Source organism: Primulina tabacum, chromosome 12 (genome assembly GCF_025594145.1).
Source record: "Primulina tabacum isolate GXHZ01 chromosome 12, ASM2559414v2, whole genome shotgun sequence".
NCBI lineage: Eukaryota > Viridiplantae > Streptophyta > Magnoliopsida > Lamiales > Gesneriaceae > Primulina > Primulina tabacum.
In genome coordinates, this window is record NC_134561.1 from 29566893 (window position 1) to 29638981 (window position 72089).

The 72089-nt window shown below is 38.5% G+C and overlaps 4 protein-coding genes and 1 long non-coding RNA gene across 6 annotated transcripts; 1 reads left to right on the forward strand and 4 right to left on the reverse strand.

Moving 5' to 3' along the window:
• Positions 1-9206: 9206 nt before the first annotated feature.
• LOC142521109 (transcription factor BHLH089-like) lies at positions 9207-12076 on the reverse strand. Of its 2 annotated transcripts, XM_075624305.1 has the most exons (7): positions 11646-12076; positions 11171-11353; positions 10978-11043; positions 9979-10047; positions 9774-9839; positions 9475-9647; positions 9207-9390 (listed from the first exon to the last, which is right to left on the reverse strand). In XM_075624305.1, the coding sequence occupies exons 1-6, from the start codon at positions 11877-11879 to the stop codon at positions 9519-9521; spliced, it is 747 nt and encodes a 248-aa protein (XP_075480420.1). In that variant the 5' UTR covers positions 11880-12076; the 3' UTR covers positions 9207-9390; positions 9475-9518. The 2 variants fall into 2 exon arrangements, with proteins under 2 accessions (XP_075480420.1, XP_075480418.1); XM_075624303.1 differs by having other exon boundaries at positions 9207-9647; positions 11646-12075.
• A 29799-nt stretch (positions 12077-41875) lies between these two features.
• On the forward strand, positions 41876-42717 carry LOC142520316 (uncharacterized). The gene is made up of 2 exons (XM_075623318.1): positions 41876-42442; positions 42529-42717. Exons 1-2 carry the CDS (start codon positions 41876-41878, stop codon positions 42715-42717), a joined length of 756 nt encoding a protein of 251 aa, XP_075479433.1.
• A 2096-nt stretch (positions 42718-44813) lies between these two features.
• On the reverse strand, positions 44814-45697 carry LOC142520317 (uncharacterized). The gene is made up of 2 exons (XM_075623319.1): positions 45457-45697; positions 44814-45334 (listed from the first exon to the last, which is right to left on the reverse strand). The coding sequence occupies exons 1-2, from the start codon at positions 45695-45697 to the stop codon at positions 44814-44816; spliced, it is 762 nt and encodes a 253-aa protein (XP_075479434.1).
• A 2273-nt stretch (positions 45698-47970) lies between these two features.
• LOC142520319 (uncharacterized) lies at positions 47971-48549 on the reverse strand. The gene is made up of 2 exons (XM_075623320.1): positions 48358-48549; positions 47971-48219 (listed from the first exon to the last, which is right to left on the reverse strand). Exons 1-2 carry the CDS (start codon positions 48547-48549, stop codon positions 47971-47973), a joined length of 441 nt encoding a protein of 146 aa, XP_075479435.1.
• A 15604-nt stretch (positions 48550-64153) lies between these two features.
• LOC142520897 (uncharacterized) lies at positions 64154-64659 on the reverse strand. The gene is made up of 2 exons (XR_012814027.1): positions 64557-64659; positions 64154-64469 (listed from the first exon to the last, which is right to left on the reverse strand). It is a non-coding gene; the product is annotated as an uncharacterized LOC142520897 (long non-coding RNA).
• Positions 64660-72089: the final 7430 nt, after the last annotated feature.

Sequence of the window (72089 nt, forward strand, 5' to 3'; positions counted from 1 at the left end):
AGCAAGCTATTGGATATTTTTGGGTGTCTTTAAAGTTTTGAAATTTAGTCGTCTCCTGGAGTCAAAGTTTAAAGTCGTCCAGGTAAGTATAGCGTTGAATCGTGAGTGGTCGGTTCTAGGAAAATCAATGGCGGTTTGCAACTTCCTAAAACAATTCCATATCATGTTAAATGTTATTTTTGGAAGTTTTAAAGTATATGCATGATATAAGCTATTTTTAAAAGTTTTAACGTATTTGCATGTATTTGCAATTTTTAGCAATCTCGGCGTATATGAATGATGTAAAGCATTTTTTTAGGAATTTTTAAAAGAATATGGAAAGTTATGAATATTTTATGAAATGATAAAGTAAAGAAAAATATTTTGAAGAATGTGAATTGATTGCGACGAAAAAGTAGTAAAGGATCCGTTGAAAAAGAAAACGGTAAACTTGCAATTAAAATAGAGTGAACCGTCGAAAACGAGGGCGGGAATCTCAATAATAATGGATCCATTGAAGAAGTGAATGGTGAAGTTATTTTTATGATAGTCGGTGGGATCGTCGAAGAAGTGGGCGTTGAACCCGGTGGCCTAGTACTATGGCTTATAAATTGATCAATCGAATGAATATTGTCATTTTCGAGGATTGGACTTCACCTAAAATGATAATTTTAAATGAAAAATGTTCATATCTATGCATGCTTTAAAAAGCTGAATATTTTGAAAGTTCCATGATTGTAATAGAAAAATCTATTTTTAGTAAAAGTAATTTTTATGCATGTGAGTGTATATCTATGTATTTTCTATATTAGGTTTGAGCATGCTGAGTCATTAGAATCACTAGATTTGAATGGTTGCAGGGAATGATGATTTTAAGTCATGAGGTGCAAACTATCAATTCATCCGAGAGGCGCAGTGCATACCCGATGACCTAGAAATTCTTAATATTTTAAATACTTTTGATGATTTTATGGATTATCGCTTTTATTTATAGACTATTAGGATGCTAGAATTTATTGAGTTGAATTTTATATTTTTATTTCTTTATTTGCTTATTCCGCATGAATGATTTTGGATATTATGGAATTCTGTTTTATTTGATTATTTATGCTAGCTTATTTATGATAAATTAATTATGCATGGTTTAGAAAAAAAACCTAGTGTAAATAAAATGAATTTAGAAGTAGGGTCGTTTCAGTTGATAAAAGAGCCAACTTCTCCTAGTACGGTGTGGTTCGAGGACGAACCAATCGGAAGCTGGTGGGCATGTGAGGCCCGGGGCCGAAGAGGGCGGGGGGTGATCGCCGGTGCCATGAGGTTGCACGGACAAAGAGCGGCTATAGCAGGCTTCTAGGTGAAGGGAACATGAATGAACCGATCACACACCGGAATGAGATTGATTCCAAATCTGTGCAGGTATGAGACTGTGCAGTTGAGGAGAGTTTAAAAGATTTGATATGTACTGCTCATATCAAGAAGGTGCATCTTCTTTTCGGTAGTTCATCACATAAGAACTCTAAAGTTAAGCGTGCTTGACTTAGGGCAATTCTAGGATGAGTGACCCCTTGGGAAGTTTTTTAGGGTGCGTGTGAGTGAAGACATAAGCATGCTGAAAATACCCGTCTTGATACAGTGAGAACAATCGTCGAATTTGGGGCGTTTCAGTTGGTATCAGAGCGGTGTTTCTTGAAAAAGGTTATGCCTGCTGTCTATTTCGAGGAGCTCGAGAAGTCACGCCTCAAGTCTGTTAGTTTTACTTTTACTGCTTTAAATCTCATATGTTGAATTTTTAAATGCTTTAATGAGACATAAATTAGGAGGGTAGATGTATTTTCTTAACTAGTAAATGCATGTTGGTTACGTGTTGGGTGGGACGACTTGTACAGAGATGCCTCCTAGACGTGTTCTCTGCAGAGATGATGAGGATAGGCGGGAGGATGAGATTCCATAGCCTACCCATAATCATGATGCTAGTGCTCGTGTGCTAGCCGGTATGGCTCAATTATTGGAGCAGCATGTTGGGAATGCTGCGAGGGTCCGATCGGAGGCAATATATGAGCGGTTTAGGAGGATGGATCCCGAGGACTTTTCTGGCACTACCGATCCATTCGTGGCTGAGGGATGGATTAGGTCTTTCGAGGTGATTTTTAGGTATATGGATATGGGGGACGCTGACTGGGTTCATTGTACCATCTATTTGCTAAGGGCAATATGCTTCCTTATGGTGGGAGGGAGCGGAACGAGGAGTGAATCTGGCGACATTGACATGGAAAGGCTTCAAGAGGGTATTCTATGATAAGTATTTCACTGCCAATGTCTGTTCGAGGTTGAAGAGAGAATTTACGAGTCACCGCCAAGGGGATGCATCTGTTGCTGAATTCGTCCAGAATTTTGACCGGGGCTGTCACTTTGTGCCCATGATTGCAAATGATGCTGCAGAGAAATTACGTCATTTCTTGGATGGTTTGAGGCCGACGATCCGTTGGGATGTTATGCTGGCAGACCCGATTGATTAAACTGTTGTTGTTGCTAACGCCTTTCGAGCCGAGCAGTCACTGAAGGACATTGAGTGAGAGATGCAGCGCAAGAGGAACCGTGCCCAACAATAAAACAAGCAGAATAAGAAGCTTTTCACGGGGCTTAGAAAGGGACAGGGTCAGCAGAAACCGGGAGCGCCAAAGAATGATGTGAAACCTTTGTGCAAGGAATGCAACCGCCACCATTATGGCAAGTGCCTATGGTTCTCTGGAAACTGCTTCAAATGTGGAGAGCAAGGACATATCGTCCACAATTGCCCTAAGTTACAGGCACCTACAACTGGTAGGGTGTATGTCATGCATGCTGAGGAGGCTGAAGCAGAACCAGACACGACTCTGATTACTGGTAACCTAGTTTTTTTAAATGTTTTTACATTACTTTTATTGCATGAAATGTTAAGTTGGTTATTGGAATTGATTGGGATAATGAAGAACCTAGAGGAGAATAGGTTGAATGCTCTACCTAAGCTGGATTTAAGAGATGACATTGAAAATTTATTGGGATTGAAATGCAATTTTCGAGATTTTAAGTACCGAAATGAAGAAAATTCGAAACTTTAAAGTTTGAAATGCTATCTTCGAAAACTTATTTGGGGTCAAATTGTGCCCTTTTTCGAGAATTATTAGGGCTAAGTGTGATAATTTTTCGATAACAACTTTCTCTTCATAGTGGCGATTCACTGAGAGAAGTTGTTATGAAGGAAGCTCATAACACTCCATACTCCATTCATCCTGGAAGTACGAAGATGTACAAAGATCTGCAGAAATTGTATTGGTGGCCGGGCATGAAGCGAGCATCTTGCGTTTTGTGTCCGAATGTTTGACATTCCAGCAAGTAAGGTAGAGCATCAGAGTATGCAACGAAAGCATGATAGAATGCAAAACTTAAGCCAAACAGATTAAGTATGTGGTGAATGATGGAGCCTAAGCTTTTCAATAATCAAGACTAGAAAAATTTCGAGGACGAAATTCTATTTAAGGGGGGAGGAATTGTGACGTACGAAAACCCGAATACACTGACCACATGCATTCATGAAAATTTATTTGAGATTTATCTAAATGAGTGGTCTAGAAGCATGTTTATGTATTGGCATGATTTAATGATTATTTGAACGAATGTTATGAATGTGAACTTTTTGTAATCGAATACGCGATGCACGACAGAAGGCTAGAGAACAGGGGACGATTTTAATAAATTTGTACTTTTAAATAGAAACTCTATATTTAGTAAGTCCAAATTCGGAAAGCGGCAATCTATTTACAGTAAGGGACGAATTTTAATCGGTAACGAACTTTTGCTAGAAAATGAGTAGTTTCGGGCATGCGATACTAGAAACGAGTGGCACCAAATATTTTTAAAAATATTGTTGGGACTTTTAGTGGATTAATTAAGGGATTATTTAATTTCTTAATGGACCTATATTAATAAATATTTAATTAAATAATTAGGGCCCCTAACTATACCTAAAGCACAATTAGCAATCTAATAACTTAATTAAATAAAACCTAGCCTACACCACCCCACAAACACGCGCCACTTTCACCTTCATCACACACAACACGCACACACTAAGACTCTAGGTGGCTGTGAGTTTCATAGCAAGGGAATAAAAGCTTTGCGTCCCGTTCGCCTCTCGTCGCGTCGTCTCTCGTGTCTCGTAAGAATAAAGGAACAAGGAATGTTTCAAACCCTATTTCATGCACCATTCAATCCATAGTATTGTATGCAATTGATTTTTTTGTGAAAAGTTTGTAAAGATGATAGTTTTCAATGTCATGCATGTGCATCTCTTGTTTCCATCAAGATTATCCTAACGTCTTGCAGATTGTTGCGGGAAGGATGCAAACCAAGGGTTCCAAGGGCTGGTCTAGATGTTAAAGAGGATATTTTAAGGGATAAAAGTTGCAATGGAAAGGCACGAGGGGCCTGCTCGGCCCTGCACATCAAACACGTGCAGACCGTGAGGTTTAAGGGGGGCGGCTGGGTTCATCGGCCATGGTGGTTGCATGGGGTCCTAGCCATGGTTTTGAGGGAAGGATTAGGGTCCTAGGAAGGGCTAGGAGAGGTTTGGACAGTGCCTAGACCAGTGGGCAAAGTGCTGCGATCGAATTTCCAGAAATTTCCCTTGTTGACTTGTTTGGGGTGTGTGCGGTTATGTGGGCTAGGGGATGGTGTAAAGGGCTGGACCAGGGACCGGGGACATGAATTAGGGACCTGTTGAGAGTCTGGTATGGGCCAAGGGGCGAGCCAACGGCTGGGACAGCAGCTAGTGCACGAGAAAGCCAAGGTGAGCGTGAGGATGCGTTTGTGCCTTGCTGGTGCGTGAGATTCAGGGCTTAGGGCATTGGTCTATGTCCAAAATGGCCTAATCATGGTCTTATTTAGTGTATAAGGAATGGGTCTAGGGCATGTTTGGGGTCGTTTCGAACCGTGGTCCGTTCGGGGTTGTAAATTGTCCGAACGTGTCAAAAAAAGGGTGAATTGAGCCTAGATTAAATCCATTTTTTCGGTTTTGGCTTGGGCTTGGGGACTTTCAGAAACTTATATTGAGTCTTATAATGTCAATAAAGGTCTGGTCTCGGGTTGGTTTGAGTCGAAAGGGTAGTTTGATCATTTGTTTAACTAAAAACACAAAAATGGTAATAAACGAGTCATCCGATGCTCCTTAAGAAAGAATATCATCAAGGAAACTTTTGTAGATCCGAGCTGTTAGAGAGAAAGCAATCTCATTAAACTGGCAATAAAACAGTATTTAAGGATAAAAGGGTTGATAAGGAGGTTGTTTATTTTAAAGAGCACAAAGGCCGAGGCTATTATACGGAAGGAATTGGGGTGGAGTTGATTTGTAGGAACCCCGAGAAATCGGGCCACCTCAGTATAGAGCAAGGAGATGGGAAACCGAAGGTTACTATGGACCTGGTCCCGGAAAATAGTGTAAAAGTCCTCAGGAGTTCGCTCAGCCAGGTCCGAGGGACTGGGGATAAGAATGAAATGGGAGGATGGTATAGACCCGAGGACACTGAGGTCCTCTTCGGCCCATGAGCGAATAGTGCTCGCCATATTAGAAAACAAGGAGCACTCGAGCCTTCCCCCCTACCAGCCTTTACTGAGGCTCGAGCTTTACCCTTACCCTTCTCCTAGGCCCTAGAAGGTCCAGAAATAAGTGGATAACTGTTGGTTTTTTAGATTTGGTATGGGCGAGATAAAGTTTTTTGGAAGTAACGGAGGAGCGAGGATGAGAGGAATTCGGAGCAAAATCAGAGCAAACCACCAGACTCATATCCAATTGAGTCACACGTGTTTGTTCCAGAGGTAGAGGAAGTGTTATTTGACATTGCTAGAAAGGGAACTTAATGGTAGAGTAGTTAGAAAGCTGATCGGGAAAGAGAGCATAAGTTCGACGAAGAAGAACAAGGGACGTCGGAAATTCGGGAGTAGGTGAGCAGAACACGAGGATGCAAAAGAGTGAAATAGGGTGGAATGCTCGATATTTATATACGAGAGAAGCATAATCTCAATAGTTTATTTTGGAGTAAATGGACGAACGAGATGTGCCTAGGAAGTCGTGTTAAATAGTCAAAAAGACGAGCTCGGAGTACAAAGAGACGCCTATTAGACACCTGTCCTTTCGACTGCTAGGGCTTGCATCATATTGTCATCAGCCCTAGCCTGCTCAAAATTGAGAATATGAACTAATTTCTCGCCCAAGTCTGATTCCACCACTCGAGACAGCGAGTGAAACTCTAGTCCGACTATTTAAGAAGGGAGTGGTGATACCTCATAAAGAGTTTAGAACCCGGGTTACCTTAGGACTCGGGTAGGAGTACATGTTTAAGAGTAAAGGGTTAGCATAGGCAAGAACCAGCTTGGGTAAGCGAAGCTGATAAGTTCAAGTTTTGCACTTAAATTACTTTAAGAATTGGTTTATATCATGCTCTTTATTGAATGGAATTATGTGTTTCTTGCGTTTTGGTCGGCTGCAGGGACACATGAGACATATGCAAGTCGTGGCCAAGAAGACTTGAAATCAAATGAAAATGATACGTGAGGAGCCGTACACCTAGAAACCCCAAGCTCACACGTAGGGTTGCGCACCCGCACGTGACACAGAACTGTGTGGGCTTTTTTGTGGGCTCTAGGAACTTGGATTGTATGTATAAAAATTGAAAACCCAGTCACGAAGAGAGGAGAGCTGTAGACGCGTGAAAAAGTACATAGAACGAAGAACAAAGTGCGATGACGAAGAGTGCATCTATCACGAACGGAGTCGCAATTTCTGATTCGATCTTTCTCTTCTTTCTCGTACTATGTCTTGGGCAATTAGGTTGATGTTGAAAATTATGAATTTGTTTTATCGTTTTTCCTTCATGAATTAATTTATTTAATCTAGATGATGACGTAGCTTGGTCGAGTTTATATTTATGAATTGTTTATTTACGTATGCGAATTTCTTCTTGGTTTATTTATATTTTCCGGATTTATTGATTTTAATTATTTGATATCTAATTGGAGTGTCGTATTTATTTGAGATCTATCACTCGGGAAAGGGGTTGTCGAATAGGACCATATGAAAATATATCGTTGGTATTTATAGAGTTCAGAAGGCATAGAACTCCATCGAATTCATTAAAAAAATTTCCTTGCTATTGAAATTATTTACTGTTTGATTTTTAACAGGGATATTGAAATCGATAATAGATAATTCATGGGTAGTAAATGGGTCGAATTTACAAATATAGATGCCAATGATAATTTAATATAGTGAAGACCAAGTGAAATCGCATATTTAGATTTTTATTATTCTCAGTTATTTTAAATCGTTTGTATGCCTTAATTTATTTTAGTTTATAATTACCAGACCCAACCGATTCTTCCAATGTATCATTTCTGGGTCCAATGGAATTCATTGGTATAGGAAGAAGCCCCCTCAAATAGAGATTCTTTTTTTCGACCATATTTTGATTGCCCTTTTTCGCTCTCTTGCTAGAGCTGGTTCTAAGCCTACCTTTTCCTTCCCCACTCACCGGCCCATTATTTCGATAGTTACCTTACTATTCTAATTGTGGTAATTAATATATTACTAAATTGCACGCCTTGTGGGAACGATATCAGTGTTTAACCGAGTGCTAAAACTTGACATTGTACACTTGCGGTTAGAAAAATAGTACAACAGAAGTGCTCTCTAGTGAACCATCCTAAGGAGCATATCAGACCGACACATGTCCAAATGAAGTCAGGCTCGCAGCTTCGCCTAGACAGTGCGATAGGATTTAGGAGATTAAGGACCTTGTCTTCATTATCACACCACGATCATTTTCTTGATCACCTCAATACAAGTTTCGTTTCCGAGTCCCCAGATATGGGATACCATACTTTGAAATCATGGGTCTGTCATTCAGCACACATTAGGATTATCTGACTAGACCAGAGACAGTATGGGTTGTCAGATGTGACAGTGTCAAAAGGCAGGACATGGGCAGCTATCTTATCATAAGTAGCAACCGAGCACTGAAAACAAGGTGTCATCATTATTTGTATCTCTATAAATACCCAGGTTTTAATAATTTTGAGGCATACATTTATTTATTATTTCCTACAAGTACTCAATATACATTCTTTGCATTGTACTTTCTCATATAAGTAACACTTGACGGACTTGAGCGTCGGAGTGGTTATGTCGAAAAATCTTTCGGCGTCCCATTAACACTCCTTGTTCTTTGAGTGTGCAGATTGTACAGCCCGGGAATTACCAACCCGGTTTCCCACGTCTCCGAGAAGAATTCACTTGACATGGTAAAATCGTCCACTTAACTTATTTGATTTGCCTAGCCATCATCAAAAGTGATTATAGATTTTTTATTTAAAAATTTGCAAAATTAAAAGTCCATAATCATTTTTGACAAAAACTTATGTGAGACGATCTCACAGGTCGTATTTTGTAGACGAATCTCTTATTTGGGTCACCATGAAAAATATTACTTTTTATGCTAAGAGTATTACTTTTTATTGTGAATATCGGTAGGTTTGATCTGTCTCACAGATAAAAATTCCTGAGACCGTCTCACAACAGACATAGTCATCATTTTTTTAAGTATTTGGGAACACAACTTTAAATATTTCAAAAATTTGAGAATTTACGAAGGTAATGAAAAATCTAATTGTTCATTGGAAACTAAATGATATCTTGGTAAAGTGTGCCTTATACCTAAGATATGTATGTCACTCACTATATTCTGATATCTCAGTTGACACTAGAGGTTAACAGAAACCAAATCAAAACATAAAACCAAACAAAATCAAACTGCTTTTAATTAGTCATAGTTTGGATTGTTTTTAAATCAACCAAACCAAAAATAATAATTTGGTTCATAGTTTTGAAAAAATTCTAAATCAAATCGATTTTATAAATATATAATATTTTTAAGTTGTTCAAAGTTTGGAAAAAAAATCTAAATCAAACCGATTTTATAAATACATATATATATCCGTAAGATTCTTTTATATTTTATTTTTAAATAAGACTAATAATAAATAAAGCAATATGGATGGATCAAGGGGAAAAGTGGCAAATGTTAAAACTAAACAAATATGTAAACTCGTGAATCCAACTTCATTTACAGAATTACCCATTCTTTTATTCAATTGAAATTACTACGACGACACACATTTGGTAAATCAAACAACGCATGAAAATAAATATGCAAACAAAGCTGGAACTTTATTGAATGTTCACGGTTCACCTGTGTTTTCAAATACATCCCAATTACAAACACCTTTGATAGAGATAATACCACAAGCAGTAATTTGGCGCAGGCTTTGCACAACGTCCCTGATTCTTGGAATCTTCTAATCTACCGGACGAGAAGGCGAAACCTGCTTATAAGAAGCAACCATCTTTAACAGTGTAAATGGATTTTTGTTTATGGAATTATATTACGGTTCGAGTAGTAAGTATACTGTTGCAGTATCTCGGGGAAGATACATTGCACTTCGAATTGATTTCATGATGTTCGTTCAAATCTGCCACCAGTTTGCATATGCAGCCATTCCGGAGACAAACTCCTGCCATATTCTCTTGCACCTTGGGAACCATATGTCATACCAGGAGTGTCAAAAGTTTGCTGAGCGAACTGCAAATTGGAAAAGGACATAACACAAGTTTGAAACTTTAAGGCATGTATAACGGTTTTCTGAACATCGTTCAGTAGGAGCAACGGCAAATTTGAGGAGTTGATAATTGTGCTTTAAGAACTTACATCTTTTGAAGCATACCCGTCAAGGCCTACTCTTGAGTTAACAGCTTCCAGCTTCATTGACAGGAACTGTCGGACACCGTCAATTATATATGATCAAATGAGATTCTAAGAGCAATTATTTATTAAAAATACGGTAAAAATGTGCGTGTACACGCTGCATCTACCAAGGAAAGGGGGAGTTGGGAGAGGAGAGGATGGAATTTACCTCAACCTGGTGTTGTAATGATTGGATATAATTAATTATCTCATCAAGTACCAGTGCTTTGCCGATAACCTGAAGCCCAATGAATCATCCATTCAATTTGTTATTCCAGAAAAGAAAAAAAAAAGAAATAAATTCAGGAGTAGATAAGTCCGAATAGACATTGATTCAACACTAAAATCATTGAAAAATTTCACATTATTACTAGAATCAGAATTATCTTGACAAGCTTGGCATCAAAGAAAGAAAACATGGCTCAAAAAAGTGTATAAATTACGGAATTCGACTCAGACGCAAACCACGGGCCATGCATTCTACTACATTTGCTGGAACTATAATTACAGTGTATGCATCCTTTGGCAAATAAAGTTATATAAAATTAGCCTGTACCAATTCCAAGACCAAGAGTTATAAATTGAACAGTCAAGCATCTGTATAATAAATACAAGCAGCTCATTTACAAATTTAGTTTTATGTTTCCGCCTTTCGAAATGTTCATTGTGATGAAAGTTTGGGCATTGCAGGAAACAACAAGTTCACTTGTGCAATAAAAGATGAAAAAATAATCAGATACTCCTGATAATATTCTTGTGCGTGGCCAAATTTTTGTGACTTCACAGGAACATCAGCAGGCACAAAGTCCTAAACTTGAATACCAACTCAGAGGCATTTTTCACAGAAAATATAAAAGCGGACAAATTTTAAGTTGGATGAGAGAATTTAGAAGTAACATTTTCTACGCATGGTCACATGGCAAACTCATATGTGGTGGACTCAAAGACAAGCCTCTTTTTGCATTAATCCTAATCCTCCTATATCCAAGAGGAAATGACAAACCTACATTGATATCTACAAGGCAGCAAGTATAGTCCGGGATAACTTAATACGCTTAGAAGTAACAGAAACTGAAAATACATGAATCAGGGGCACGAGGGTTATTATCACTAAACGCAACCTCGAACATTTCTTTAGTAATTTAGTTCAGAGTATGCCGATACTCACTTTATTGCAACCAGGCACTAAATCTTGGAGAATTTTCATTCTCTCGCTGATCTTTTCTCTCCTAGCCTGCATACAAAGGCAAAAGAAACAATGGAAAAACAATTATTTAGTTTTCACCAATAATATCACATGGCAATCCAGAAAAGACAATATCTTTACATATAAGCCAAATTCAATACAGTAAGGTCATTACTCTTTCAGCCAGACTATGACTATCAGTAGCTTGCCCCCGTCTTGCTCTCACATGGATGTAGTCTTGCTTTGGCTGTTCAGCTGGTTTCGGAGGTTGATCCGCTGCTTTTCCTGAATTTCCATCTGTGTTTTCGTTATCCTCATTCGATCCCTCAGTCTTGAGCCTTTTATTCTCACCGTCATACTGCTCAATGCCAAAATTATTACCGCAGTCAAACACAAACCAAAACAAGAAAAATCAATGGTAAAATCAAAAGATGGTAAATTGGCAAGGTATTTACTAAATTTGGCATAGTTTTTAGTTGCCTGCATATATTAAATGCAAAAAACACACATGTAAAACACAGCATCTGAATTAGCTGATCAAAGCCACAGAATGATGAATAATCCCTAAATCACATAGCAAAACACAATCATCCACACTACATAATCTACATTCGAAAATTAACGATTTCCACATTCAACCGAAACACTACCGAAACATCATTATTGTTGCCAAAGCAGTTGCTGGTGGAAGCTCCTCCTCTCGCACACTCATCCTCCTCGCGACGCTTCCTCGAATTATGGCTGGGCGGACCGTGATTCGACCCGTGGTCCACCACCATCGGATCCACATTATACGGCGCCGCATTGGCGTTCACCTGAAACCCCGGCCAGATCTCTGAGTAGTAAACTCCTCCGCCGCTCATTATCCCCTCCTGCGGATCCATTTCACAGAAAATGGAAGATCATTCACAGGAGAGGAGCATGTACAGGGACAAGGAAACGGTAGATCTCCCCACCCTTCAGCGGTGGAGTTGGTTGGGGGGTGCGTACTTCGAACGGCGGCGTACGATTGCCAGCACCGGCAACATTCAGTGGCTCACTTCTTCTTGTTCAGTTTGGAAGTGACTTCAAGATTTATTCGGAGCGTCCAGCGCTCAATTGTCTTTCAGCAAGCCGAGTGTTTTCCTCTGCGACCGGCTCACGTGGACCGAACTGTTTGGTCAGTCAAACTGTCAAATACACGAATTTTTAAGCTACCTGTATAATAAAAAATCCACGTTATTTTAATTATAAAGATGTTTATTTGATTTAATTTATTTTAATTTAAATTGAGATTGAATTCTTAAAATGGATTCAGAATCATTTTAATCTGATCTGGTTGAATCGTATCCAATAATATATTTTATTTTTTATCAATATTTTGTTTCAAACAGTTTTTTAGTTGAGAAAAAACTTGTGTGAGACAGTTTCACGGATCGTATTTTGTAAGACAGATCTCTTATTTGGATCATCCATGAAAAGTATTACTTTTTAAGCTAAGAATATTACTTTTTATTGTGAATATCGATAGGGTTGACATTTCTCACAGATAAAGATTCTTGAGACCGTCTCACAAGAGACCTACTCTTTTAGTTACTAATGGTTGAGAAAAATAAAATATTGATTCCAATTATATTTTAGGCAAAAACTTGTGTGAGACGGTCTCACGGAACGTATTTTGTGAGACGGATATCTTATTTGGGTCATTCATGAAAAAATATTACTTTTTATGCTAAGAGTATTATTTTTTATTTTGAATATCGGTAGGGTTGACTCATTTCATAAATAAAGATTCGAGAGACCGTGTCACAAGAAACATACTCTATAATTTAATTCAGTTTGATTTGATTTCAGATTCAGATTTGATTGTAATCATAATCCAATAAATATAATCCTTTATAATATGGTACTATATAAGATTATTCATATTAACCATTATTCGAAATGGGTATGGTAACGGAACATCCCCATTTATATTGTTTATATTGATTAACATAGCATTATCTAAAAAATAATTATAAACTATGGCAAGATAATTATTAATATTTTATATAAAATAGTTCATATTTACATATAAAAATTGATTTACATCTAAAAAAATTATCACAAAAACACATAAGATTAAGCGCTTGTCGTTTTATGAAAAATTATAGTGTGTGCTAAATGTGCAACTCTAATATTTTAAATCATGCAACAGTTCAAGAGCTTTGATTCCTCCGCCAACAGTGCAATTATTGGATTCTAACAATCTATCTTTCAATAATTACATTATTTGTAATTTATATGAATCAAACATTGGATATTGACTCTTATATCAATATTATGACAACATGTTTGTTATTTTATCAAAATCTATAGTCGGTCTAAAAGACGGCTGGCGATGCAATCTCAATATTTTAAAATGAACATCAGTCCAAACAACCTTCTTTGATTGTTTATCAACTGTTACAATTATTATAACCCAATAAAATCAATTGTTCTATGAGTAGGTCTCTTGTGACGGTTTCACGGATATTTATCTGTGAGACGGATCAATTCTACTGATATTCACAATAAAAAATAATACTCTTAGCATAAAAAGTAATATTTTTTCATGGATGACTCAAATAAGAGATTCGCCTCACAAATACGACCCGTGAGACCGTCTCACACAAATTTTTGTCTTGTTCTATTATGTCGCACATGGAGCGGGCTAATAATAATAATAACAATGTGTATAAGAATTTTCTAAATTTTGAAAAGGTTGTGTAAAATAAATGAATTGGGAGAAATAAATATATATATATAATTTTTATTATTATTCGAAAAATAAAAAATATTTCCTAGAAGATAAAACAAATTAACTTTACCCTTACTTGCATTAATTACTTATAACAACTCAGAACTAAGTACTTTTAAATGATAAAATGTACGAATTTATAAAAGACAAACTTAAATTACAAATTAACTATAATCCACGCAAACGAATATAGATTCTTGCTCCTAAGAAAAAATTCATATCTGAGAACAGATTGGATGGGAGACATCAATTGCTTTCTTTGATTGGTTGTTTAAAATAATAATAAATAATTAATTAATTAACATGGGAATTAAAGTTGGTGTTTGTTTAATGATGTCTTGATTATGATTAAGGAAACAATTTGGAGGAAAGGTTAGTGATAATGATGGTTTGATCAATTGAGTGAGTTTTGGAGTGGGCACCAAAATATCATGCATGGCCAACTATGTCCTCCAATTATTGCCTAAATAAAATAATGATTATTGATTTTTTTTTAAGGGTTGTTTAATTTGGCTTCTATCAAGTAATATGCAAACGTTCTATTTTTTTTAATGTTTCTTTTTTCGAATTTTGATCTTGTATTGTAAATTTGAAAGACCTTAATTTTTGGCAATGACAAAAACAACATCAAGTTATTTCAAGTCAAGTTGTCTCTTTCTTGTAATTACAGGGCTCTAGCCATTGAAAAAGTTAGACCGTTCATTGTTTTTTTATAAGCTCAAGCTCCGGACATCATAAGAAAATCATCTGTTGAATATGTTTTTAACCGGAATGCTATATCAATGAAATACTCAGAATTTGACCTGTCAACTATAATTGGTCATACATTAACAGATCGAGATGGATACAAAAACTCAAGGTGTTCAATGTCTATCATAAAAAGACGTCAAACACAATATCATATCAACTCTCGATTAATAGAAAAGTTTCCTAAAATGTCAAGATTCAATCAACATTTTAGAAGCTAAAAGTGTAACACCCAAAAAAACCCGAACACACTAACCACATACATGCATGAAAATTTGTTTGAATTTATTTAAATGAGTGGTCTAAAAGCATGTTTAAGTATTTGCATGGTTTAATGATTATTTAATCGAATGTTATGAATGTGAACTGTCTGTAGTCGAATATGTGATGTACGGCAAAGGCGAGGGAACCGATGACGATTTTGATAAAGTTTCTACTTTTCGAATGTTATAAATAGAAACTGTTTATTTAGTAAATCTAAATTAGGAAAGCGGCAATCTATTTATAGTAAAGGACGAACTTAATCGATAACGAACTTTTATAAAGAAATGAGTATTTTCGAGCGTGCGATACTAAAAACGAGTGGCACCAATATTTTTAAATATTGTTGGGACTTTTTAGTATGATTATTTATATATTTAATTAACACCTTAATGGGCTTAGTTTGTTGGTGATTAATTAATTAATTATAGGGTTCATTATGCAAACTTAAGCCCACTTACAACTTAATGATTTATTAATTAAATAACCCTAACCACCCACCCCATAAACTCAAGCCTCTCACACACAATTTCAGCACATACGCACACTAAGAGTCTAGAGTGGCCGAATTCTTTAGCAAAGGAAGGAGAAGATTTGAGTCTGGTTCGTCTCTCGTCGCGCCGTTGCTCGTATTCTGTAAGCGTAAACAATCAAGGCATGTTTTCAAACCCTTTTTCAAGCACCATTCAATCCATATTATTGCATGTATGCTGATTTTGTGTGATAAGTTACAAGAGTGATTGTTTTTAATCTCATGCATGTAAATCTCTTGTTTCCAATATGAACTTGTTAACGTTTGTGAATTGTTGAGGAAAGGATGCAAACCGAGGGTTCCAAAAGCTATTCTAGACATTTAGGAAGAGAATTTAAGGGACAAAAGATAAATCAAGAGCTGCAAGGGGCTGTACAATTCTGCACATCCAAAAGGTGCAGGTCGAGAGGGGAGAAGGGCGTGGCTTGGGCCTCAAAGGTCAAGGGGGCTGGATGGTGCCTTAGCCATGGTCTGGAGGGTTTTTTTAGGGTTCTAGGTAAGTCTTGGTGGGGTTAGGATTGGGCCTGGACTAGCTGCTGAAGCCCAGCAGCCGTGACTCCATTGGACGCGCTTGGGGGCTGTTTTCGAGCGTGGGGGTTATGTGGGCTAAGGGGTTGGTTTAATGGCTGGTTCAGGTGCTAGGGACGTGCCTTAGGATCCTGGTGAGGGGATGGTGTGAGCCAAAAGTCGAGCCATGGGCTGGGACAACAGCTGCTGTGCAAGTAAGCCAAGGTGAGCGTGAGGACGCGTTTTGTGGGCTGCAGATGCGTGAGCTTCAGGGCCTTGAGCGTCGGGTCTGTGTCAAAAGGGGCTTGACCATGGTCTTATTTAGTGTCTATGGAAGGGTTTTAGGGCTTGGTTCGAGGTCGTTTCGAGCCGTGGTCCGTTCGGGGTAGTAAATTGCCCGAACGTGTCAAAATAGGAGCGAAATGAGCCTAGGTTAAATTTTAAATCCTTGTTTCGGTTTTGGCTTGGGCTTGGGGACTTCCAGCAACTTATATTGAGACTTAGGATGTTAATAAATGTCTGTTCTCGGGTTGGTTCGAGTAGGAAGAGTAGTTTGGTCATTTGTTTAACCAAAAACTCGAAAACGGTGGTAAACGAGCCATCTGATAAGCGAATTGAGTCGTTTTTTAAACGTAGGTCCTAAGTTTGAAATTCTAGCAAGCTACTGTATATTTTTGGGTGTTTTTAAGGTTTTGATATCGAGTCATCTCCTTGAGTCAAAGTTTAAGGTCGTCCGGGTAAGTATAGCGTTGAATCGTGAGCGGCCGGTTCGAGGAAAGTCGAGGGTGGTTTGAAACTTTCTAAAACAATTCCAAATCGTGTTAAATGTTGTTTTTAGAAGTTTTAAAGTGTATTCACGAATTATGCTAATTTAGAAATTTTAACGTATTTTGCACGTATATGTTATTTTTAGCAATCTCGACGTATATGATTGATATAAAGCATATTTTTGGGAATTTTTAAAGAATATAGAAAGTTAGGAATGTTTTATGAAATGATAAAGTAAAGGAAAATATGTTTGAGGAATGTTAATTGATTGTGACGAAAAAGTAGTAAGGGATCCGTTGAAAACAGGAATGGTGAACTTGCAATGAAAATGGAGTGAACCGTCGAAAACGGGGGGCGAGAATCTCAATGATAATAGATCCATTGAAAAAGTGAACGGTGAAATTATTTTTATGATAGTCGGTGGAATCGTCGAAAAAGTGGACGTTGAACCCGACGGCCTAGTACTATGGTTTATAGATTGATCAATCTAATAAAAGTTGTCACTTTCGAGGATCAGACTTCACATAAAAAGGATGATTTTAAATGGAAAATGTTCATATCTATGCATGGTTTAGAAAGTTGCATATTTTGAAGGTTTCATGTTGCATGGACAAATCTATTTTAGTAAAAGTAATTTTTATGCATGTGATTGTTTATTACGTACTTTCTATATGTGAGGTTTGAGCATGCTGAGTCATTAGATTCACTATGTTTGAATGGTTGCAAGTAATGACAATGTTAAGTCGTGAGGTGCGGTGTATCGATTCATCTGGGAGGTGCAATGCATAACCGAAGACCTAGAAATTCCGCATATGTTAAAAACTTGTTGACGATTTATGGATTATCACTTTTATTATAGACTGTTAGGATGTTTGAATTTATTGAGTTAAATTTTAGATTTTTATCGCTTGTTTTACTTATTCCGCATAAATGATTATGGATGACATGGAGTTTTGTTTATTTATGATGAATTAATTATGCATGGTATAAAAAAAACTAGTTTAAATTAAATGAATTTAGACTTAGGGTCGTTTCAATGAGTATCAGAGCGGTGGTTCTTGAATAGGGTTATGCCTGCTGCTGTTTCCGAGGAGCTCGAGAAGTCACGCCTCAATGTTTGTGAGTTTACTGCTTTAAATTTTTTTTTATCTTATTATTGATTAAATTGTTTAGATATACTTGCTTATATGACTGTCAAAGATAAATTAGATGCATTTTATTTTAAAACAGTATGTTGGTTATGTGTTGGGTTGGACGACTTATACAGAAATGCCTCCTAGACAAGTTCTTCGTAGAGACAGTGAGGATAGGTCGGGAGGAGGAGATATGCAGGAGGGGGAGATTCCACTGCCTTTCCTAAGCAGGATGTTAGTGCTTGTGTGCTAGCCGGTATGGCTCGATTATTGGAGCAGCATGTTGGGAATGCTGCGAGGGTTCGACCAGAGGCGGTTTATGACCGGTTCATAAGTAGAGAAGAAATCTATAATTTTCAAGCTTTCAATAAGTTAAAAATTGGAAATTTTTAACTTTCTGAACCGTTGATTCTTAAAAAAGCTAGAACTTGTTGTGCTGAATTCATACTAAAAGTTTAGAGGCAGTGTGATAAGTCCTAGTCGAAGTGAGTTTGTAAATAGATTGTATAAATCAAATTATTTTAATGAGTTCATTCATAAAAATTCTAAGATTATTTTAGTGAGGTATATTCAATGTAGAGATTTAATGACTTTTAATGACTTTTTTAAACGATAGATTTTCGTGGATTTGGTAGATTTTTATTGACTCTTGTTGAATCTTACAGATTTCTAAACAGAATTCCATGGACTTTTGTAGAGTTTTTGCAAGATTTTGATAAATATTTGTAAATTTTTTGATTGATGGTGCAAATTTTATACTTTTATGAATATATATATAAATATATATATAATTTCTTTAAACTAATAATTATTTAACATAAATAACATCTTCACTTTGAAATAAATTTACTTATTTAAAAAATAAATATGTTTAATATATGAAAAAATCTCAATTAATTTAATAAAATCAATCCACATATCTATTCAACATGCATAAATGATTAATCAGTAAAATTTTAATTTATAAGCATACATAAAAATTTAATCAATATAGAGAAATAACTAATTAAAACATTATGAAATTTGATAAATTTTAAGCAGTTTTTTATGAAAAAAACCTAAGATTCGTTAATGTCGATATGATCAACGTCACTCCACATTCGATTTGCTATAGCATCCCTCCATGCATTTGAATTTGCTCGTTGTTGTTCTTCAGTGTCAAATATTTGATCAAAGTTGTTATCCTCATAAATTTGTTCTGATGAAGGTTGTGGAACTTCATTCTCTGGTTCAACTGGAAATTCAGCATATCGACACTCCTTTCGAAGAAAATTGTGCAATCCAACACAAGCCAATACAAGCTCTGCATGTGTTGTATATGGAAATGGAGGAGCAGTTTTGAATATTTTGAACCGCGATTTAAAATATACCAAATATCCTCTCAATGACGTTTCTCAAAGAGGCATGACGAAGATTGAATAACTCTTTAGCATCTTCAGGGTGACGACATTGACCAGTGAATTCTTGGAGATGATAACGAACACCTCTAAAAAGATTCAAGAATTGACGTCGATTTGCATATCCACAATCCACTAAAATTTTTTTTCCTATCAAACAGTATTTGTATAATCAAGTAATCATGAGATAACATATATAATTTTGAAAAATTACAAAATTTTAAAACAAGTAGCATATAGAACAAAAAAAAACCTTGTAACACCTTAAGCCTGTTATTTCTTGATAAATCATCTGTAAATATGTTTGAAATCATTGGCAGATCCTTCCCGGCCACTGAGCACATATATAAATTCTAAATTAAAGTTAAAAGATGCTAAAAAATTTTGAGAAATTGTCCCGTGACGATTAAGATAAGCTGTTTTTTCGAGAAAATTTGAAAACAAAACTCAATACAAAACAAATGCTTGTATTCATATATACAAACTCAATACATCAGATTTTGAAAACAAACTTCAATACAAATGTATCTGGTAAATTATGAAAACAACTGTGAATTTGGAACTATTCTTTTTTTAGTATTCCAGCGTTATAAGAACAATCTAGTAAAAAAATTATTTGTCTATCACACACCGTTTGATTCAAACAATAAACATCTATGCAAAAATTTGGAGCACACACATAAACGGAAATAAACAAACAACGAACGGAACACAAAAAGAGATACATAGAAATCATAATATTTATTTTTATCAAATCAGTAATGATTCAAGAGAGGAATCATACCTCTGAAATTTGAGGAACCTTCGACTTATCTTTAGAGAGGAGAAAAACGTCATCTTTGAATGAAGAAGAGAGATATATGACTAAGAGATATTTTATTTGATTAAAAGTCTACCAAAATCTTTAGGGTGAATAGAAGACAATTTTTGAGTGTCTATAGTTGTACCTATAGTTTTAAGGTTTGTACATAAAAAATTATATTAGAATCATTGTAAATCTATGAAAATATTGGATACCTGTAGATTTTTATAGATTTTTAAAAATTTAAGATTGAATACCACTAGATTTTTCAAGACTCCAGAGAAATCTAATTTGAATACCACTAAACTTTTATAGAGTTTATAAAAGTCTATGTTCAATACCTCTATACTTTTAAACTCTACAAAAGTCAATAAAAGTAATTAAAATTTCAAGATTGAATACATCCCTCTAAGACTCCGAACATCCATAAAAATTTTCACTTTCTTTACTTTAATCGCTTTTACTTTATGTTCATTTTTGTTAAAATTCGCATATTTAATATATATATATACACTTTAATACTAAGTCTACCCGGATCGTTTTTCTCACTCAAAATTATTTTTAAAAGATCCAATTAAACCTAGTTGTTAAAGAATGAGTTTTAATAGCTAACAACGGTTAAAGTCAGCTCAAGCTTTCTAAGAAAAAGAGTTCATTCACACACTTTAAACTCTTTTCCGATTCTAACATGTATCTTCTCGAATTCTAATCTTGGTTTGTTATATTTATTTTTCGATAATTTTAGTCATTTTTCTGACGTGACATCAATGCGACACTGACACGTGTAGTATCACATTAACCATCCCGATGAAAAATTATTAAAATTACCAAAATAATAAGATATAAGACTAATACTGAAATTGACTATATAAAAAATTAAAATAGAAAAAAAAATTATACAAGACAAAAAGTACAATTTTCCCTTTTTATAATTTGTTTTTTAAACTAGTGACAAATGATCATTCAGAACTTACATTAATATTAAGAACTTTAATTGATGATTTTTTTCTTAAATTGTTTACAATTAATGCAGTTAATTTTTTAGAATGATTATTATGTTATTTTAGTGGGCGACTATTACGTAAATTATTTTTTGCATAGAATAATTAAGGAAAATGCTGTATGTACAATTAATATTACAAACTGAGTTATAAAATATATTTGAAATAACAAATTATTCTTGTATTTTATTTGAAAAACACTTTCAAAAATATATTTAGTATAATTTTTTCATTATAAACACACTTTATAACCCAAGATATATATAACATGACACAATAATTAATGTGAGGGACATTTTGGGTATCAAAAAATTGACTTACAACCATATCAAAATTAATGGTTTTACACCCTCAACTTTTATAAATACTATATATTATAAATTTTAAAAATATAATAATATTATTTATTTCATCAAGATCACAATAATATAATATGCATAATCAATCATTTTACCTATATAAATTCTTTGAATTTTATGTGTACACAAAAGCTCTCATGAGACCGTCTCACTGCTCAATTTTGTGAGATTGGTATCAAACACGACTCGGTTCATGAAAAAAATTATTTTTTATATCAATAATATTATTTTTCACTGTCATATGGATATAGATCGGTAAAACCATATCATAAAAGACTTACTCTTATGTATAATTATTTCTTTAGGTTGCTCCATAATTTTCCATTTTGTAGTTAGTTTTATGTGGATTTAACAACCAAGGTAGAAGGGAGGCTTATACTGAGCAGGGTATAGGTAGGGGTAAAATTGTCTTCCGATGGAATTAGGATCTGGAAGCAACAAAAATATTCTGGAAGTTTCACTAACCTTGGAATGATCTGAAACCTGAATTGATAATGATTGCAACCCTCGTTTATAGACCCACATTTGTAGATTTTCAGTTTGGTGTTTACCTAACAATGTACCATATTTTAATTTTTCATTTCAAAATCAATAGATACAATATAGTTTTTGTATAACTTGATTATAAATATTTTAGAAATCAATCAAATCTGGTTCAAGATTCAATTATAATAAAATATATTCTCTATCGACTACAAAAAATACCACCGTTAGTTTGTGAAACCGATATCATATGTGAATGTTCTAGGTACATGGATGCTATTGATTTACAATGTCTAAAAAAAATTAATAATTGTTCATAATAAAAAGAGTTAAGACTTAAAATTTAAGTTGGAAAAACTAAATAATATTGTTTTCTTAACAAAAATTATACATGAAACTTATGTTGCATTTGGATCGAATGATTTAGTGATATGAGAAAATATCTAAACAGATGATTTGAAATGATTTCTTGTTGGGACGAATTTGAAATCATAAATAATGAATAAAAAAATAGCTATTTGAGATTTGAAATTTATTATCAAGTGGATTTGTCCAAACAGATCAATGAATTTGTTATTATGGATTTGAAATCTATAAATTTAAATCCATTAATCCAAATGTAACCTTAAATTATACTATTTGAATATCAATTATATGCTGAAAATTGCGCTCAAGAAATTAATAGTTATCCATGATTAAAAAATAGTCGAAACGTAGTGTCTGAGATGTTGGATTTTTTTTTAAAAATTTAATTTGTATGTCTACTATTGGGGTGCAATAATTTCCTTTTGCTAGGAAAACGATCGAACCATGAAGTTTGGATTGCTCCAAGGGTTTAAGCGATTTGACTTGTATCGCTACCATATATATTATAATTTTTGCCAAAACAATAAACGATCAGTCATATATTTACCGTGATCTATAGTTTTTAGCAAAATGGTAAGCGTCATTTGATCATACACGGGTTCGTAAATAATTTAATTTTGTCTAACAAACTTATGAAGATGCTTAAATACAAGTAGCCTTGTGAAGGTGACGAGGCAATAACGAGGTTGAAAGCTTCATAAAGCTACCATCATGCCTAACTTTTCCATACAGTTGATCCAATTTAGTTAGACATCAATAATCATAGTAAAGAGTAACGCCTAATTACTTTAATAATTTATCAAAGTTGAAGCTTTTAAAGATTTTGAAATTGACACTGCTTATGGATTGTGGGCTCAAACTTTATGATTTTATCATATGGTACTTCCCACGATCATCCATATTTTATATATTATTTTATATTATTACTTTAATTATAATAAATACAAATTGTAAATATATACATAGGCCTTAGTTTCATTTAGGTGACTCCTCATTCTTTAAAAGTTAGTTTAAACTTCCTACTTTATCTAAAATATTGCAAAATCATCTTTGAGCTTTATAATCTTGATATGTGTCGTCGTTATATTTTTCGAACATGTTCTTAAATACATATAACCTAAAGACATACAACTATATAAGATTTTCAGTCTATATATTTTGATTAAAATTTTAAATTTTATTTTTAATGGTCCATCATGCTTCCGTAAAATAAATTAAACAGTTTACATCTTTGATCGGAGTGTCGTTGGGTTGTATCTACCAAGTTTTGCAAACTGCTCCTTATAGCCTAACCATGTTGTCGCAACAGATGGTTCCTGACGTAGATCCCTTCAATAACACCTAGCACAACTTTGTTTCGTTTCCTACCTCAGAGTGTATAATAAAGTAGTTCAATTGGAAAATAATACATGAGAAGGAAAATAAGCATTGGTCTTTTTATTCAAACTTATAAACTATTATAATATAAAAACCTCATGTAGAGGATAATGAACTTGCTTAGCTATATCTAATAACCGGAATTACGACACATATAATAAAGAAAACCATTACAAGTTTATTTTGAGAGAAAAATGAAGAGGTTGAATGTTATCTTCACTTTCTTCTGTCTTGGTATTTGTAGAAGCCTCGGTTGATTTGAAATCCGGACTTCAAATCTTGTGAATTATTCTACCAGTTGTGGACGATAACATCTTGTCACTGATGGTCCCCAAGGAAATTTTTTTTGTGTGGTCCCTGACCACTTGGTAGTGTCTCTGCAAGATACTTTCGGTCCATTATAGATCGAAAGCTTTTATCAAATTTTGGCTCCTTTAGGTTCAGACATTCTGGACATATATTTTATGACCATATTCCCATATGAGCGATATTACAGAATTTCCGACGAGTTTTTTTTCTCCCCTGTAGCTTGATATTCCACAAAAGATTTATTTTCTTTTTAAATAGGTCTACTGCAAAACATCTTGTTTTACATAATAAAACCCATTTACCGAATTCTGATAAAACATAAATAGAAACTTGACTTCGTCAATTCAGTTAAATAGACCCATAACCTCATGCTCTTATAGTGGAAATGTCGTCTTCAATAAATGAGGAGACCAGAGGTGTTTCGTTCTCTGGTGGATCCTTTATGAACTTTTGGATGTTCACATCTGGTCTCCTAAGCTTGATGATATGAAATGCTTTGCGCGAACCTTTCCCTTCTGGTTCTGGTGCTATAATGAAAAATACAGTTCTAGAATATCTCATATGGATAGATAATCATCATTTGTCTATGTCATGTGCACTGATTCTTGTATCCATTTTGGGAATTTTGATATTTCTAGGAAGCTGGGTAATATATAATAAACAGAGGCAAAAACCCAAAATTCATACCTTACCTTGTCCTCCTTAGGATATGAATTCGGTTTATCCATACTTTGGAATATTTTCCTGCTAAATCAACTTGGATTATGGTTGAGTTAATACATGTTCTTGTTTTCAATTTTTCACAGTTCTGTTGATAAAACTACAGATTCATTAGTACCAACCTTAGATTTACAATTGTCTGTATGACGTCTAAGATTGATCTCTCCCTCTTCAATCTACGAGGTGAAGGGTTGACTTGAAGACTCGAGATAAGGAACTGGAGTTTCATTTTTTTGGCCGACTCATCTGGAGATGTTCCCGACTTAACACTTGTGCTAGGGGTACTTGAATCCCATGCTACAGATATAGAGTCTTGTATTTGAAAACTCTCTATTTGGGAAAACAATGGCTTTTCAATGCCTTGAAGTCTAGGCCTTTGCTGCACAGGCCATAATTGAGTATAACCCTATATACATGATCGAACGAAAATTGCATTGTAAAATTCTCAGTAAAAATCAATAAAATTCAAGCTCGATATAATCGCAAGTGCACGATATCAAGTAATAATATAGTGTACAAGACTACGAATATCGTTCCTCCAGAAACTATATTTCACAATTATTATTTTCAATTATTAAACTTTTAGGAACGATGATTTGAATGATTAATTAATACTAAATGATTAAATAAACAATTATTAAATATTTTCAGGATTAAATGATGACTTTAACAAATTAAAATAATTAATCAAAGATTCAATGAGAAATGAATTTGTTGGGAATCTTGGTTCACCTATCTCTCGTTCATTTACTTAATTCGTTCGACAACGATCCACACCTTCGACATGATTTCCTAAACAATTGAACACGCCCTCTCGAGCTATGCTAAACTAATTTAACTCAGTGAAGTAATTAAATCTCTTTAATTATTATCAAAGGTGGCATGTCGTTCTATGAAATCCCCTAACTTTCGACCTACTGGATTATGACTATCGACGTGTATCCAACTTCATATCTCTATGAAAATTATAAATCCACGGAATATGCTACTCGTTCCTATTACAAGTTATTTTCTCGAACTCACTCGCAATATGAGGTTGTTATTAAAGTTAGCTACGCTTTAATAATACAATGAAAATAATAGCACACTCAAGAATAAATGAAAATTCGAGAAATAAATTAACTAAACACGGTTTCGGGGTAGGATCCTCTTAAATCCCAACAAATATGAAAGTTAGCTACTAGAATTCATGATAAAAATAAGTAACATAATGTTTAAACAAGAAGTTTAAACCTAGAAATACTACACATGACGAAAACGAGAAGAACAGTGCTCAGAAATCTTGCATTATTCAACTCCAAGCCTTTTTCTCCTCTCCAAAACTTTGTGACTGCTGAAATGTGTTTCTTTTCGTGCCTATTTTTCCCTATATGCCAACTTTGCAGCCCCACTTGGTAAGCATTCAGCGGAAGGCAAGAAATCATCCTCAAAATTTTTTCCAATTTGAGTCCCGCTCAGGCGGTAAGATTCTACCTCCCAAGCTTCGACTCCTCTGCTTTTTTTCTTCCATCGTGCAGCACTCACGCTCAAGCGGTAATATTCTACCGCTTGAATGCCAATTCTTCTGTTTTCCACTCTTCAAAGGAACCAATTCACACCCGAGCGGTAAGATCCTACTGCCCGGGCGCCAACTCTTGTATTCGGAAATCAATCTTCGCCCCAAGCGGTAAGTGTAACGTCCATAAAGCCAACCCACATAAACCACATGCATGCAAATGATTTAAATTTCTTAATTGTTTTATTTAATTAATTTTAAATACTCACTTGATTTATATTATATGATTAAAGGTCTAATTGCTTGAAAATGAAAGATTTTATCCGAATACTCGATAATAGGCTAGGAAAATGGAGATCGGGGACGACCAAGATAAAATATTTTTTCAATAAATGTTTTCAAGGCTTATTAATATGATTAAATATGATTAATTTTTTCTAAAAATAGTAGATTCCAAATTATTTTACGAGACGAGCTCGATTTTATCCGGGAAGCCAGTTTTTGGCAAATGAGGCACTTCTAAAGGACCAAAAGTATTTTTGTTAATATTTAATCTACAATTAAATAGGCATTATTGGGCCTAATTTACCTAATATTAGAAGGCCCAATTATCCCTAAACAAAAAGCCCAAAAACCTTAAACCTTTAACATGCAATTTTCGAAAATTATAAAAGAAGACTTCTAGGGCTCGTTGGACACCATTCAGCCGAAATTCACACCACACACGCGTATAAAATTTCCATATTTTGAGTAGAAAAAAACAAGGAGTCCTCGTTGCCCGTTCGTCATTCTTCGCACCCCACGCCAACGATCGTATATTCGAGCGTTCTAAAACGCAAAGGCAAGCTTCTAAACTTCTTTGGCTCACCATTAAAATCATATTATGCTTGTTTTATGTATTTTTGCATGAAAAATAATGAGGTACAAATCGCTTAGTGTTTTGAAGATTATTTTCAAAATTCTGATGATTTTACGCTTATTTAAAAATGTTATGATTTCTAAGGACACGCTGCCAATAGGATGTGTTTAAGGGATGGGAAAAGGGTTGTTTAGGGACAACACGAAGGCTGGAACAAAGCGTGGCTGAGGAAGGAAGAGTCCTAGGGTTTCTAGGTTTTCATTCGTGGCTCAAGACTCGGGTAAAAGGGGGCAGCGGGGACCTGTGCTAGCTGCAACTCATGGCTCGGTGAAGAAAGCCATGCGCAAACCCTAGGAGAGTTGGTGCAGCCGTGGTCCATGGTGGCTCGGTTGGTGAGGGGCGCGACCAAGGGAAAACGAAAGAAGGGAGCGCACGACTTGGCTATGAGCTAGGGGCTGGGCTAGGCTAAGTCTGGAAGTGTCCATGAGGGGCTGGTCAGGGTTAGGTGCATGATGGCTCGGTAGTGGCTCGATGAAATGGAGCCGTGGCTATATATATAGGCTAGGGTCGATTTGAGGCTAGGAGAAAAAGCGGTTCGAATCATGGTCCACGGGGGTCGGTTCACGAGAGTAATTTAGGTATGAAAAGTTCATGGTTAAAGTTTGGGATTTTAAATATTTAAGTTAGAATGAGTTTGGGATTAAAACGTTTTATAATTTAGTAATTAAGAAAATAATTCGAAAGTCTCGAGTTTACGTTAAATAAAAATATTAGAAGGCAAATTTAAGCTTAAATAATTATTTGGGATATGCTCGAGTCAATAAAAGTGAGATAAAGTCAAAATCGAGAAATTTTGGGTCCAGGGACAAAACGGTCATTTTACACTTGGGTAATACAAAAGGGCTGGCAGTGTCCCAGAATAATCATAACGCATGCTAAATGTTATTTTAAAACGTTTATGATGAAAATATGGAATTTTATGATTTATGCTAAAGTTTTACGATTTTTCATGTTAAAATGCTATTTTACGAATTTGGAAAGGACGTGATGTTTTATGATAAAAAAATAAATAATTTTTTTTGAAGGATGTGAATTGACTGTGACAAAAAGGATATGATATGTGATTGTTAGGAATATCGTGAGGGAGAAGGCCTCAGAGGGAGCCCGTTACGGGAGAAGGCCCCAGAGGGAGCCTAACGATCGTATTTCCATTTACGTCGGTGCCTAGTGCCCATCTCCATGCGCAATGGTGAGCTAAGATTGATCACTCGACCACATGATACTGCTAGTCACTTTCGAGGATCAAACTTCACCCTAAACGATAAATGATGTAAAACTTATGATTTGACGATTTATGATTAAATTATACTTACAAATTTATGCTAGCTTATTTTGAATAAAAGTATAATTTTTAATGTATGTGCTTGTATATATATTATTTTTTACTGATGTTCAGAACGTACTGAGTCATTATATTCACTAGGTTTGAATGTTGCAGGTGAGGATGAGATTGAGGGAGGCGCTGACGCTTGAGTGGATCGAGTCCGGTAATACACTCCCGAGGGACATTATTTTTTGCATTAGCTTGATAGTTAAAATTTAAAGATTTTGTTAATGATTTAATTAAAAAATTTTTATGTTTTATTTTGAAGTTAGTATTGATAATGTTAAATGATTGACGTAGGATTTTGCTAATTGACGAGTTAAGAATGTTATGCACTTTAAAGTTTTAGATGTTAAATTTTTTTTTGGATGTTGGAATGTTAAGTAATTTTAAATATGAATTTCGAATTTTATTTTTTTTAAAAAATTAATAAGATTTTAAGGTTTAAAATTAGTGGATGTTTCAGTAAGATTCTACAGCCCGAGTGCCAGCCTTTCTGCCAAATTCACTCCCTTTTCTGATGGCTAGTATCCTTCTCCCTCGATTTCAGTTTTCGGCCATTTCACCTACAAATTAATCAAGTAAGAGTGAGCCATGATCATATGCATATGTTAATTCTAAAACGAACAAAATGTAGATGAAATTCACACTCACACAATGCAAACACACACAAACTAATTCAATAAAACACGTAAAAACGACAGCTATCAACCCCCTCATACTGACCTTTTGCTTGCCCTCAAGAAAAATAGGTCATAGAACACAATTACGACACGAACAATACACCAAATAAAAGTACTGAAACAACAAACTCGATGGTAAAACATCAACTAGTATCTCCTGCCTCTGTGGGACTTTGAAATACACCTCATCAGTCATATCACAACCTCCATTAACACCACTTTTAAATCGCCACATCACATTTTTATTTGGATATAAAATGTGTTCGTGCATGTGTGGGCTGTGGGTTCTAGTAGCTTGTACTTCAGATAGCTTCATTCTCAAATCGTGTAAGTCACCAAATTAACAATTCGATGCAAGTTTTCACTCTCCTGAGTTCCTTTTCATTCGTGACCAACTAGTAAACACAAAGTAGTAGAATTTCATGGTTGCACAATGATGTTTAGGGAGGTATTGTCAACATGTGTTCAAGTGGTCTAAAAGATTGGGAGTACACCGATCATTTGCATTATGCACTTGTCAGAATTTTTATCCGACATTCCACAACTCCATACATCTCCACCTTTTCAGACTAGGGATAGAATTTCATCCCCTTTTTGGCTTTCCCCATCTTACATCTCCTTTTGTTTTTCTCTTTGTTTTATTTTTGAATAAGTGCATAATTTTCTCGTATGTACACCCTAGACTCTGAATATGTGGCATGTAATTTTATTTGGCCCATGGAATAATTTTCAGGCTTCATGCACGATTTAGAAGAAGGTTATTCTAGGTTTAAAGAAGCTTCCTACTCGAGTTCATGCTACTGGTTAGTCACTCATTTCCACATACATTCGTTAAAGTTCTACTCACATCTCATGTCTCTCCAGTTTCCCCCACAAAATTTTTAACTCAACTATCATTCATACAACTACCAAAACCTATTGTATGTGCATAAAAACATTTCAAAATTCAAGCCAAAATGCATGCTTTTGCTAAATGGGATATCAATAACGAGCGACAAGACTAAGAGACATGTAATTCATCAATCCAAGATCATCATTGGCCACCAACATACATACTTCACCATCAATTGACAATACATGCAATGCACAACTGACCGACCTCCGACCCCCTCATACTAAGCGTGTGCAATGTCCCTATTGCACAAATGACTGAAACACACAAACTAAACACATATGCATAACACAGAAACAAATGCAATATAAATGACAAAATGAAACAACGATGATAACAAAACAGAATGCAGCAGAAAATAAAATCGAAAATAAGAGGAAACAATGAATTCCCTGATCAAGGCTCGTCCTTGTCGTGTTCTGGCGGTGGTACCCAGGTTCATCCACCTGCTGCTGATAGTCATACTGAAAGTGGAATGGAGGAATGAACGGTGGAGGTGGTATGGCCTCTGGGTCAGCTCCCCCTTGGACGAGCATGGTGCGTATCAGGGATTCAACGTAGACAAAATGATCATTAAAGTTCAGATTGAGACAAAAACATTAGTTTGAAAAAAAAATCCTTGAATAGATTATATATCATTCTTCGAAATATCTAGGGTGAATTAGCCAATCTCATTGGTAAGACTTCCCAAATATAGTGTCTTTGTGGTGTGAAAAAAGTTGTGTATCGAATTTGATAGAATTTGGACTTACAATCGAATTTAGAGAATATTATAGCGTTGCATATGCAACTAATCAAATGTTCTCTGCTAGCTATGAAATATTAATCAAACTCCAAAATTTTATTAATTTCTTAATAATTAGTTATCAACCTGAGTTTGTTTCTTTTGATCTCACCATTATTTGTTACCAGAAAACCTAGAATGTTGTATGGTCATATTACTGCTTTGATTAGTCCAAGGCCCAGATGTTCCTCGATAATAATGTGCATATCCTTTTGATCAAATATGTTCATTAGGACATTGCGTCTGACAAATTCATACTATTTTCCTTCCTTTATTTTAAGGCTAGTTTTGAGTTGATTTTATACCACCATGCCATGGGATCTTCATTGTAATTTTTTCTGATGTTTTCTGGACATCTTCTGGGGATACTTTCGATTCAAAATCTACATTATTATGTTGTATAGCTATCTTATGAAATTCCATTTCTTCTGGTCGAAGGTCCTTATATGCTCTTAATTGGAGTACTATTTTTCAAAACAGTCTAAAATCCTTCATTTTTAGGATCAGATGTTTTCTTTCATCAACACGCTTGCTATGAAACTGGATTGAATTTTTTTTACAAAATGTCTCTTTCAATCTCTGGACTACGACTTTTTGTTCACATGGTGTTGTGAACACCAATTTTTCTAGCATTATTTTCTTGTGTATAGGACCTAAAAAATTTGTAGGAAATTGTTTCTTAACAGAATGTCAGCTCATGTATCATGAAAATAAATCGGTGGTTTTTTTACCTTGTACCAAGGTGTTTGTCCAGTAGCTCCGATTAATATTTCTGTCATCTTAATCCCTTTTCATAAGATTAAGATTTTTTTAGTGAAATCTCGCCTACCAATCTGAGGTAATTCTTATTCCAAATATATTGGAAAATCATCTTTTTGTTGTACAGATTCTATTTCCCAAATCAATATAAACAACAAAATTTTATGCTTTATATTGTTCATATAACATCCATATTGGATTTTTATCGAGAATGTATGTGCGGTCATTGGATTTTCGACATCATATCATCTGTAATGAATTTCATTCCATTTTCTAGATGTTTTCAAAGTTTGTGTTCCTCCAGAAACTCTAGCCCAAGAACCAGTTGATCTAGTTCTTTTCCCTGAATTCCCTTGATATGAACTTCTAGTTTTCTGATGTTTATCATTCCTTGGTAAGTTTTTATCAAAGGTTGTTCCAAATAGTATTAGTATTACAAAGAAATTTATTTATTTGACTTGTAATATCAAAAACTATTTCGACTTCCCTAGTCCTTCTGGAAATATGAGCTTTTCTATTGTTGAAAAGTTTTTTGTTGCCGGTTGAACATCCAGTGTTTTTCTCCACTTGTAGCTTGTGATCCTATCTTATTCAAAAGATAGTCTTCTTGAAGGATCGTCTGCCTAGCTATGATGTTAGTTCCAACAATGTTAATGATGTTAGTTCCAGATTTAAAAACCTTCTCTCTTCTCATAACATGCGCATAAAATATTTAAGAGGATTTTGAAATCCACTTTAAATAACATTTTAAAATATGTTTTAAAATATCAGTTTTCAAATGTTCTTAGAACAGCTAGCTCTGATAACAATTGAAGGATCGTCTGCCTAGCACCTTGTGGTGCTTCAAACAAAATATTCTCCAAGAGCTGCAATAGCTCGTGTTCTAAGAATGTATTCACCGATGAATTAGATCGAGTTTGGAGTTAAAACCAAGCGGAAAACACTCAAAATAATCCTTCGTTAAGAAACACTGATAAATTTTAAAGCTTTTAATCTCATGTAACTAATTAACTGAAGATAATGGGGATCAGTTCTCGCATGTATCAGTTCAGTTATGGTAAGAACTGGTCTGATAAATACTCGAACTGATCAAGTCAGTTTAAAGCAAGAGGTTAACAGTTAAGTACACAAGATATGTTTATGGATGTTTGGAGACTTCAACTGCTCCTACGTCACCCCTTCTAGCACCTCGGGTAGGATTCACTAGAAGATTTTGATCTATAAAACACTTTGTACAAACCCACCCAATTAGGGCTTACAATACTGCCTAAGCTGAATTCCTAGACTAGATTGAAGGCAGCACCTTCCAGTCAACATTTCTTTAATGTCTATGTGAGAAAGACTACATACACAAGTTTAACGTCTTTGTGCAAGACTGTATTTGAGTGGTGGTGTGTGTGTGTGTGTGAGAACTGATCTCTGAACACTACCCAAAAGTGTTCTCACACACTGAGGGAAATAAGCTTCTAATCTAAGCTGATAACACGTTGAAGTGTTCCCTCGACTGGGCTGAATGCTTCTCTCTTAAGCTGATATGACTTTGAAGCGAGCCCTTCTCTTTTCTCTCTTGTGTTGTATATATCTTGTTATATCTTCACTGATCTTCACATTCTATTTAAAGGCGCGAAGTTTGATCGTACAGTGAGACTCAATTATTGTATCCGTTGCATTTTGAATATGTTCCTCGAAATTTGTCTTGTTCTTTCTGGAACACTTTTGTCTTTAAGTTCTGATGCAACGTCCATTATTATCCTTTGACTGGACAAAAGTCATCGTACCTTTGCGCACAGCTGTATTCCACTTAGTTCAGCTTGTTTTGATCTGCAACTGATTGCTCCTAACTGATGTTTCGAACTGATCAGTTGAACTGGTCTTCAGTAGGGCTGGTGAAATCAGTTGAACTGATTTCACTCTTGTTCAGTTGAACTGATTTCAGTTGGGCTCTTCATCAGTTGAACACTTCTTCAGCTGGCCGGGCTTCTGAGGTTTTCCTGCTGAATCCACAAATCAACTGAACATTCAGTTGAACTCATTTACGATATATCAGTTGAACTGGTCAAGTTTGGTTGATCAGTTGATGCTTTCATTTGGCGTCTTCGACAGCTTCAGTTTTGTCTCGTAACTTATTATTTCTGTTTAAGCTATCTGCGCACTAATGTAGATTATTAAAAACAAATAAACAAGTTTTGTTAAAATCAAAAGTAAGATTGCGAACATGAGATGTTCCAACAATCTCACCCTTTTTTATGATCACAAAATTTGAGCAATTAAAGCTAAAAGAAGTTCTCAAAAGAGAATTAGTAAAATAAAGAAAAGCTTTTCAAAAAAGTTTTTCAGTTCAAGGAATAGCATAAAGAGATGCTCCCCCTCAACAACTGAATGAAATAATTCGAAAACATATTTTCAGTTCGAGGGATAATTCTAAAAAAAACTCTCCCTCAGAAACTGAATGAAAAACTCCTCTTCAAAAATATAATTATTTATGCGATTAATGAAGTTTTAGTATCAATCAAGCACTTTAAGCAACAAATCTTAAAATAGCAGTTCAGTTATGTAAAGGCTAACTAGATGAACAAGATGTTTATTTAAACAAATAAGCGTCACTTATATTATACATCTACGCATATCAACCAAAATAGCAGTTCAGTTATGTAAAGGCTAACTAGATGAAGGATCGTCTGCCTAGCACCTTGTGGTGCTTCAAAAAAAATATTCTCCAAGAGCTGCAATAGCTCGTGTTCTAAAAATGTATTCACCGATGAATTAGATCGAGTTTGAAGTTAATACCAATCGAAAAACACTCGAAATAATCCTTCGCTAAGAAACACTGATAAATTTTAAAGCTTTTAATCTCGTGTAACTAATTAACTGAAGATAAGGGGGATCAGTTCTCGCATGTATCAGTTTAGTTATGGTGAGAACTGAACTGATAAATACTCGAACTGATCAAGTCAGTTTAAAGCAAGGGGTTCACAGTTAAGTACAAAAGATATGTTTATGGATGTTTGGAGACTTTAACTGCTCCTATGTCACCCCTTCTACCACCTCGGGTAGGATTCACTAGAAGACTTTGATCTATACAACACTTTGTATAAACCCACCCAGCTAAGACTTACACTACCGCCTAAGCTGAACTCCTAGACTAGATTGAAGGCACCACCTTCCAGTCAACACTTTTTTAATGTCTATGTGAGAAAGACTACATACACAAGTTTAACGTTTTTGTGCAAGACTGTATTTGAGTGGTGGTGTGTGTGTGTGTGTGAGAACTGATCTCTGAACACTACTCGAAAGTGTTCTCACACACTGAGGGAAATAATCTTCTAATCTAAGCTGATAACACGTTGAAGTGTTCCCTCGACTGGGCTGAATGCTTCTCTCTTAAGCTGATATGACTTTGAAGCGAGCCCTTCTCTTTTCTCTCTTCTGTTGTATATATCGTTATATTTTCACTGATCTTCACCTTCAAATGCGCGAAGTTTGATCGTACAGTGAGACTCAATTATTGTATCCGTTGCATTTTGAATATGTTCCTCGAAATTTGTCTTGTTCTTTCTGGAACACTTTTGTCTTTAAGTTCTGATGCAACGTCCATTATTATCCTTTGACTGGACAAAAGTCATTGTACCTTTGCGCACAGCTGTATTCCACTTAGTTCAGCTTGTCTTGATCTGCAACTGATTGCTCCTAACTGATGTTCCGAACTGAGCAGTTGAACTGGTCTTCAGTAGGGCTGGTGAAATCAGTTGACTCTTCAGTTGAACTTATTTCACTCTTGTTCAGTTGAACTGATTTAAGTTGGGCTCTTCATCAGTTGAACACTTCATCAGCTGGCCGGGCTTCTGAGGTTTTCCTGCTGAATCCACAAATCAACTGAACATTCAGTTGAACTCATTTAAGATACATCAGTTGAACTGTTCTAGTTTGGTTGATCAGTTGATACTTTCAGTTGGCTTCTTCTACAGCTTCATTTTTGGCTCGTGACTGATTATTTTAGTTTCAGCTATCTGCGCACTGAGGTAGATTATCAAAAACAAACAAACAAGTTTTGTTAACATCAAAATTAAGATTGTGAACATGAGATGTTCCAACCGGTTGAACATCCAGTGTTTTTCTCCACTTGTAGCTTGTGATCCTATCTTATTGAAAAGATAGTCTTCTTGGTTCCAATCTAAGACTTTGATTCCTTTGTAGAATCAGTTTGTCTTGAATTTGGATGTCTATTTCCTGTGTTAGAAGAAACTCGATCATTTCTGGATAAATTGTTTGATCAAAAATTTCAAATATTTCTGGTATATTTCAATAAAATCATTTCTAATAAATAATTATAAATAATGTGTATTAGATAAAGTATATGAAATTTGATAGATGATAGAATATGATCTATTACCTTATTTTATCATCATTTTTCTTTGAAATTTTGATGTAATATCAAAGCTCGGTTGAAATCTCGATCTGTCAGGTTGTAGGTGATTCTTGGATAAATCACTCCTACAATTTTTCCTGCACAGAGATATCTTGAGCTAGTTCCCAGTATTTAATCTTGAAGGTTACCCATTCGTTTATCGCATATGAAATATCAATGAGTGAATTTATCCATTCTTTAAAAGTAGCTTTTATCATAATCTGAATTGATGTGATATGAATCCAAGACATGGTTCGTGCTACTTCTATTTTGAGTTTTTGTAATTTCTCCTTAATCTCTTCAGAAGGAATTAATTGAATCTCTATCTGATTTACCGTAACTTCCATTTATAGATTAGATTATGATTTCTATTTCTTAAGACTTTTTCTACCTGTCATGCAGAGAATCCTTCATATCTGTGTAGGCTATGATTTTCTCTCATGATCTTTTGGATCATATTATGAGATATTGTTGGCTGGCTAAAGAAACCAGTCAAGTCCTCATGTATTTTGTGTCATAATACTTCATCTTTAGTCATATCTTGATTCAGTTTCATCAGATTCTTCCTCATTTAAGACTTCTTCTTCATATATATTTTCCTCTGAGGCAGTATCCTCAAACTAGTATACTTGAACAAGATCTTTTACTAAATTGCTTCTTCAATGTCTGGAGTTGGTTCTGAGCTTTATATTCTCTTTCTGTCATTTTTCTGGATAGTTGGTCGAAATATGACCTCTTGCTCCACATGTCCAGTAATTACCATATTTAAAATTTTATTAGCTTATGTGTGAACTCTTCTGAAAGTTTTCTTTGTAGGTGTTCTTCCCGTGCTCGATGCTTGGGATGAAATCCTAATTCGTGATGGTTCACGTCTTGGCCCAGATTTGTAAGATCTGACTTTTAGTATAGACCATACTTTCCTTGGTTTCCAAGAACTACTTTCACTTCTAGCAAAAGAATGATATCTAAAGCTCTTCCTTTTCTGCCTTTTTGGCTTACTTCTAATAATTGTTGGAATATCATTTTCTTTACAACAAAAAGAAGTCTGTTTGTTAATACCCCTTAATCGTTTGAAATTCTTTTTTAATGCTGCCACATGACACCAATTTTGCTAATTTTCCTTAGAGAAAAGAGGTCATTCGTGCCAAAGTATTTGGATTGTCTATAACATATTCCCGAATCAGCATTTCTCTCCAAGAACTTGACATTTTGGCAAAGAAAAATTGCATCGCTATATTTTCTTCGATTCTTGAATTTCATTTATACTTATTGAATAACATAATATATTAATCCACTAAATTGATGTCATGTAATTCAATACTATACAGAGCTTGCGTATATTTATTTATTGTTTGTGCCTTGACTGTTAAAATAGTTTATCCTTATAAATTGTGCTTTAAATATGATAGTAATTCTTATAGCTATCTCGTCAAGAAATTCTCCAGCTAGGAATAACTCTTAATTTTTTTGATCAAAGTCATATCCCATGAAATTTTAACTGATCCCATAAGATTCATTTCTAAAATTTTAATGAATCCTTCTCTATTGACATCAAATTTTCTTGTTGCGATTCTTAGAGCTGATGTCCAATCATCTATGAGATCTTCTCTATTTTTGAAGTCCAGTACATCAAGGTTAAGCATAACCTCATAAGGATGTATATGTTCGAAAACATATTTTCCATAGGGTGTTTGGTGCAAGGGAATTTAGCTTCTCTTTGACCTTATTCCCGCTGAGTGTTCTTCTCTACCAACATGAAAATCTATTCGGGGTCTTATCATATTTATATTATGATATCCCACATTTTCCTTGGTGGTTCTTGAGAAGATGATCGGGTTATTTCATGCGGTTCACCTCCATTTGTGTTCTTATTTAGATCCACGACCTCGAGATTTGCAGAAGATTCTTCAAGGTCTTGAAGATCATCGAGACCTATCTTTTCTAAAGTTCTCATCAGATTAGTTTCTTTTTGAGACATTTTTAATTAGATTGATAAATTTTTCTTCGTTGGTTAAAATATTTGGCATCACTTGGTCATCCATTTTTTATGTAATAAGGGTCCAGTACCAAATGACGATGGTAACCTTCCTACCGAAGTCCTTTTGCTAGAACTTGTTTGTTGTTTATGAGTGTAGATTCTCGTTTGAATATCGTTTAGTATTACAAAAATTTCAACTTGTTTTTCAAGGATTTTTTCTACTTTTTGTGATATATAATACAACATACTGCCGTAAATATGTATCGTCTTTTGGATTTTTATAATATCTCAGGAGGATTTAGAGGAATCTAGTACTATTTCTAGGAACTTATTAGAATAAATCATAATTTTATCTTTGGATTCTGATATGTTCTACTTTTCTCCTAATATCTAATCTCAGTTAGAGCTTCTTGTTTCAAATATTCCAAAGTTTGAAATAATTAATACAAATAATTAATTTCGAACATGTGTTCAGATCCATATTATTTGAAAAATTCTCATCTTGAAACATTTAATTACATAATAATAATAATAATAATAATAATAATAATAATTTTGTAAGGTTGAATAATTTTACCTAGCATCTGATACAATTTCTGGCCCAATTATAAAATCAAGGATTGTTTTTAATCTTTTTTTCAAATCTGCGGAGTTCAAACTAAGATTTTAGGTCTTAGGGAGTAAATCCTAAGTCAAAACTGCATTGATGATTTTTTTCCTAATTTACCATTATAATAAAGACTCATTACAAGAAAAATGAATTTTTTTATATTAACTTATTCAATTTGAGTTTTGGCCATTAAGCTGTCCAAGTTCAGTCTTGGTACATTAATTTTCAATTTCGTTTATTTCAATCAAATTTCTGAATGAGTATCTGACAAGTCAACTATTTTCGATAGCACATCAACATTTTTCGATTATATGTCAGATTTTTTTTGTGTCACGTCACCAATTGAAAAAAATAGCCAAAAATTAAAAGTTAATATATCAAAACCAAACTTCAACAACTTAATTGAGGAAAACCCAAAATTAGACAAATTAGTGGATTAAAATAATTATTTTTTTTAAAAAGAAAATAGTAATACTATTTATATTTCATTGAACAAAATAATTTTTAATATTTATACTATTTCTATTGGGCTGCAATAGTTATCCTGCTAGGATAGATAGTTAATAATTTTTTTATGGAAAAATATGATATCACTAAATTTTATTTTAAATAGATATCACAGATAGAGTACTAATTTTGAAATAATAAAAACTACTGGAAAAATTGTATTTTTGGTATTTTATGTTTACTTCTTTGCGATTTTGGTTCTATATCTTATCAAATTTCAATCTTAGTTATATATCTTTTGATTTTAGTGTTTTCATTGATGATACTCACGGAAAATTTAGGGTTCGATTTCGGCAAGCGTCACTAGTACAGACGCAGGGTTTTGAAATTGTCCTGAGCCTGAAATCACGAAGAAGACCGTTAGAAGGGGGCCAGGAGGGTGTCCTGGCGTAGCCCCTCCGACGCTCAAGTCAGTGACTGAGGATATATGGGGGGAGCAGCTAAGGGTGCTGCTGAAAACAATAGTGAATAATCAACTGACCACTCAAACCTGGTATTTATAGGAGAATACCTGGGCCCTTGATGGGCTTGTCTTCCATTTGGGCTAGGGATGGGCCAGGGGTAGTGGGCCCATCCATGGGGTATCACCAGTCTCCCCCTCCCGAGTCGAACTGAATTGCAGGTTCAAAGTTTGATTAATTGCGTTGTGCTCGATTTACCAGCGACGAAGGCATACCGTGTCAGAGAAATTTACTTGGTTTGTCGTCAACGAACGATGTTACCGCTGCGAAAATTACGGGTATCGACCTGCCCGATCAGGTCGCGGGGATTGACTTCAGAAATAATCACTCGCAAGGGTGATGAAGTGCACTTTCTTTTTTCCATTCGTCCGTCTCCAAAAATTTGAAAACACATCGAATCGTAATCCTGCTCCGAAGGGAAATCACAATCTTGTTCTGAAAGCAAAGATATCAGATCGCAATCCTGTCCTGGAAGGAAAGATTTGGGCTCCCCCTATAAATAGAGGTCCCCTCCTTACTTTATTATCACTTCCCTTCCACAAAATTTTTCTCCCTTGCATAGCTGTTGTACACTCTAGCTCACTCTACACCCACAACAACCCTTGCGCCGAGTCGACTACAGAGCCCGCGCTCCGCACACCCCTCGCCGCGCACGCCCAGCGCTCCGCACACTCGCCCCACCATACACGCAGCATCCCCACGCTGATAGCCCTAGCCTTGCCCTCGCGCAGTGCTAGCGCACGTCCTCATCTCCCGCCTTCTCACCAGCGCCTGCCCAGCCCAGCTGCCGAGGCTCGCCGCCCGCCAAATGCTCGCATAGTCACTCGCAGCGTCGCCCCCCACCCACGCTCGCCCACGAGTGCTCTGCTCGCCTCTCACCGTGCTCGTCCAAGCGTCCCGAGCCTGCCCTCTGCCACACTCGCCCGAGCGCCCAAGCACCCTGCTCGCCTTGCTCGCTCGATCATCCCGAGCTCGCCCTCTGCCATGCTCGCTCGAGCGCACGAGCGCCCTGCTCGCCTTCTCGTCGTGCTCGCCCGAGCGTCCCAAGCTCGTCCTAGCGCAGACTGCCCGCCCTTGCCGAGGCCTTGCGCCCTACTGCAAGCTCGCCCCACGCCGCAAACTCGCCGCCGAGCCGCTCCCCCCAGCGCGCACATTCGCCCATGCCAGCGCGCGCACGCTCGCCTCTGCCAGCACGCCCTCGCCCCTGCCCGTGCGCCCACTCACTCCTGCCTGCGCTCCTGCCCGCGCGTCCGCTCTCCCCTGCCACCGCACGCCTGCCTGCCTGCTCGCCCAAGCGCGCGCTCACCCAACACACCTGCTAGCACGCTCGTCCGTGCTCGCCTCACGCTCGCCCGACGCCCTCGCCCTACACGAGCCTGCCCCACGCTAGCCCTCAAGCACTCGCCCACGCCACCGCACGCTCACCCTCGAGCACTCGGCCAGCACGCCCTCGTGCTCCTCACCTGCTCGTTATTGTGGACTTATTCCTTGAGCATTTTTTGTCACATCTTCTCCCGGTCAGTTTTCTCCCTTATCTGTTTGATTATCCATAACACTTATGTCTTCTTTCGATTCCGAGTCTAGTTCCTTGAGTGGTTCCTAGAGGTTTAGCGAGTCCAGTGAGTCTAGCAGGTCTAGCGAGTCTAGCCAGAGTAGGACCTCCCTAGCTGATCCTTAATTTACCCTCGATTCTCACGAGGAGGAAGTCACCACTCATAGCCGTCCTGGTAAGGAAGTGCGCCATGTGACCCAACAGATGAGCATATCTGAAGCAGATAACTTAAGGTACGGTCACTTGTCATCCCACATCCCTCCTGGTAGCGAATCAAAACTTAGAATTTTGTGGCACTTTCCTCCATCCTATCAGATCATCATTCCTACCGCTAAGGACCGAACCTACCTAGCTCCCAAGGGCTGCTACACCTTCTTTTAGCACCACCTTGATGCCGGTCTCCGTTTTCCCTTGTGCGATTTCTTCCAAGAATTGAGCAAATATAATTAGGTGCATCTAGGTCTGCTCACTCCCAATGCTCTCCTCTTGATAAGCTGTTTTGCTGTGCTATTTCGGGTCCTAGACCTCCCTTTGAATTGCACCACTTTCTCCTACTTCTTAGTTCTGTCCCGATCAAAAGAAAGACCTTTTTATGTGACTTGCCGGTGTAGCCATAAGCTTTTCGAGGGGGCTCCCAGTCATGTCAAGGGCTGGAAAAAATACTTCTTCTTCATCTAGCCACCCGAAAAATTGACTTGTTATACCGATTGGTACCCCAATTTTTCCAAGCCTGAACTTTCCAAGGGTTATAAGAAGGATAAAGAGTATCTGGAGATAATGAGTGTACTAGGAGACCGATGCTTTAGCATCCACCAACTTCTATCTGAAGATCTCCTGTGCCATGCCGGGTTAAGTCCCGCAAAAATTAAGCTAAAGGAGGACGCCGGTAGATATTCTCATCTCTTCACCCTTTTTGTCTTTCTTTTGTTTATTGTTTTCTCTGATAATATTCTCATTCGATTCACTGTTTCTATTTGCAAGTGTTAAAATCATGAATGCTGCATTGCTCCACGAGATTGCGAAAAATAAGGCTGGGAGTTCATCATCCGCCTCCCAAAAGTCAGTCGTTCCGGCAGTCACGACGGGAACAAAGGGTGACTGCCATGCTGCTGAGAAGAAGAAAACAGGTTCTGACTCTACTACTGTGAAGAGATCTGCTAGCTCCCCTACTGCTGCGAAGAAGAAGGCATGCTCATCCTCCTCTGCCCCAAAGCGAGCCTCTTCTCCACCTCCTCGAGCCAAGCCTCCTCCTCTGTCTGACAAGGAGAAGGTGTCCACTGATCCTAGCCCGTCAGTCCCACAGCATGGTAAGTGCAAGATTTCTGAGATCTCAGTCGTATCGGTCTCTTCTCCAGAAGGGTCTGGGTCGGATGAGGGGCCTCCCCCTGAATCGGGGGTACATCCTCTATACACCCCGGATTCGGCCATCATGGGGCGGGGTCCTACTCATCTGGCTCAAAAGATAATGTATCAGCTTCTTTTCGACGCGGATGCAGCGTTCATGAGTTCGCTGGGGTGGTCTGAACTCGCTCTCCGGATATGCAGTAGTATCACCGAGGTATATTTCTCCCTCTAGTTTCTAGATTGATGTCCAATATATGTATAATTTTCTTGTCATCTTTTCACTCTTGTCTACTTATCCAGGGCATGATGTACGTAGGAGAGTTGGTGGAGCGCGCTAACGACACTCGATCTATCGCCTACCAAGACTTACGCGAGGGCAAGGCTCTTCGTGAACAGCTCCAGGCTACTATTTACGAGATGAAAGTGACGCACGCAAAGAAGCTTTCGGAGTCCCAAGCTCGAGGTGATGAGCTTCTGAAGGAGAAATAAGAGCTTCTGAAAGAGAAACAGGAGCTTCAGCGACTAACAGAGGACCATGTGAAGGAGAACCAGAGGCTGAAGGAAGAGTTAAAGAGTGCTCGAGCTGAAGCAGCACAAATATGTAGGGAACTCAAGGACGCCAAAGTGCAACACGCTTCCGAAGCCTCTGCATTCAAGGAAGAATTCCTCAAGTCCGAGGAGTTCAACGATATCTGCGCCCCCAAAGCTTATCATTTCCTGGAGGTGGGTTTCGAGGGTGCGGTCGGCCTCTTTAAGGCTCAGGGCTATCCTCCGCCAGGTGCCCCTACTGACTTCATCGACATTGAGGCTTTCGTAGCGAGTCTCCCCCCCGATTCTTAGACTGAGCTCCTTTACTTTTGTTACTTTTTATTTCTGCAGACATTGAATGCCTTCGGGCCATATTCTGTTATTTTCTGCGCTGCTATACTTTCCGTAATATTATGCAAATTTTGTGATATTTACATTTGGTTATTTCCATTTGCGCACTTTTGGCATGTACGAACTCGCTTTCTGTTGTATTGAGTATTTTGAGCTTGCATTCACTGCTTCTTCTGAATTTATCTCTGATGCCTTTAAACCACTAGGGTGAATAAAATCGACAGGGTACGAACTCCTCTGCTAGGTGATACCTTAGCAGGAAATTGAAAATTCAACACCCCCACCCTCTAACTCCTCTGCTAGGTGATGCCTTAGCAGGAAAATTTAAATTCAACATCGCGCCCCTCTAACTCCTCTGCCAGGTGATAACTCAGCAGGAAAATAAAATTTTTTTCTCTTCTTCTAAACTCTGCTCCTCTACTAGGCACATACTTAGTAGGAAGATTTAATTTTCTCCTGCACTCTGCTCCTCTACTAGGCGATGCCTTAGTAGGAAAATGAAATTTCTCCCCGCCCCAACTCTACTCCTCTACTAGGCACAGCCTAAGTAGGAAAATAAAATTTTCTCTCCGCCCTAACTCTGCTCCTCTACTAGGCACAGCCTAAGTAGGAAATAAAATTTTTTCTCTTCTTCCAAACTCTGCTCCTCTACTAAGCGATGCCTTAGTAGGAAAATTTAATTTTTCTCCTGCACTATGCTCCTTTACTAAGCACAGCCTTAGTAGGAAAATTAAATTTCTCCCCGCCCCAACTCTGCTCCTCTACTAGGCACAACCTAAGTAGGAAAATAAAATTTTCTCTCCGCCCTAACTCTGATCCTCTACTAGGCACAGCCTAAGTAGGAAAATAAAATTTTTTCTCTTCTTCCAAACTATGCTCTTCTACTAGGCGATGCCTTAGTAGGAAAATTTAATTTTTCTCCTGCACTCTGCTCCTCTACTAGGCACAGCCTTAGTAGGAAAATTTAATTTTTCTCATGCACTCTGCTCCTCTACTAGGAACAGCCTTAGTAGGAAAATTTAATTTTTCTCCTGCACTCTGCTAGGCACAACCTTAGTAGGAAAATCAAATTTCTCTCCGCCCCAACACTGCACCTCTACTAGGCACAGCCTAAGTAGGAAAATAAAATTTTCTCTCCGTCCTAACTCTGCTCCTCTACTAGGCACATCCTAAGTAGGAAAATTAAATTTTTTCTCTTCTTCTAAACTCTGCTCTTCTACTAGGCGATGCCTTAGTAGGAAAATAAAATTTCTCCCCGCCCCAACTCTGCTCCTCTACTAGGCACAGCCTAAGTAGAAAAATTTTAATTTTTATCCTGCACGCTGCTTCTCTACCAGGCGATGCCTTAGTAGGAAAATAGAAATTTTTTCTCTTCCTCGTCTCTGCTCCTCTACTAGGCACAACCTAAGTAGGAAAATTTTAATTTTTATCCTGCACGCTGCTCCTCTACAAGGCGATGCCTTAGTAGGAAAATAGAAATTTTTTCTCTTCCTCGTCTCTGCTCCTCTACTAGGCTAAAGTAGGAAAATAAAATTTCTCCCCGCCCCAACTCTGCTCCTCTACTAGATGATGCCTTAGTAGAAAAATTAAATTTCAACGCCCTCAAAATACAACAACATTAATGAACTTAAAAGAAGAACTTGATTTTATTGAATTCCAAATGATTACATAGGAAAATTCGAAATGAAATACATCAGAAAATTAAATCAAGTATAATATTTTCTAAGATGATAAGCGTTCCAGGGCCTCTTCAATGCCTTGCCTTGCGCATTCTCCAAATAACAGGCTCCAGAGCTCAGTCTTTCAATAACTTTGAAGGGACCCTCCCATTTTGGGTCCAACTTTCCTTTCTGCTCTTCTTGCACCTTCCTCAGAACCAAGTCAACTACCTGGAAGTTCCTCTGTATGACCCTCCGATTATAAGAATGTGCAATACGATTTTTATAAGCTTCCATGTGAATGCTGGAAGCCTCTCTCTTTTCTTCCAAAAGATCGAGGTCAGTAGCGCGTCTCGCATCATTGTCCTCATCATAAAACACTACCCTTGCCGATTCCAACCCAATCTCAGCCGGGAGCAATGCCTCATTACCGTAGACCAAACTGAAAGGAGTTTCTTTGGTTCCTTCCCTCGGAGCCCAATTGCCTTTAGCTTTGCCAAGTCGAACCTTTAGACCCTGCACCAGTGTCCGATTAGTCACCTCCACCTGACCATTACTCAGCGGGTAAGCTACAGAGCAAAGACTTGTTGGATCTTCATCTCTTTACACCAAACTTGGATCCTGGCCCCTTGGAACCGTCTCCCATTATCGGATATCAGTTTCCTAGGTACTCTGTATCTGCATACTATACTCTTCCACAAGAACTTCAGGACGTCATTCTCAGTGATTCTGGCCAGAGGCTCTGCTTCCACCCATTTTGAAAAATAGTCAACTGCTACCAATAGGAACTTCTTCTGAGCAGGAGCTATAGAAAAAGGCCCCACAATATCTATTCCCCACTGGTCAAAAGGACAGGTGGCCGTGACAACCTTCATCATCGTGGCCGGCCGGTGATGCAACCGGGCATGATGTTGACAAATATCACAAGACATCACTAACTATTGAGCATCATGCAGCACTGAGGGCCAAGAATAACCGGCGAGTAGCACCTTCCTTGCCAATGCATAAGCCCCTAAATGATTTCCACAACATCCCTCGTGAACTCGTGAACTTCTCGGAGCACATAATCAGCCTCTTGATAACTGAAGCACCGAAGAAGCGGCCCTGCAAAAGACATTCTGAACAACACTTCTCCGATTATCACATAGCGTGAAAATTTTACCTTCAACTTACGAGCTTCGCGAGGGTTATCAGGAAGCTTTCCCTCTTTCAAGTAATCAGTTATGCCAGTCCTCCAATCCTCTTTCTCCTGTTCAACTGCGGGTGAACTCGTGTGAGGTGTGAGTTCAACTTGAAATACCACATCTCTAGTCTTCCAACTTCCCATTGCCCCGGCCATTTTGGCTAGAGTGTCCGCCTTTTCATTTTCTTTCCTGGGAATCTGTTCAAAGGTAACCTCTGTGAATTTCTCTCTGACTCTATCCACTTCTTGTGCATACTCCTTAAGTTTTTCATCTTTCACATCATACATTCCCTTCATCTGTTGTGCTACCAACTGTGAGTCAGAAAAAATAAGTACCCGGGTAGCTCCCACGTTTCTGGCTGCTCGAAGTCCTACCAACACAGCCTCATACTCTGCTTCATTGTTGGATGCTCGAAAATCCAACCTAACTGCTAACTTCACCTCCTCCCCAGCTGGCGAGATCAATACTACCCCCACCCCACTTCAATCCTTAGAAGATGAACCATCAACATACACTTTCCAAGGGTCTTCATTTTCTTGATGCACGGTCTCACCTAGAAAATCGGCTAAGGCTTGCGCTTTAATAGCTGTTCTCGGCTCATACTGGATGTCATACTCTCCCAGCTCAGTAGTCCACTTAACCAAACGGCCAGACATATCCGCATGAGTGAGGATTCTGCCCAATGGACTGTTGGTGAGCACCACACAGCGCCTCGCTGTCATCACCAAAGTCAAAGCCAATTTTTCCAACCCTGAATACCTGATTTCTGCCCCTTTGAGTGCATGCGAAACGTAGTAAACCGGCTGCTGAACTGATCCTTCTGACTTGACTAGGACCGAACTCACAGCCCCTTCAGTGGCAGATAAATATACCCACAAAGGCTCATATGCTGCCGGTTTGGCCAGGACAGGAAGCTCAGCAAGGTACTCCTTCAACTCTGTGAAAGCCTTCTCGCAATCCGGACCCCATTCAAATATTTTCACCTTGCGCAAGGTCCGGAAGAATGGTAAACTTCTGTGAGCGGACCTCGAGATAAAACGTGCCAGAGCAGGAATCCTCCATGTCAACTGTTGAACATCTTTGGGTCCCCGAGGAGAGACCATATCTTGGATAGCTTGAACTTTCTCGGGGTTGGCCTCGATCCCCCTATCTGTCACCATATAACCCAAAAACTTTCCACTCCTCACCCTGAAGTTACACTTCTGAGGATTCAACTTCAGCCCGTAGGATCTGAGGGTCGCAAAGGTTTCCACAAAATCAGGTATGAGCTGGGATGAGTCTTTTGATTTTACCATGATGTCGTCCATATACACTTCGACATTCCTTCCCATCTGCTCAGAAAATACCCTATCCATCAGTCTCTGATATGTGGCTCCGGCATTTTTGAGTCCGAAGGGCATGAACACGTAGCAGAAAGTTCCTTCAGAGGTAATGAAACTCACTTTATTTTGGTCCTCCACAACCAAGGGGATTTGGTGGTACCCCTGATAAGCGTCCATCATGCACAAATATTGATGTCCGGCTGTGGAGTCCACCAATTGATCTATCCGAGGCAAAGGATAACAATCTTTAGGACATGCCTTGTTGAGATCTCTAAAGTCCACATACATTCTCCACTTCTCTGAACTCTTCGGAACAAGGACAACATTCGAGAGCCAAGTAGGAAATTGTACCTCTCGAATGTGCCCAGCATTGAGCAACTCTCTCACTTCTTTCTTTATAACTATATCCTTCTCAGGCCCGAAATGTCTCTTCTTCTGCTTTACGGGACGAGAATTTGGTAAGATGTTCAATCGGTGCTCTGCTACATCGGGGCTCGTCCTTGTGAGCTCTTGGGCTGACCAAGCAGACCCGCTGAGATTAGCTTGTAAACAAGTAATGAGTTCCTCCCTGACTTTTGGGTCAAGGTCAGGGGCTATTCTGAGGGTCTTCTCATCGGGCCCCGATGTCACAATCTCCGGCTTTTCATCCATCACCTCATGAACCTCCCTCACTACCACGGGCAACCCGCTTCGCCCCTTCTAATCATATTGACCTCCACACGAGCCCTCTTCCTTCGCTATTCCTACATAATATCGTCGTGCAACTTTCTGGTCTCCACACAAGACTCCCACCTCCTTTCCCACAGGAAATTTCAACTTCTGATGATACATGGAAGCTACGGCCCTGAAATCCTTTAAGGCTGGCCGTCCCAGGATTCCATTATACGATGAGGGGGTATCCACCATGGTAAATGTTATCATCTTTGTCACCCATCGAGAGTCACGTCCCTAAGATCGGGGAAGAGTAATCTGACCCAGCGGTGGAATGGCATGGCCCGCGAACCCATATAGAGGAGTGGAGACTGGATCAAACTCGAATCCTTCCACCTTCATCTAATCCAACGTGCTTTTAAACAATATATCTACAGAGCTCCCATTATCAATGAAGATCCTTGCCATATCGTAGTTGGCAATGGTGGCCGTCACCACCAAGGCATCGTTATGAGGAGCCACGATGCGTCGAAGGTCTTCCGGCCCGAAGCTGATGACAGGATCTTGGGGTAAGTCTGCACCCTTGGATATCTCAAAATTCTCCAACCTCCTCACGTGAGTCTCCATCAGTAGCACCCTCCGAGATCATGTGAATCACTCCTCTCGTGGGGTGGTTATCTTCATCTGCTCTCCTCCTCGGTTCGACAAGTTTTTGAGGAGCATCCTGACCCCGCCCTTCTCTTCTCGGCTCTCTGACCCTCTGGTTGATCCAAGGAGGACCTTGACCCCGCCTAGGAGACGGGCGAGGTTTTGGTCAGTCCCCGGATGAGGATCCCTCTTGTCTGTCCACCGGAGGCATCCTAACTCCGCCATCCGCTCTTCGCGACTTCTCCCACCTTCCCTCTGGCTCCCTTACCTCCATCACTTTATCACGATTCCTATTGAGAGGAACATGTGATGAGAATTGTCCTCTGCTTCTAGTTCTGTCCTCCTCTCTTTCTCCCGCACCCCTCTTCCTTCCCCCTTTCTCCACTCCCTCAACTCTACTTCCTTCGGGCCGGTTCTCCATCCTTCTGTACCATTGGGCATCCTCCAAGTTTACATACTTCTCAGTTCAAGCAAATAGATCATCGTAGCTCGACGGAAGCTTCTTGACCAGCGACTTAAAAAACTCCCCTCCCCTCAGGCCTTGGGTGAAAGCACTTATCATGATGTCCGGGGTAGCCGCTGGTATCTCCAGCTGCATTGTTAAAACTCCGGACAAATTCTCATAAAGTCTCAGACTCTTGCTGTTTCATCACGAACAGGCTCAAATAATTTTTCTGATGTCTCTTGCTGCTGGCGAACCGTTGTAAGAAAGCAACTGAAAAGTCCTAAAAAGAACATATGGAGTTAGGCTGCAAGGTGTTAAACCACTGCTGGGCTGACCTCACCAACGTGCCCAAGAACACCCGGCATTTCACTCCATCTGTATACTGATGCAACAAAGCCGCATTCTCAAATCTCCCCAAGTGCTCTTCGGGGTCGTTATGTCCATCGTATTCTCCAACATTTGGTTGTCGGAAACTCGGGGGAAGTTCTTCTTCCAGAATGGCAAGCGAAAAAGGACTTCCTTTCTTGGGGGCCAGCGCTCTGCTTCCCACCTGTTGTCTCAAAATCCGTATTTCATTCCACATCTCTCCAATCTCTGCATTCCCTTCGCTTGGGAGGGGCTGGGTCTCTTCAATTCTGCTCTGCTGGCCCTCAACATTTTCCTCTCGCTCCTGGCGAGTGGCCTGCTCTTCAATGAACACAGATTTTTGGTTCCTATTCATAGCCTCATCCACTGTCCGAGTGACAAATTGACCCAACTGCTCCAGGGCAAGTTACCCACATTTTCTTTAGGACGGGGTTGCTCGACCCTGGTCTCTTGACGAGGTTGTTCAGTTCTCGTCTCCTGATAGGGTTGTTCCTGCCTCGCCTCAGTATGAAACTGTTCGGGTCCCTTTTGAGGACGCGATGACGCTGAGTTAACTCTTCTACTCCCTCTCCTTCCTACCATCTCTACATCTTAACTCAAATCTTCCCACAGACGGCGCCGAGTGATACTCACGGGAAATTTAGGGTCCGATTCCGGCAAGCGTCACTAGTACAGATGCGGGATTTTGAAATTGTCCTGAGCCTGAAATCTCGAAAAAGACCATTAGAAGGGGGCCATGAGGGTGTTCTAGCATAGCTCCTCCGACGCTCAAGTCAGTGACTGAGGATATATGGGGGGAGCAGCTAAGGGTGCTGCTGAAAACAATATAGTGAATAATCAACTGACCACTCAAACATGGTATTTATAGGAGAATACCTGGGCCCTTGATGGGCTTGTCTTCCATTTGGGTTAGGGATGAGCCAGGGGTAGTGGACCCATCCATGGGATATCAATTGAGAATGCTGATGTGACACTATACACATCAACGACATATCAATGGAGAATCAATTTCACATTAGCTCCATGTCAGAGTAATGAATAAAATTTCAAAACAACGTTAGCAGACTAAAACTGAAATTCTGACAACATAAAGAACCAAAATAACAAAGATGGAAACATAAGGGACAAAAAAAAACAATTTTTCCAAAATTACATCTCGAAATTTGTTAATTGGAAGAGCATACAATTTTGCTTTCCTCAAATATTTTCCTGTTCCCAACATATAGATCATGTGTCATGTTATGCTAGTCTTTGCACACATGTTGTGTGAATATATTTTTTGTATATTAAATATGATTTTATTATTATAATGTCTGAAATAAAAATAAAATTGTTTATTTAGTAATCTCAATTATTATAATGTCTGAAATAAAAATAAAAATTTGTTCATTTAATAATGTGAGATTATTAATAATTAACGATGTTCAAAAAATGAAATATGACATATCTTATCATATGAAGTCCAAAATAATTTCTTTCAAAAACAAAAAGTTCAAATGAATTTGAAATTTGGAGATGACATAGAAAACACAAAAATTTAAAAGTTTCATTAAACATTTCCAACACCAATATATATATTAAAAATGGTGGAATTGTACAAAAGAATTCAAAAAAGAGAGCAAAGAGAACATAAGAGAGAAATATGGTTTCGATTTCTTTTCAATCTTTAGACTTATTAGTTTATTCAATTGATGAACTAAATTCAATTCTGGAATAAATATAATAAATTGTTAAATCATACCGAAATTGAATATTGTTGGAGAGTGTTTGATTTTAAAAAAGAATAGAAGATTATAGTTGTGTTATTTAGAATTATTTTTAAATTATTATAAAGATGAATTTATTAATTGAATTTGGAGTTGTTTTTTAGTTGTTATTAATTTCGATTTTATATTCGGATTCTACGAAATATAGGCTACCTGTTGATATGAAGTTTCCATAGTTTAGCGGATGTTGTAATATGACCTTTTATTTTAAGTTAATTGATTATGGTATATTTGTTGTTAGTATTATGAATTAAATATACCGAAATATTTATTGTTGAATGGTGAGAATTTATTATCGAGTTTTATATTTTGTTGAATTAATTATTGTTGAACTATTTTGAGTTATATATTGAGGACGTTATGATTGTGTTGATACTGTGATAATGATCTCGTAATTGTTGTTGAATTTTTTAGATACATAACAAGTATCAGGATCAAATAAATAGCCATATTTTATATATACTCGATTATTAGGTACATGTTAACGTTTGAGAATATGTTATTGTTTAGTATTTGTGAAAACTATTGTGTTGAACGATGTTAAATCTCCGAGAATGAGTTATATAATATTATATTTTTCGTTGTTTATTATTGTTGATGTTGTTGACTGTCTTTTATTGGTAAAATTCTTGAAAATATTGCTGTCATCGGAGTATAGTACGACGTATCATTGATGTTGTTGTCGCAGTAGTAGGGGAGATACGTATTGACGATATTGCTGTCGTCGGAGCAGTGGTGAGACATATCGTTTATGTTGTTCATTTCAATATGCGAGTGATGTTGTTGATATTGTTGATGACTTGGTTGTCTAGAAACAATGAAACGAGTAATCGTGTTATGATTTCAATAATATATTATGTTGTTAACATAACTGCTTTGTATTATGATTATGTGTTATGTATACTCACTATTAAAGGGCTGTTTCTGTTAGACATGTTACAGGACTAGTGCTAAACCAGGATAGAGGTGAAGGACTAGATGTGTCTAGTCAAAGAAATCTCGTCGTTGATAATGGATAGAGAAATTATAGCTTACTTTCGTATTTGAGTTGTAGGCTGTGTAATTATTATATTGTCTTTTATACACTGCTATAAATAGTGTATTGAATACACTATTTTATCATATATGTATTATATTATTACGTTGTCTAAAGGAAATGTTTTAAGCATATTACGGCACATATTGTATGATTATGTGACAAGGTTTGGGGTGCAACAATTGGTGATAACCGAGAATATTTTATATGTTTAAGATGCTTATGAATTGGGTTTGTGATGAGGGACTACAGAGGTCGATATTATATGTGTGTGTAAATGTATTTGACTTTTTTGTGATGATTTCTTTGCATGATTGATTGTTCTTTAGCCGCGTGTGCTTTTGTGAGAAAGAAATAATGATGATTACTGGATTTTAATTGTTAAATGTTGTGTTTAACAATTTGATTTCCAGTAATGACAGCTAGAAAACATGTACATCTGCGCGAGGAAATGGATGAGGTTGATGCTGGGTTTGGGCAAATGATCCATTGTCACCTCATCCTACGGGACAAACACATACAAATCAACTTTATTGCTTGGTGAGTTGAGTTTGGCACAGTTTAGCAGTTATCTTCCATCGAGTTTTGATAGCTCTGACACTGAGGAGCAAGCAGAGGATTGGATTAAGAGGATAGAGCTGCTCCTCATGCTAGGTTTGCTTGGTTACAATCTATTATATTCCAGCTTTCGAGGAATGTACTATTGTGGTGTAAGATGACTGAGGCTGGATTGAGAGCCCATGGTCGTAGTGTTGATTGGAATGTGTTTCGATCTCGTTTTCTTGATAAATGATACCCCAGGAATGGACCCATCAAAATCAGGACCAAAAACCCGGCCCATCTCTAACACAAGTGGAGGGCCCATCCAAACTCCCGGCCCATCCCTAACATAGGTAGAGGGCCCATGACAGGCCTATGCATTCTCCTATAAATACTAGGTTTGAGCGTACGATTCATTCATTCACTACATATTATTTTTCAGCAGCATATTTTGCTGCTCTCCACTTATATTCTCAGTCTCTGACTTGAGCGTCGGAGGGGCAATGCCGGGACACCCTTTCGGCCTCTTTCTAAAGGTCTTCTTTGTGATTTCAGGCTCAAAATAAATTCAAAGCTTGCTTTTGGACTAGTTTCACTTGCTGGAATCGGACCCTACATTTTCAGTGAGTATCACTTGGCACCGTCTGTGGGAAATTTGAGTCGAGACATATAGATGGTAGGCAGAAGAGGGAGCAGAAGAACTAACTCAGCATCATCGTGTCCTCAGATGGGACCCGAACAACCTTGTCTTGAGACGAGACAGGAACAACCTCGTCATGAGGCAAGAGCTAAACAACCCTGTCACGAGACAAGGGACGAGCAACCCCGTATGTTGGAACATTTCATGTTTGCAATCTTACTTGATTTTGATGTTAACAAAACTTGTTATTTTGTTACTAATGAACTTACCTAAGTGTGCAGTTAGCTAAACGTAACTGAAGCTATCGAAGAATGCAAAATTATAGTACTAACTGATTAATCAAACTGAACCAGTTCAACAAATTGTCCAGCTGATAGGTGGTTCAGCAGAAGACCTTCATAAACCTGGCCAGCTAATGAAGATCTCAACTGATGAAGAGCCTACCTGACCAGTTCAACTGAAAGAGGAAAATCAGTTCAACTGACGAGTCAACTGGTTTCACCAGATCAACTGAAGACCAGTTCAATTGATTAGTCAAAGCATCAATTTGGAATCGATCAGTTTGTAGAACACGACAAACTTATCAAAGGTGGAATCCAGATGCGCGCATTAAGGAAAAACAACTATACTATCAATATCATAATAATGAACGTTGCAGCAAAGCTTAAAGACAAAATGTTCTAGAATGGCTGTCGGAAAAGTCGAGACACAAATTTCAAGGAACACATTCAAACTGCAAGCATCACATGTGATGAGTCTTGATGTACGATCGCATTGCTGCTATAAATACAGATTAAGATCATAAACAACTATAAGGAAGTGTGGAAAAACAAGAAAGGGCACGCTTATTGCATATCAGCTTACAAAAAAGCAATCAGCCCAGTCGAAGGAACACTTCAAGTTATATCAGCTTAGTGTAGAAGCTTATTTCCCTCAGTGTGTGAGCACCTTTCGGGTTGTTCTCAAATATCAGTTCTCACACACACCACCACTCAAATACAGTCTTGAACAAAGACGTAAAACTTGTGTATGTAGTCTTTGACACACAGACGTTAAACAAGTGTTGGCTGCAAGGTGATGCCTTCAGTCTCGACTAGGAGTTCAGTTAGGCAGTGGGTAAGTCCTAAGCTAGGTGGGTTGTACAAGGTGTTGTATAAATCAAAGTCTTCTAGTGTATCCTACCCGAGATGGTAGAAGGTGTGATGTAGGAGTAGTTGAAGTCTCCGAACATTCATAAACATATCTTGTGTATTAACTATTTAACTGTGTTTTAAACTCATTTGGTCTGTTCAACTAATATCAGTTCAATCAAGTCTAAAGCTGAACTGATATAAGCCAAAACTGATTCTCGTATTTCAGTCGATCAGTTTACACAAGTCATTATTTTTAAAATCTTTCAGTTTTTCTTAACAAAGGATTACTTCGAGTATTTTTCGCTTGGTTTGTAACCAAACTCGATCTAATTCATCGGTGTATACATTCTTAGAACATGAGATATTGTAGTTCATTGAGAATATTGTGTTTGATGCACCCTCAAAGGTTCCCGAACCGATCCATCACCATCCCAATGAGAATGTGGGGAACTTGACCCTAGAACAGTTGGGTCAATTTATTACCCGGATAGTAGACGAGGACATGAAGAAGAACCAAGAGTCTATGTTTGCTGAAGAAAAGGCCACTCGCCAGGAGCAAGAATAAAATGCTGAGGGCCACCAGAGTAGGGTGAAAGAGACACAGCCCCTCCCAAGTTGGGAGAATATTGAGATGGGAGAGATGTGGAAGGAAATACGAATGTTGAGGCAGCAGTTGGGAAGCAGAGCGCCGGCAACAAAGAGAGGAAGTCCTTTTTCACTTGCCATTTTGGAAGAAGGGCTTCCTCCAAATTTCCGACAGTCAAACGTGGGAGAGTACGATGGACATACTGACCCAGAAGAACATTTGGAAAGGAACATTTGGGAAGGTTTGAGAACGCGGCTCTGTTGCATCATTATTCAGATGGAGTCAAGTGTAGGGTGTTTCTGGGCACGTTGGTGAGGTCATCCAAGCAGTGGTTTAACACCTTGCAGCCCAACTCCATACGATCTCTCGAGGATTTTCCGCTGCTTTCTTGCACAGATTTGCCAGTAGAAAAAGGAACCAAAAAAATTATTTGAGCTTGTTTGTGATGAAGCAACAAGAAGCTGAAACTCTGCGAGAATTCGTTAGCGCTTCAACAATGCTGCGCTGGAGGTACCAGTGGCTACCCCTGATATCATGATCAGTGCTTTTACCCAAGGTTCGAGAGGAGGGAAATTTTTCAAATCACTGGTCAAGAATCTCTGTCGAGCTACGATGACCTGTTAGCTCGAGCTGAGAAATATGTAAATCTGAAAGATTCGCAACTATACAGAAGGATGGAGCAGCAACCTAGGGGAAGTAGGGTGGAGGGAGCAGAAAGAGGAGGTAGGAAGAGATGTGCGGGTGAGAGAGAGGAGGATAAATTTAGAGGTAGAAGACAATTCTCGTCCCATGTTCCTCTAAATATGAGCCCTGACAAGGTGATGGAGGTGAGAGAATCAGAAGGAAGGTGGGAGAATTCGCAGAGAACTGAGAGCAGTGTTAGGATGCCTCCGGTAGACAGGCAAGAAAGATCCTCATCCGGGAGTTGACCAAGATCTCGCCTGTCTCCTAGGCAAGGTCGAGCCCTTACTTGGATTAATCAGAAAGTCGGAGAGCAAAGAAGAGAAGGGGGGGGGGGGGGTCAAGATGTTCCTCGGGAGCCTGTCGATCTGAGGAGGAGAATGGATGAAGATAACCACCCAAAGACAGGAATGATTCATATGATCTCGGGGGGTGATACTGCTGGAGACTCTGGGCGAGCTCAGAAGGCACACGGGAGAAGGTTGGAGAGTTTTGAGATATCCAGGGATGCAAACTTACCGCAAGATCCTGTCATTAGCTTTGGGCCGGAAGACCTTCGAGGCATCGTTGCTCCACACAACGATGCCTTGATAGTGACGACCACCATTGCCAAATATGATGTGGCAAGAATCTTTATTGATAATGGGAGCTCTGTAAATATCTTGTTCAAGAGCACGTTGGACCAGATGAAGGTGGAAGGATTTGAGTTTGACTCGTTATCCACCCCACTGTATGGGTTCATAGGACATGCCATCCCGCCGCTGGGCCAAATTGTTCTTCCTCTATCCTTGGGGACTGACCCTCGGCGGGTAACAAAAATGATAACATTTACTGTGGTGTACACCCCATCGTCAAAGATTTCAAATCGGTAGCTTCTACATATCATCAGAAGCTGAAGTTTCCTGTGAAAAAAGGAGTTGGAGTCTTGTGCGGGGACCAGAAAGTCACGCGTCGGTGTTATGAATGGATAGTAAAGGAAGAGGGAAAGAAGCTGTGTGTGGAGGTCAATATGATTAGAAGGGGAAGAAGCGGTTTGCCTTTTTTGAGGAAGGAGGTTCATGAGGTGATGGATGAAGATCGAAGATCATAGCATCGGGGTCCGAAAAGAAGATTCTAAGAAAAGCCCCTGACCTTGACCCAAGGATCAGGAAAGAACTCATTACTTGTTACAGGCTAATCTCGGCGTGTTCGCTTGGTCAGCCCAAGAACTCACAGGAACGACCCCGAATGTGGCAGAGCATCGGTTGAACATCTTGCCGAATGCCCGTCCAATAAAACAGAAGAAAAGACATTTCGGGCCTGATAAGGATAAAGTTATAAGAAAATAAGTTGGAGAGTTTCTCGAGGCCAGAAACATTCGAGAAGTGCAATTTCCTACTTGGCTATTCGAATGTCGTCCTAGTTCCAAAAAGTTCACGGAAGTAGAGGATGTGTGTGGACTTCAAAGATCTCAATAAGGCGTGCCCTAAAGATTGTTATCTTCTGCCCCGAATAGATCAGCTGGTGGACTCCACAGCTGGACATCAGTATCTGTGCATGTTAGATGCTTATCAGGGTTACCATCAAATCCCCTTAGCAGTGGATGATCAAGATAAAGTGAGCTTTATTACCTCTGAAGGAACTTTCTATTACGTGGTCATGCCTTTCGGACTCAAAAACTCCGGAGCCATGTATCAGCGATTAATGGATAAAGTGTTTCTGAGCAGGTGGGAAGGAATGTCAAATTGTATGTGGATGACATCATGGTGAAGTCGAAGGATTCAACTCAGCTCATACCTGACTTAGTGGAGATGTTTTCCACCCTCAGGTCCTATAGGCTGAAATTGAATCCTCAGAAGTGTATCTTTGTGATGAGAAGTGAGAAGTTTCTGGATTATATGGTAACGGAGAGAGGGATTGAGGCTAACCTCGAGAAGGTTAGAGCTATTCAAGATATGGTCTCTCCCCGAGGACCCAAGGATGTGCAACAGTTGACGGGGAGGATTCCAGCATTGGCACGGTTTATCTCGAGGTTCGCTCACAGAAGCCTACCCTTCTTCTGAGTTTTGCGTAAGGTGAAGAAATTTGAGTGGGGTCTGGATTGTGAGAAGGCTTTGGAGGAGTTGAAAAAGTAACTTGCTTAGCTCCATGTCCTGGCCAAACCGGCAGCAGGTGAGCCTTTGTGAGTATATTTATCTGTCACCAAAGGAGCTGTAAGTTCGGTTCTTGTCAAACAAGAGGGATCAACTCAACAGTCAGTCTATTATGTTTCACATACGCACAAAGGGGCAGAGATAAGATACTATGGTTTAGAAAAGTTGGCTTTGGCTTTGGTAATGACGGTGAGGCATTTGAGACCATACTTTCTATCTCATCCAATCGTGGTACTTACCAACAGTCTGTTGGGCAGGATCTTGACTCATTCAGACATTTCCGGTTGCTTGGTTTAATGGACCACTGAGCTGGGAGAGTACGATATCCATTATGAACCAAGAACAACTATCAAGGCACAAGCCTTAGCCGATTTTCTGGCTGAGACCGTGCATCAAGAAAGTGAGGATCCCTGGAATGTGTATGTGGATGGTTCTTCTTCAAAGGATGGAAGTGGGGTGGGGGTAGTATTGATTTCGCTAGCTGGAGATGAAGTAAAGTTAGCTATAAGGTTTGACTTTCGAGCGTCCAACAACTAGACAGAGTATGAGGCGGTGTTGGCAGGATTACGGGCAGCTGTGAATGTTGGAGCTACCCGAGTTCTTGTTTTTTCTGACTCACAGCTGGTAGCACAACAGATGAAGGGAGTATATGATGTGAAAGATGAAAAACTTATCGAGTATGCCCAAGAGGTGGACAGGGTTAGAGAGAAGTTCACAGATGTTACATTCGAGCAGATCCCCAGGAAAGAGGGACACTCTAGCCAAAATGACCGGAACAATGGGGGTTGGAAGACTAGAGATATGGTATTTCAAGTCGAACTTGCCCCTCACACGTGTTCGTCTGCAGTCGAACAAGAAGAAGAGGATTGGAGGACTGTGATAATTAGTTATTTGAAGGAAGAAAAGCTTCCTAATGACCCTAGGGAAGCTCGTAAGTTGAAGATAAAGTGTTCACGTTATGTGGTAGTGGCAGAAGTGTTATATCAAAGATCCTTCGCAGGCCCGATCCTTCGATGCTTGATTTATTAAGAGGCTAATTATGTGCTCCGAGAAGTTCACGAGGGATGTTGTGGAAATTATTTTGGGGGCTTATGCGTTGGCAAAGAAGGAGTTGCTCGTCGGTTATTGTTTGCCCTCAGTGCTGCATGATGCCCAAGAGTTAGTGATGTCCTGTGATAGTTGTCAACGTCATGTCCGGTTGCATCACCAGCCGGCCGCGCTGATGAAGACTATCACAGCCGCTTGTCCTTTTGACTAGTGGGAAACTGATATTGTGAGGCCTTTCCCTATAGCTCTCGCTCAGAAGAAGTTTCTATTGGTGGCAGTTGACTATTGTGAGGCTTTTCCCTATAGCTCTCACCTGACCTTTGGCTAGAATAACTGAGAATGACGTCCTGAAGTTCCTTTGAAACAATATAGTGAGCAGATATGGGGTGCCTAGGAGATTGATATCCGATAATGGAAAACAGTTTCAAAGAGCTAAGATCCAAGCCTGGTATAAAGAAATGAAGATCCAACAAGTCTTTACCTCTGTAGCTTACACACAGAGTAATGGGCAGGTGGAGGTGACTAATTGGAAGCTGGTGCAGGGTCTAAAAGTTCAACTTGGAAATGCTAAGGGCAATTGGGTGGATGAACTACCAAGTGTCTTATGGGCTTACCGATCCAATCCGAGAGAAGGAACCAAAGAAACTACTTTCAGTTTAGTATATGATAATGAGGCGGTGCTCCCGGCTCAGATTGGATTGGAATCGATGAGGGTGATGTTTTATGATGAAGATAATGATATGAGACGGACCACTTACCTTGATCTGTTGGAAAAGAAGAGAGAGGCCACAATCATTCGCATGGAAACTTACAAAAATCGCATTGCACAGTCTTATAATCGCAGGGTCATTCAGAGAAACTTCCAAGTAGGCGATTTGGTCCTGAGGAAGGTGCAAGAAGTGCAGAGAGGAAATTTAGATCCAAAGTGGGAGGGTCCCTTCAAAGTGATCGAAAAGCTTAATTTTGGAGCCTACTACTTAGAAAATGCGTAAGGCAAGGCTTTGAAGAGGCCCTGGAATGCTTACCACTTTAGGAAATATCATTCTCAAAATAAAATTCAATAAAATTAAGTTCCTATTTTCAGTTCATGAATGTTGTTGTATTATGAAAGTGAGAAAAATTAAATTTTCCTGCTAAGGCATTGCCTAACAGAGGAGCAAAGAGTGGAGGAGAAAAATTAAAGTTTTCCTGCTAAGGCATCGCCTAGCAGAGAAGCAAAGTTGGGGAGGAGAAAAATTAAATTTTCCTACTAAAGCATTGCCTAGTAGAGGAGCCAAGTGGAGGAAAAAAATTAAATTTTTCTACTAAGGTATCGCCTAGTAGAGGAGCAGAATTGGGAAGGAGAAAAATTAAATTTTTCTTTCTAAGTCATCGTCTAGTAGAGGAGTGGAATGGAGAAGAAAAATTAAGTTTTTCCTGTTAAGGCATCGCCTAGCAGAGGAGCAAAGTTGGAGGAGAAAAATTAAATTTTTCCTAATAAGATATCGCCTAGTAGAGGAGCAAAGTGGAAGAGAAAAATTAAATTTATCCTGCTAAGACATCGCCTAGCAGAGGAGCAGAGTTGGGGAGGAGAAAAATAAATTTTTTCCTGCTAAGACATTGCCTAATAGAGAAACAGAGCGGAGGAGAAAAATTAAATTTTCCTATTAAGACATCGTCTAGCAGATGAGTAGAGTTGGGGAGGAGAAAAATTAATTTTTTCTGCTAAAACATCGCCTAGCTGAGTAGCAGAATTGGGGAGAAGAAAAATTAATTTTTTCTACTAAGACATCGCCTAATAGAGAAGTAGAGTGGAGGAGAAAAATTAAAAGTTTCCTACTAAGTTGTAAGGTCTAGGAAATTTAAATTTACGTAACCTTAGTGCATGCAATCTATGATTTATTAAATTGTGCGTTCATTTATTTTTAAGCATTTAAAGCATACATGGCTAGGATTAATTCCACGATATTTTAAAAGTTTCATGCATTATGATTTTAAGATGCATTTCGCGCTCGATCGAGGAACGGAGACGGGGAAATTATCAGGAAAATTATTTTTATTACATGTTTAATTTTTATTTATTATTAGGAGGTGTGTTTAAGGGTGTTTTTGAAAAATGGGCCTTGGTGGGTATTTTTACTCGCCGGATCGTATTTTTAACCGGTGCGCAAATTTTAACGATTCAGGGGACTTTTTGAGGGCTCTGGCGATATTTTAAAAAACGTACCAAAACGAAATATTTTTCGGGAGCATTTTTGGGCTTGTTGGGTTTGTTTTAGAGGTTAATGGGCTCAAACCTTTTAAACCATTTAATTATAATTAAGGCTTATCAGTGACTTAATTAGCACCTAAACTAAACCTTAAACCTACATAACTATCAGTTGCCGCCCACCTCATTCCACCAGCAGCCATTTGAACGTTCTTTCAGCAGCATTTTCTCTCCTTCCAGCAGCTAAATTCGGCCCTCCATTTTTTTCTTTTAAACAAGTTACCTCCCCGCTCCTCCGGTGCTTCCCCGACGCGCGATTCTTCGAGTTTTTGAGCATCTAAACATCAAGGCACGCATGTATCATCTTTTACTCTTCATTCACGCCATATTATTGCTGTTATATGTGTATGTGCATGAGGATTCTTTTCGGCTAGAATGAGAAATCGTTTTTATGCAAGTTTTGTCATGATTTTTTGCATTCGTGTGATGTATCCTCACTTGTTCTTGTGGTTGCAAGGGGATTCTGTTTTTGGGCGTTCTAAGGGCTGCTTAAGGCATTAATATTGTGTCTTATGGCTGGTGTCGAGTTATGGTGTAGATGAGTAAGGGGCCTTGTGATTTATGGCGTTGGTTCGATCGATTTTGGTGTGGCTGCGCTTCACGGCTTGCATGGGGCTGGGGCCGTGGGTTCAATAGGTCCAGAAGGGTACTAAGGTGGCTTAGGAGTGAGTAGTTTGTTGCTGGTCCAAACGGTTTTGGTGTAGGGTCGGTGAAAGTGTGCTAGGGTCAAGGCTAGGGTTCGATTAGTTTGAGCAGAAAAATTCCATTAAATTCTCGGGACTGATATGGAATTATTTGTTTAGGGGCTGGTCTAGTAGAGCTAAATCATGGGTCGAGTTGGGAAATATTTGGTTAAGTTTCTGGTTGATTCGGGTTAAAACCGGGATCCCGGTCCAAGTTTTGAAACGAATCATTTAAGTTTTGTAACGGGCTCGAGTTTACATCTAAATGATGCTTATAAATATGTTTTGGGATGTATTAAGGAGTTTGGTAAACTTCGGGTTGAAATTTAGAGGTCAGGGGTAAAACTGTCATTTTAGGTTTCGAGGGGCAAAATTCTCATTTTGTACCCGAGGTGAGTTTTTGGTCCTGGTAGTGCCCTGAGCACAAATTTAACATGCTTTTAAATGTTTATGCATCATGATTATGATTTTTATGAAATTATGAAAATTACGTTGCATGCTTGATTTTAAGAAAATTTACATATATGCATGATTTTGTTAAGTGACGAAAATGATGATGCTTTGAAGGATGGGAATTTGTCGTGACTAAAGATGTATACGTAAATGTTAATGATGACGCCTAGGCACAGTGGATGGTTAATATTGTCGCTGATGTCCGACAGCCCCCGGGTACCACGGTTTATGTAGATGCTTCCATCGATTAACTATGAAACGATAAAGCTGTTACGAAAGTCACAACTAATGAACTGAATTCAATTAAAGTAAATGTATAAGTATATGATGTTAAGATGAGCTGTTTTCCACATTATGATTTATACGACATGTTTACGTTTATTCTTTTAACTTCATGAAATGTATGTTGATTAAAGTATTTTTCATTGCTGTGTGCTATTTATACATATTTGCTATTATTCGGTAAACGTGTGTTGACTCTTTATACTCACTAGGCTTGTGTGATGTATATGAGCATTTGGATGAGGAGACTGAGGGTGCCGAACTCTGAGTTGGCAAGGCTGGATGTGCGCACACGACCCGAGGACCACACTTTTCCGCACATCACGATTTTATTTTTTATGATATGTCGTTGATTCTTAGGATTTTACTCGTTTTATTTTAGTCATGCATGATTGAGGGCCGATTTGGCAATTTTTAAACTATGGTGTTTTATTTGTCGACTGTTTACGATTATTTTAAAATGTCATATTTTTCCATAGGGTTGCATGCATGCAAACTATTTAAATGATTAATTTCGAAAATGTGAGCTTTGCAAAAAACAAAAAAAAATATTTCAGCAACATTTTAAATTAGTAGGCGTCACATAAGGCATCATCTAGTAGAGAAGAAGAGTAGAGGAGAAAAATTAAATTTTTCCTACTAAAATATTGCCTAGTAGAGGAGCATAGTGGAAGAGAAAAATAAAAATTTTCCCACTAAGGCATCGCCTAGTAGAGAAATTTTTATTTTCATGCTAAGGCATCGCCTCGCAGATGAGTTAGAAGAGGAGGGCTTAGAAATTCTTATTTTCTTGCTAAGGCTTCGCCTACCAGAGAAGTTATGATTGAAGGGGTGGAGTTCTTATAGCCTTCTTGCTAAGAGTCATGGGGTGAAGAGGTGGAGTTTTTATTATCTGGACTGTAGCTAATAACGGAGAAGTGGTGAAGAGATCGAAAATCGTATATTATCTACTTAGGATGTGTCTAGTAGAAGAGAAGGATAGGGGGAACAAAATTTATATCTTATTTACTAAGTTAAGTGTTGCAGAAGAAACGATGTGACCATAAGGAAAGAGCTTCGGTATGTTCGCACTCTGCAGATTTTATTTACCCTGGTGGTTTATAATCATTAGAGATAAACTAGGAAGAAGCAGTAAATTCAAACGCAAAATACTCAATGTGGCATAAACCGAGTTTCGTACATACCAAAATTGCGCAAAAAGAGATAACCAAATATAAGCGTCATAAAATCCGTAGTCGCATAACAGTATGGAAATTAAAGCAATGCAGTGCGTGACAAATACGGCCCGAAGGCATACATCGTCTGCGTAAATGAGAAAATAGCATAAGTAAAGGAGCACGATCTAAGGATCAGGAGGGAGACTCGCTATGAAATCCTCGATGTCGATGAAGGCAGTGGGAGCGCCTGGCGGAGGGTAGCAGTGAGCCTTGAAAAGGTTGACTGCACCCTCAAAACCGACATCCAAGTAATGAAAAGCTTTAGGACAAAAAATCTCGTTGAATTCTTCAGACTCGAGGAATTCTTCCTTGAATGAGGAGGCTTCCGTAGCATGTTGCGCCTTGGCGTCTTTAAGGTCCCTGCGGACTTGTGCCGCTTCAGCTTGGGAATTCTTTAACTCTTCCTTCAGCTTTTGGATCTCTTTCTCTTGGTCTTCTGTCAGTCACTGAAGCTCATGGTTCTACTTCAGAAGCTCGTCACATTGAGCTTGGGACTCCGAAAGCTCCCTAGCATGTGTCGCTTTCGCCTCGTTTATGGTCGCCTGGAGTTGGTCGTAAAGAGCCTTACCTTCACGTAAATCGTGGCAGGAGCTAGATTTGATAACGTCGACGTGCTCAACCAACTCCCCAAGATACATGATGCCCTGAATAAAGAAGAAAAAAGTGAGAGAACGAGAAAAATATCAATCGTATATTGAATATCAAGTTAAAGTTTGAAAGGAGAAATATACCTCGGTAAGACTGATGCATGTCCGGCGGGCTAAATCGGACCATCCCACCGAGCTCAAGAAAGATGTGTCTGCGTGTGAGGGGAGCTGAAATAATAGCTTCTGACTCCGAGTTATACAAAGGATGTATCGCCAGCCCAGAAGGATGCTCATCATCTGATCCAGACATCTCTGGGGAAGAGGCTGATGTGATTGAGATCTCGGAGATTTTGCACTTCCCTTTCTGTTGGACTGATGGGCTGAGATCAGTAGACGTCTTCTCTTTGCCAAATGACGAGGGGACTCAGCCTGAGGAGGTGGGGAGGAGGCTCTCTTCTAGGTGGAGGAGGATGAGCATGCCTTCTTCTTTTTCGCAGTGGTGGGTGAGCCAGCAGGTTTCTTCGCAGTTGTAGAACAATTTCCCTTCATCCCTGTCTTGACTGCTGGGATGACTGACTTCTTGGATGCTAAGGATGAACGCCCAGCCTTCTTCTTTGCAGCCTCACAAAGCAATACGTTATTCATGACTCTAGAACCTACGAACAAAAACAATGCACCAGATGAGAATGTTATCAAATGACATAATAAGTGAAAACGAAACAAGAAATGTGAAAAGATGAGAGTATCTACCAGCATTCTCCTTCAGCTTAATTTTTGCTGGACTTAACCTGGCATGGCACTTGAGATGTTCAGATAAGAGTTGGGAATACTAAAGCATCTATCTTCTAGTACCCTCATTATGTGCAAATATGTCTTATCTTTATTGTAACCCTTGGAAATCTTAGGCTTAGTGAAAGTAGGGTACCAATCCGTAGAACAAGTCAATTCTTTGGGGGGATGAATAAAAAAGAAGTATTTTTTCAGTCCTTCACATGACTAGGGGTCTCGTCAAAAAGCTTATGGCTAGACCGAGAGGTCACGTATAAAGGTACTTCTTTCGACTTGGCTAAGACCAAGAAATAAGAAAAAGTAGTGCAATTTAAGGGAAAGTCTAAGGCTCGAAATAACACAATGAAACAACATATCGAGCGAAAAGTATTGGAAGTGAGCAAACCTAGATGCACCTGATAATAACTGTTCAACTCCTGGAGGAAGTCACATAGGGGAAAGCGAAGACCTGCATCGAAATGGTGCTGAAAGAAAGTATAGCAACCCTTGGGAGCTAGATAGGGTAGGTCCCCGGGGGTAGGAATGATGATTTGGTGAGAGGAAGGAATATGCCACAGAGCCCTAAGTTTTGACTCGCTAGTATGGGGATAATGGAATGATAAGTGGCCATACCAAATGTTATCTGCATTAGAGATATTCATCTGTTGGGTCACATGACGAATTTCCTTGCCATGACGGCTATGGGTGATGACTTCCTCCTCATGGGAATCAAGGGTAAATTTAGGATCTTCTAAGGAAGTCCTACTCTCGCTAGACTCGCTAGATCTCTCGGAATCACTCGAAGAACTAAACTCGGAATTAGAAGAAGACATAAATGTTAATGATAATCAAAAAATAGTGGAGCAAACTAACCCGGAGGAAGAGTGAGGAAGTACTAGAGGGAAAAGACTGAGGGAACAAGCAGGTGGTGGGTGAAGCGACCTAGCGAAGCAGTATCCGAGCGTGTGAGTGCTCGGATATGGCTGGCAATGCTGTGTGTTGCAGCAGTAGGAGAGGGCGTGTGTGTGGTGCGTCGGGCGAGGCAAGGCAGGGTACGCGAGGGCGAGCCGTGGGCGATGCGAGGCTCAAGTGAAGGGGCGAGATGGCTGCCGGCGAGGCTATTTGCGGGACGGTGTGTGCTGGAGGCAAGTGCGAGGGTTGGTGGCGAGGCGAGGCGAGCGTGAGGATAGGCGAGGGCGAGGGCGATGCGAGGGCTTGGCTGAAGGGGAGAGATGGCTGCGGGTGAGGCTATTGGCGGGATGGTGTGAGGTTGGAGGCGAGGGCGAGGGCTAGGGTGAGGGTTGGTGGCGAGGCGAGGCAAGCGTGATGATTGGCGAGGGTGGGAGGCGAGGTTGGGCGAGGGAGATGAGAGAGCTCGGGTGAAGGTATGAGATGGATGCGGGCGAGGCTACTGGCGGGACGGTGTGTGGATGGAGGCGAGGGCAAGGATTGGTGGAGAGGCGAGGCGAGCGTGAGGATTGGCGAGGGTGGGAGGCGAGGTTGGGAGAGGGCGATGCGAGGGCTCGGGTGACGAGGCGGAGAGTGGCAGGCGAGAAAGCGGGGCAAGTTATCAAAGGGCGTGGGCGAGATCAGATGGGCAGGGGCTGGTGCGTGGACGTGGTGAGGGCGAGGGAGCGTGTGGGGACCCGAACCTAATTCGTCTTCTTAATCGTCATTAGGATCAATTAATTAATCTGGGTCTAAATTTTTTTTTCTTTTAAAATACGTAAGTGCAAAACATAAGATAATCAATCTGATATACATATCAACAATAAAGTACAAGTCTTGTACAAAGTACATTTGTCTCAAACTAAGGTTCAACAACTAAACATCAAGTGTTGTAAACCAAATCTACTTCTAAGTCCGGATCTCCACGCTAATCTTGAATCTCTCATCCTCTTCTTGACCCTGATCCTATCCCACCTCTTGTCATGCACACCTACAAACACAACAACAGCCGGATAACTCCGATGAGAATATAATTCCCAGTATGAACAACGTGTACATGCAATCATATAAACAGATATAAAAGCATGAAACAGATATCAATAACATGTATCAAAATCTGAAAGACATGAATCGATATAAAACTGTAAATCAAACTCTGGACTCATCATCTCAGACTCAACTCATCTCTAATCTAGGGATCCCGGTTCCTGGACATTGGCACAATATATCGAATCTCTACAATAGAAGCCAAACTGCTCCTACGCAACATCAATATAAACCAAACATCCAGTGTCTTGGCACCTCCGCCAAAGACTTGGTACCTCCGCCAATGACTAGGAACATCCGCCCATGAATCAATACATGATTTGCTATAAATCAATAGACTAAGCATATCAATCTCATTAATTGCAAATATCAATGAAATAAAGTAAAGTATGTAGTTTTGGGAAACTCAAGTCAAATCAAACTCGAGTCGTATCTCCCCGGTTTGACATTGATTTATACCTTTCTTTTCTCGGTCTGACGAAGTCGAAGTCTCGAATTCGAATCTGTCAATATTCAATCTGGCAATGACAATATTGAGGAGTACATTATCAATATACAACTCAAATCAATACTGAATATAATCAGAACTCAATCAAATCCTGTTTCAACGGCATAACGGCACAATCTCAATATACCCAGCAATACAAATCAACAGATATCAATCTCAACAACTCATAATCGATACAAACTCAATCTGATATCAAATCTGTATAATCTCAATCAATTCAATTCTGAAAATGATAACAATTTCATACGGTATCCGTTCTTCAATCTGATTTCGATTATACAATGACCACAATCGTAGGAACAGATAATATCAGTCATATCAGGATTTCCTCCATATTATATTTTCAAATCATATCAAAACATAATAAATCTTACGTCCAGTTGAAGTCCTTGTCGAGAGGAATATGGTACTGAAGTCGGATTGAAAATCGGACGGACGGATCTTTCGTAAATCAAATTATAGACTATGAAATTTTGAAGCTTCCTCTGAATTGTTCCTCGATTTTTGCTGCTGAATCTCGAAGGAAATGAACAGCTTTACATATAAATTGCATGGGAAAGAACAAGTGGCTCATCTCTTGTGCAGCACGTCTCGCGCATATGCGCGACCTTCCTCGGCGCATATGCGCGAGACCTACTGGTGTCGGCATTTTTCCTTGTACATGCTCGCGCATATGCGCGTCCTCTTCCGGCGCATATGCGCGAGGTTCTCTGCTATGCTCGCGCATATGCGCGGTCCTGGTCGCGCATATGCGCGAGGTTCTCTGCCTGTCTCGCGCATATGCGCCCTGCTGGGTCGCGCATATGCGCGAGGCTCAGTCCTCGCGCATACCAATTTCTTCTTCGGTCTTCCCCGGTCCGATCCTTTCTGAAACGTCTGCTATTCGTTTTCTTAAAACGTGCTAGAATTTTTTTTTTTAAAACCTCACTTAGCATCGGCCGAACCATAAAATATTTTTGACATTATTTTAAAAATAAACATCCAACTGCCATTTAAAAATCCAAAAGAAAATATTTTAAAGCATAAAATCGTCAAACATTTTACCAACCTAAAAACATTATTCGATAAGTATATCTCATACTATAACCTCTCAAAAATCTCTCATAACATAAGTAAAAGACGTAAAAATATCTTTAACATTACTTAAAATCATAAATCAGTACTAGTGCGGAAAACTAGCGTCGGTCCTCGGGTTATGTGCACCTTCAGTCCAGCAAAGTCAACCATCAAGACCTTCATTATCATATTCATAATCAATATCACCTGCATCAATCACACCTAGTGAGTCTAAAGACTCAACACGTCATATTCTTGATAGCGAGTAATACGTAATATAGTTAACATATAACAATGAAAAATACTTATACTTAAAATATCATTTTCATGAAGATGCATAAACATAAATATATTCGTAAACATTTTCATGATGCATAAAACTTTTAAATAAAAACATTTTCATAATCTTATGCATAAAAATTTTCATATAAACATAAACATATCCATATTCATATCAACATATTCATGTCCTCATATTCATATTCATATTAACATATTCATATTCATGTTCGTGTATGTTGAATTCAGATCGTGGTTGTGACTCGTATTTTTAAATGTATTAGGCGATGGATCCATCTAGAGAAAACCACAGTACTGGGCGGCGGGGACACCATCGACACTCTCACCCGTCAACTGGGCCTTGGCCAACGTATTAACATATTCGTATTTGTATCACGTATTCGTATTCGTATTCGTATCCGTATCAAAGGAAACACGATCGTCGGGCTCCCACTGGGACCATGACCCTCACGATATTTCCAACATGTAGTAGTCACAATCCCTTCACATCCTTCAACATGTTATCATCACTTAATAAAAATCATGTATATACATATCGTTTTATTTTTGAAACCAAGTATGCAACATATCTTTTAAATGTCAAAGATTAAACCATAAAAATCCATTAACATTTATAATAAACGTTTTAACATATAAAAATTCATAAACATCCATAATCATAAAAATAATCATATTAGCATATAAAATAGCATTTAGGACACTGCCATGACGTTTACTGATTTCTAAGTGTAAAAAGACCATTTTACCCCTGGATGTAAAATTTCTTGTTTTTGACATTTTCTTAATTTCATTGACTCTAACATGTCCCAAATAATTATTTAAGCTTACATGAATTTTCTCATATTTTTATTTAGTATAACTCGATGACTTTTAAATTAATCTTTAAATGTGACGTATTAATGCATTTTATTCTCGAATTAAACCAAACCTTAATATAAAATTTTCAAATTAAAAAATTAGACTTATAATAATTATTTAAGCTTAAACCTAATTTTCCATAATTTTATAAATCCTAAAACTAGGCGTTTCAATTAACTCGTTAATTAGTGTTTCGTGCGTCGATTAAATCCCGAATAAATCAAAACTCATTATTTTGATCCCAAATTTTAAACATAACATTTTTAGTATTTATTCTACCCTTCCAAGTGATGAGCCACCCTCGTGGACACATGGATTCAATTTAGTTCTTTAATTTTCGTTTTTGACACACTAACGAACCCACCGAGCTATCTCCCGATTTACTCGAGCCACGCCCGAGCCACCTTGAGCCAAAACCTAGCCAACCCATCTAGAGACACTACTATGCAAGCCTAGCCCCAAAAAATGACCCTAACCCGCTCAAAATCTTGTTGGAAGTCGACCCATGTTTCTGCATGTGTGTGTGTGTAGTGTCCTTGAACAAAGAAGCTCCTATCAAGTCTAGGACTCCTCCCAACCCTTAACCACCGAACCCACCTAACCGTGACCATCCCTGGACCAAGCCTAGACCAAGCCCAGACCAACCCAGACCATATAACCCGTGCGCGAGCCACCTGGTTCAGGAACCCAGCAGCTGCGCAACTCATGTTCCTCTCACGATTTATGCTTCTAGGGCCCCTACCTACGACTCCAACCACTGAACCAACGTATCAAGCACTTACCTAGGACCCTAAGGTCACCCCCTGGCCCAGCCCGCAGTCCCAGACCAAGCCCCTAAGCCCTGGACAAGCGCTGCACCAGCAGCACTGTTTTCCCATTCTCGGGTGAGAGTACTTGTCAACAAGGACTCTTCCCATCCTATCTAGCTCGAGTCCTAGCATGGCTAGGACTCTTCCCTTGACCCCTCTACGACCTTGGCTAGTTCTGGACGTGAGTCATTACCAAGCCCAGCCGTAGGACCCCAACAACCGAACCCTTGTCTTCCATGACAGCAAAGTGCTTCTCGATTGTGTTCAAATCTTGTGGCCGTGTGTTTGTGTGGTTCTAGGACTCTTTAAATTCGTGTACACCAATACCATAACACTACCTAATCATGGCAGCCCCTTTATACACGTAAACAATACAATTTGGATCAAAGTTTCTACTTGAAATTTCAAGACACATGCAAAACGAAAATTATTAAAAAGTGTCACTTGTTTTGCAAATTTTTATGCATAAAAATAAAATATAATATGATGTGCTGATGGTTTGAAAGAAGAATAGGCGTGCTTTTGCGTAATTAACGCACGAAAAACCGTTGACGATTTGCGAAGAACGGACAAGAACCTTAGCTTGAATTTCTCCTTGGCTTCCCACGATTTTTCTTCCAAAACTCTAAGTGTGTGCCGTGAGTTTGGAGTGTTTTGGAGGAACAAAATTGAGTGGCAGATTTGTTTTGAGGGTTTGGGGTGGTGATTATACATATTAAATACATAAAAATCTACTAATAAGGCCTTAAGCCTATTAACCATAAGTTAGGCCCATTAAAGCTAGATTATGATTTTATTAAATTATTAAAATGATTTTGGTAAAGATAGTTTGTAAATTAAATAGCCGGGTTGTCAAAAAGTTCGTATTTTTGTTGAAAAACCAACACCGATAAAATTTACGTCCCGGCGTATAAAATCACCTCAAAACTCCTTATTTTCAAAAATATGAAAGGCCATCAACCATATTTTAAACAATTGAAAATAATTATTTAATAAAAACATTTTACGTTTTTTCAGCCTTCGGTCTCCGTTCTTCGATCGCAACTTGAAATCCTTAAAAATACAGTTTTAATGCAACAATGTAGAAAAATATATTTTAAACATGCAAATATGCACAACATAATTAATTAATGCAATTAAAACAATTAATTAAAATACAAAGAATTTAATAACTTGCGCGCATGTGGTTTACGTGAACCTTAAAATTTTCGAGGCGTTACAATCTTCCCCCCTTAAATTGAATTTCGTCCTCGAAATTCACTTATCCTTAATAACCCAAAAGTTTAGACTTAGTTCTAGTATCTCAAAAATCAATATCGTTCAATTCCACCACAAAGCCAACATGCGATGAAATCAAATAATTTCTTATTTCATATCGTATTA

Excerpts from the sequence above, each read along its gene's own strand:
- LOC142521109 (XM_075624305.1), bottom strand. The coding sequence starts at position 11,879 with ATGGATCCGCAGGAGGGGATAATGAGCGGCGGAGGAGTTTACTACTCA. Across the intron at positions 11,044-11,170 it reads GTCATAGTCTGGCTGAAAGA|GCTAGGAGAGAAAAGATCAG; the intron begins GTAATGACCTTA and ends CTTTGTATGCAG. Across the intron at positions 9,840-9,978 it reads CATTACAACACCAGGTTGAG|TTCCTGTCAATGAAGCTGGA; the intron begins GTAAATTCCATC and ends GGTGTCCGACAG.
- LOC142520316 (XM_075623318.1), top strand. The coding sequence starts at position 41,876 with ATGAATGCTGCATTGCTCCACGAGATTGCGAAAAATAAGGCTGGGAGT. Across the intron at positions 42,443-42,528 it reads TATGCAGTAGTATCACCGAG|GGCATGATGTACGTAGGAGA; the intron begins GTATATTTCTCC and ends CTACTTATCCAG.
- LOC142520319 (XM_075623320.1), bottom strand. The coding sequence starts at position 48,549 with ATGGAGACTCACGTGAGGAGGTTGGAGAATTTTGAGATATCCAAGGGT. Across the intron at positions 48,220-48,357 it reads TCATTGATAATGGGAGCTCT|GGACGTGACTCTCGATGGGT; the intron begins GTAGATATATTG and ends CCCCGATCTTAG.
- LOC142520317 (XM_075623319.1), bottom strand. The coding sequence starts at position 45,697 with ATGTCTTGTGATATTTGTCAACATCATGCCCGGTTGCATCACCGGCCG. Across the intron at positions 45,335-45,456 it reads CCTGAAGTTCTTGTGGAAGA|CTTACCCGCTGAGTAATGGT; the intron begins GTATAGTATGCA and ends TTTGCTCTGTAG.